Source organism: Maylandia zebra, linkage group LG10 (assembly GCF_041146795.1).
Source record: "Maylandia zebra isolate NMK-2024a linkage group LG10, Mzebra_GT3a, whole genome shotgun sequence".
Classification (NCBI taxonomy): domain Eukaryota; kingdom Metazoa; phylum Chordata; class Actinopteri; order Cichliformes; family Cichlidae; genus Maylandia; species Maylandia zebra.
The window spans coordinates 10097455-10169252 of NC_135176.1; the positions used below are offsets into that span (position 1 = coordinate 10097455).

At 39.8% G+C, this 71798-nt stretch overlaps 4 protein-coding genes across 6 annotated transcripts in view; 3 read left to right on the forward strand and 1 right to left on the reverse strand.

Annotated features, from left to right (window-relative positions):
* The first annotated feature begins 14778 nt into the window (after positions 1-14778).
* On the forward strand, positions 14779-24209 carry hrh2b (histamine receptor H2b). Its single transcript, XM_012920788.4, has 3 exons — positions 14779-14895; positions 19915-20776; positions 21045-24209. Exons 2-3 carry the CDS (start codon positions 20156-20158, stop codon positions 21519-21521), a joined length of 1098 nt encoding a protein of 365 aa, XP_012776242.2. The 5' UTR covers positions 14779-14895; positions 19915-20155; the 3' UTR covers positions 21522-24209.
* Positions 24210-30267: 6058 nt separating this feature from the next.
* On the forward strand, positions 30268-55109 carry kcnip1b (Kv channel interacting protein 1 b). 3 transcript variants are annotated; one of them, XR_013100515.1, is made up of 10 exons: positions 30268-30470; positions 30872-31097; positions 49764-49888; positions 51033-51102; positions 51185-51255; positions 51348-51455; positions 51545-51649; positions 52107-52169; positions 52279-52374; positions 52930-55109. XR_013100515.1 is itself a non-coding variant. In XM_004557338.5 (9 exons), exons 2-9 carry the CDS (start codon positions 31010-31012, stop codon positions 52975-52977), a joined length of 678 nt encoding a protein of 225 aa, XP_004557395.1. In that variant the 5' UTR covers positions 30268-30470; positions 30872-31009; the 3' UTR covers positions 52978-55109. The 3 variants fall into 3 exon arrangements, 2 of the variants coding, with proteins under 2 accessions (XP_004557395.1, XP_004557396.1); XM_004557338.5 differs by lacking the exon at positions 52279-52374; XM_004557339.6 differs by lacking the exons at positions 30268-30470; positions 30872-31097; positions 52279-52374 and adding an exon at positions 42520-42876.
* Positions 55110-60867: 5758 nt separating this feature from the next.
* Positions 60868-66558, forward strand: npm1a (nucleophosmin 1a). Its single transcript, XM_014408607.3, has 11 exons — positions 60868-61051; positions 62160-62239; positions 62457-62576; positions 62730-62823; positions 62955-63067; positions 63166-63245; positions 64571-64637; positions 64727-64837; positions 64959-65069; positions 65153-65227; positions 65502-66558. Exons 1-11 carry the CDS (start codon positions 61006-61008, stop codon positions 65544-65546), a joined length of 942 nt encoding a protein of 313 aa, XP_014264093.1. The 5' UTR covers positions 60868-61005; the 3' UTR covers positions 65547-66558.
* Positions 66559-68638: 2080 nt separating this feature from the next.
* Positions 68639-71798, reverse strand: part of LOC101476456 (claudin-7-A) — a 3396-nt gene continuing 236 nt past the window's right edge. Inside the window, exons 1-4 of the mRNA XM_004557337.4 lie at positions 71552-71798; positions 69546-69710; positions 69366-69450; positions 68639-69267 (exon numbers count right to left, since the gene is read on the reverse strand). The exon at positions 71552-71798 is cut by the window's right edge and continues 236 nt beyond it. Of these exons, the coding sequence (XP_004557394.1) occupies positions 69099-69267; positions 69366-69450; positions 69546-69710; positions 71552-71774 (642 nt within the window). The 5' untranslated portion in view covers positions 71775-71798 and the 3' untranslated portion in view covers positions 68639-69098. The remainder of the gene's footprint in view (positions 69268-69365; positions 69451-69545; positions 69711-71551) is intronic.

Consider the following 71798-nt stretch of genomic DNA (forward strand, 5'->3'; position numbering starts at 1 on the left):
TCTGTTATTGCCAACAAAGGTTATGTTACAAAGTATTGAGTTGTATTTTTGTTATTGACCAAATACTTATTTTCCACCCTGATTTACGAATAAATTCTTTACAAATCCTACCATGTGAATTCATGGATTTTTTTTTCACATTCTGTCTCTCACAGTTGAAGTGTACCTCTGGTGCAAATTACTGACCTCTGTCATCATTTTAGGTGGGGGAACTTGCACAATCGGTGGCTGACTAAATACTTTTTTGCCCCACTGTAGTTGCTACAATACTAAAAAAAAGTCCGCCACCTTCAGTCTGCATCATATAATAGATGATATTACCTCCAAATCAGATTACTGCCTTCCAGGCGAAGTATTACAACACTGCAGCTGGTCTGCAGGTCCATGCATCCCTCAGCCACTTCATTATTTTGGTTCAATGGTCCATCTGGATTAGGTCCAGTGACTTCCATCAGCCCTAGCATTAAAGAAAAAAAAAGCTAAGGGTAGCAGCCAGCTCACAGGCTCAGATAAGTTACACTGTATACTGTAGACTATACCTGTGCATTGAACAGCAGATTAAGTGATTTTACAACTGGTAAATAATGTTGATCATATATTAAGCCCTACCCTCCCAAGAGCTATGGCAATAGAATATACTTATATCTGACAAGAACAGGGACTGGATTGTGTAGATGAATAATACTGTAGTCCAAAAAGTTAATATAGGATTAAAGGGAACTGGTAACAATATAGGTTTCCACCTTGTGTCAAATGGGGCCAAAGTAATTATTTTCACTGTACCCAGGCAATGATCACTGTATGAGATGCATTGCTTAACGGTCTACACAATCAAGTAAGGTAAAAGATTCCTGGTTCGACCCAAAGAGGAGTAAATCTCTTCCTATAAATCCATGTGTTGTATGAAGGATTTCTGAGATATATTTTTTTGTTTAAATCTGGCAGCTCAAACATATGGAGCTACCTGTTTTGGTGCCTTTTTGTGTGGAAAAAAGGCAGAAAGCCTCATTAATTATGAAAAACTCATTGATTATGAGGCATAGTGAAAGCCAGATTAGTTAGCAGGGGTGCCACCAGGGGGGGTGGGGGGTGGCCTCCCCCCAAAATTTGCTGCCCCATTTCAGAGAAAATGCTGATATTCCTTCTTTAGCCCCAGTTTTCTCATAATCAATGATTTTATTTAAAAAATAATAATAAATAAATAATGAAATATCAACTGCAATACCCAGTGCCTTGAGATAAATGTTAATGCAACATGGTAATATTCTGTGTCAGAGTAATTTTAGTTTTTAATGTTTGTTTCCTTTCTTTTTGTAACTTGCCTCAACTTGCCTTGATATGCTGATTTTCAGACAGTCAGATCCACAAAACACACAACATAGCTCAAGTTCTCATGCTAATATGTGCTACACACACAACTCGGAATCATTTAACTCCGATGACTTTCAACAGGATACTGCTTGCACAATCCTATGGCTCAATATATATATATACATATATATATACATATGTATATATATATATATATATACATATATATATATATATATATATATATATATATATATATATATATATATATATTAGGGGTGCAACGATATTCGTATCGATATTGAACCGTTCGATACAGTGCTTTCGGTTCGGTACGCATATGTATCGAACAATACAACATTTGTAATTTATTTTATCAACTTTCCTTCTGACGATGCTGTCTGTGTTGAGCGCTCAGTGAATCTGCGTTCGACTCCTCCGCCTAGGCTGCACTGTCGAGCGCAGATCCACTGAGCGCTCAACACAGACAGCATAGTCAGGAGGAAGAGCGCAGGGCAAGCTAGCGAGACAGAAGTTAAGCTCTCCTTGCAAGATGGACCTCCCCCACCCTCATTCAGATCAGGCGTTTGGAATTATTTTGGTTTTCATGTGACGTATGACCCTGAAGGTAAGCGAGTCATGGACTAAAGTAAAACAGTATGTTGGATGTGCCATGCAATGCTTAATTACATTGGTGTGAACTAGTGTGTTAGCGCAGTTAGCTCGTTAACGTGTTGGCCGTCTAGCCCCATGCACGGAGCGATCGGCGGTAGCTCGTTAACGGAGATTTGCCGTGTTGTGGCGTTAAGGTCATTTCAACGAGATTAACCTGAAAGCACTAGTGGGAACACAACGAATATGACTGCACATTTACGCCGACATCATCCTAGTGCAAAGACAAAAACAACAAGCATGCTACTAACTTTAGCCGAGTCATTTAGACAGCTGTTAGCACGTGATTCTCCTTATGCTGCTGAGAATATAGCCCAGAAGAAGCGGATAGTATAGCTTTTATTTTGGAAAGAGACATTTCTCTGTAATAAACTCTCTTTTCCAAAGATGAGTGATTCCTCAATCAGATACAGGGCTTGCAAAATCGCTAGCCCGACGTCCCGGAGCTAGCGATCTTTCCAGTCGGGCTACAAAAATCTCTCTGCCCTGCCCGTCGGGCTATTGTAGGAAAAATATATGTCAATGCTTTTGCATTCTTTCAGAAATGTAGCTGGGTAATTATGTCATTGGCATCGGTGAGCCACTGTCAGATCGCGCAGAGAATCGCTGAGCTTATGTGAGTCCGTGTGTAAAAGTAGCAGTATATATATTTTAGTTCTGCTGAGCCAAATAAGACAGGTCGGGGTGAAGAAGTGACAGCCAAAGAAAAGCTTACCACAAAACGGAGAAGTTATGACAAATCAGACTATAAGGCAAAAAGAAAGTGCAGCTTTATGGTTTCATGGACAAAAGAATTTCTGTGGCTGCAATATGATGAGCTAAATAACCAGGGGTGCACATAAGTGGTCCGCAGGTGCGCATTCGCTGTCAAAATAAAAAACGCGCACAAGGGTTAGGGTTAAATTTAAAAACTGTACTTTTGAGTTAAAATATATATTTATAATTTTAATAAATGACAAATTAAAAAGGCATGAACATTTTTTTGTATCGACAAAATATCGAACCGTGACACCAAAGTATCGAACCGAACCGAACCGTGAATTTTGTGTATCGTTGCACCCCTAATATATATATATATATATATATATATATATATATAGATAGATAGATAGATAGATATATATATGTAGATATATAGATATACATATATATATATATTAGTATGGCATTCATAAGCCATACTATGTTTTTCCCTTATTACTCTTTGACAAAAGTATGACTTTATCTGTGACTATGTTTATCTGTCACCCGATTTGTATGGATTTCTCCAAAATATTTACTGTATGATCTTGAGAGTGGAAGCAAGCGTACCACAAATAAGCACACCGAGGTAAGCTGGTGCTGATTTACATTTTCTTGTATTTTTACAGCGCTGTGAGTGTTATGTGACACCAATGATTCATGAATGCTTTTAATCCAGTATAACATATGCTAATTTTTTAAGAGCACACTACTGCACAAACAGTACTTGCACACATTAGCATGAGTAACAGATGAAGCTATTTTCCTAAATAGCTTGAAGGCAGGGTCCTTCTTTTTAGGAAATTTAGGAACATAAGAAAAAAAGTTACCATTCATGCAATTTTTGAAATAAAAGTGAAGATTTTAATATTTTGTGTTTTAACATGTTGTGTTTTGTTTTTGTTTTTTTAGGAGGCGGGGATTCTGTCCCAAGAGAGACAGTTTCAGAGAGGACAATCATTTCCACTGCAGTGCTTTTCTCCCAGGGCAGGCTGCTGTGCCCTGACAGATATTTTTTAGACTGAAATTCTGTGCAAATTGCTCTGTTGTTTTTCTTTCCAGCACAGTGAGGGGTGGATTTCTACACCTGCAGGATGCTATAATGAATGTATTTTCCAAAATCTAGTCAAACTGAGCTGGCCTAAATTTGAAGACTTTGAGTCATCTTAGCCATAGTTTTCAATCTCTTTCTATATCTCTACTGACAATTAATGTTAAAAAGAATGTCAGCTTCTTCTTTTTTGCATATTCACTCTGACAGTGTCATCATGAGGATGTTTTACACAGTGAGGTACTCCTGCCCTCGCTGTTATACTTGAAAGTGTTAAGTGTAAATATTTAGTAAATATCTGTATTAGTAGGGCTGTACGCAAGAAACTGCATGCTGAATTTTAAGTGCCGTCTTAATGCACTTAAAATGCATTAAAACAGCATTAGGGTTGTTCAGTAATATAATTACATTCAGAAAATGTAAGTTTGACCTCATTATATGTGGACAAAATGCAAAGTGTGGACAATATGCAAAATGTAGCAAAAATAAAAATCACTACACCAGGTTTCCAATCAGCCATAAGAGTGTAAAGCTGATTTCAGTTCATATGTCTTCATTTATTTGCTTATTTATTTGTTTAAATCAGATTGTTTGATCAGAATGTGGCCTATTTGCTGTTTTACCAAAGATAAATATCCCTGGCTCTTGTGTTTCTCCTCTATATATGGAAACATTGCTGCCGGTTTCATTCACAGAGTAAGCTAATGACTCATTCTGACGTGGAGACTCACTGCCAGTGTTCCTTGGGGACAATGAGGAGTGGAATAGGGCAGAAAAGGGCACATTGGGGTTTAAGCTCACTGCTCCTCTCAGGGTCGAGTGTCCTCCAGAGGGGTTTTAGAGCAGCAGTAATCCGCAGAGATGGAAGATATCGGCTTTCCCCCGAGCAGAAATGGAAAAAATGACATGGAAGAGAAAGGAGAGCGTAATGGTTAAATTTCCATAAGAGACAAGTCAATTGACTGGGGTTTATTTTATGGTCTTGAATATGATGTAATGTGGTTTGATAGTCTTGTTTAACAAACATGACAATTCCCACTTTAGTCTGACTTTTCTTTTTCATGACTTTACACCATCATGTTAAATATTGCGTGAGGTCAAATTAATAAAAAACAATGAATAGGGATGTGTGAAACCTGTGATCTCTCCACATCACACCACATTAAGGCGGTATTTGTAGTGTGAATTATAATCACCAGAGATAACCTTGAGAGCTTAGAAGCAATGCTTGCTTTATTTAATAGAAGTGATGTCTCTTTAAGAAAATGACTAACAGTAACCAAGACATTACATGTCCCTCATTTCCCCAAGAGCCTAATCTATTTGACTGACAAGGAGACTACCACACGTATCCACACATAGAATACATAAACATGTAACACAAGAATTTTTTTAATGCATATTAAATATTAAAAAACACATTAAACTTTTTTTTAAAGGTAATTTAGTTTGCAGTTTGAATATCTTTGTCATTAATTTTACTTGAGTTTACTTAGGTCAGACTGATGGTTTTTGGACTGTATGTTTTACACCATTCCTTAGTCTATGATAGAACAATAGAAAATATATAATCTGAATCTTAAAAAAAAAAAGAACCAATACCCTGGCTTTTATGTCACCAGCATCTAAAAGCTTTTACGTATTTAGTAAAATATTAACTAAATTAATTCACACACTTTCCCATTATGTGGAACCAGCTTCCAGAGTGGATTTGAGAGACAGACCCCCTCTGTACTTCTAAGGCTGGGCATAATACTTTCCTTTTTGCTAAAGCTTATAGTTAGGGTCGGATCAGGTGATCCTGAATCCTCCCTTAGTTATGTTGCAACAAGGTTGGAACTGGGGGCTTCCCATAATGCTTTAAGTATTTCTACCTTTTTCACTCACTGATGACTTTACATTTAATCATTAGTAATTATTCATCTCTGGCTCTCTTTCACAGTATGTCGTTTGCCTTGTCTTCCTCCCCTCATCCCCAACTGGTTGCAGAAGATAGCTGCCCCTGCCTGAGCCTATTTCTGATAGAGGGTTCTTCCTGTTAAAAGGGAGTTTTTCCTTCCCACTGTTGCCAAGTACTCATTCAAAAGGGATCGTTTGATTGTTGGGATGTCTTTTTATTGTTGTAGGGTATTTACCTTTCAATGTGAATCACCTTGAGGTGACTTTTGTTGTGGTCTGGTGCTATATAAATAAAATGGAATTGAATTGAATTTAGACTTTTTGTGCATTTTTTGGACATCAGATGATGACATCTGTTTTTTAATTGCCTAATAACTACAGAATTACAAAGGCAGGGTTCACTTCAGGTCACCAGTCTGTCACAGGATCATTCATGCTCACATTCACACCTATGGAATTACATATAACATACATATAACTTGACTATGAGATGTTCAAACCACAATTTCTCTTTTGAAGTAACAATGCCTCCAGCACCTCTGTGCTCCCTCTATGCATGACATCTACTCATTCATACATTTTCTTCCACTTATTCAGTTTAGGGTTGGAGGGAGCTGAAGCGTAGCTTCATATGGACAGAGGCCTAGTACATCCGAGACAGGTTGACAGACTATCCCAAACATAAACACCTGAGTCATCTGACATACTCTTTCGCATGCAGTGTGGATATTGGAAGTTTTGTACTTTAGTTTTTCAAATTTCAAAGATAATTACCTGGTTGCTCGTTTGTTAAATCCATATTTAGTTCAAATGCTTATCTTACATATCAGCAAATTAAGAAGAAGCCACAACTGAAGAGAACTTACCTAGTGAATCTCTGTGTGTGTAGAAGACCTGCTTATTAAAGAAATTAGAGTTAGGGTTTTTTTTTTTTCAACTTTATAGAACAGCTGTCATAAATGAAAGCTAAGGTTTGGGGACGCATCAACACCAAGCAGGACATACTCAACACCTCGGAGAGAGTGACAGAAAGCTTGTTAGTCAGGCACAGCACTCCAGGCTTACATCTTGTCAGCACACCTGTTTGAATAATGATGAATGACTAAAACATAGCTCAAAGCCCTTTATCATTCCTGCGTTCAGTCAAGAAAATATGCATATAAGCAATAATAGCAGCTTGGCAGATTTCCCTCCAAAAATGCAAACATTTTTACATGAACACATTATGAAGCACAGCGCTATGCAAATTTTATTGTGGAAGGCAAAGAAAACCATATGCAAACTGAGTTCATGCATACATTTATGTTGAATGCGACATCACCATTAAATGCTAATGCACCGTAAACCGCTGCAATAAAAGACTCAGCAAAGCTGAGTGCAACAGCTACTTAATAAGTCAGATTATTAATGATTTACACTGCTCCTAGTTTATTCTATCGCATTTGTTTCAAACAATTACATGTTTTTTATGTACATTTTATATTCCTTCAGAATATAGTTACAACAGGTAGAAGCTGAAACAGAGTTAGCTGCATATATCGATATATCCATAATATAATTTATTGATTTATGTAAAACTTTAAAACATCTGAGTAGCAATTAAGATCATATTTTAAAAGGTTCTTCGCTGTGTTTCCAAATGTGAAAATTCACTGTTCTCTATGACAGCAAACTAAATATCATCAACTAAGAACATAATGTATACAGTAAAGCAAATCTATATCTATAGAATAGGACAAACATAATAATTATAACAGAATAACTACATGTTTACATAGATCCATAAAGTACAGTTCTGGACATTATGCACAATTGTATTAGGGAATTGCTTTCTGTCTCTATCCATTTCTGATAGTGCAGGAGTTGAAGCCCCTTCTACAGTACCCACTCATGCCCAGCAGGTGGGAGAAAAGAGTTACTAAACTGACTAGAGGATTTGAAGAAACAGTGGCTTGCAAAAGTATTCGCCCCCTTGAACTTTTCCACATTTTGTCACATTACAGCCACAAACATGAATAAATTGGTGTACACTTGAGAAGTGGAACAAAAATCATACATGATTCCGAACATTTTGTACAAATAAATAACTGCAAAGTGGGGTGTGCGTAATTATTCAGCCCCCTTTGGTCTGAGTGCAGTCAGTTGCCCATAGACATTGCCTGGTGAGTGCTAATGACTAAATAGAGTGCACCTGTGTGTAATCTAATGTCAGTACAAATACAGCTGCTCTGTGACGGCTCAGAGGTTGTCTAAGAGAATATTGGGAGCAACAACACCATGAAGTCCAAAGAACACACCAGACAGGTCAGGGGTAAAGTTAATGAGAAATTTAAAGCAGGCTTAGGCTACAAAAAGATTTCCCAGGCCTTGAACATCCCACGGAGCACTGTTCAAGCGATCATTCAGAAATGGAAGGAGTATGGCACAACTGTAAACCTACCAAGACAAGGTCGTCCACCTCACAGGCCGGACAAGGAGAGCGCTGATCAGAAATGCAGCCAAGAGGCCCATGGTGACTCTGGACGAGCTGCAGAGATCTACAGCTCAGGTGGGGGAATCTGTCCATAGGACAACTATTAGTCGTGCACTGCACAAAGTCGGCCTTTATGGAAGAGTGGCAAGAAGAAAGCCACTGTTAACAGAAAACCATAAGAAGTCCCGTTTGCAGTTTGCCACAAGCCATGTGGGGGACACAGCAAACATGTGGAAGAAGGTCCTCTGGTCAGATGAGACCAAAATGGAACTTTTTGGCCAAAATGCAAAATGCTATGTGTGGCGGAAAACTAACACTGCACATCACTCTGAACACACCATCCCCACTGTCAAATATGGTGGTGGCAGCATCATGCTCTGAGGGTGCTTCTCTTCAGCAGGGACAGGGAAGCTGGTCAGAGTTGATGGGAAGATGGATGGAGCCAAATACAGGGCAATCTTGGAAGAAAACCTCTTGGAGTCTGCAAAAGACTTGAGACTGGGGCGGAGGTTCACCTTCCAGCAGGACAACGACCCTAAACATAAAGCCAGGGCAACAATGGAATAGTTTAAAACAAAACATATCCATGTGTTAGACTGGCCCAGTCAAAGTCCAGATCTAAATCCAATCAAGAATCTGTGGCAAGATCTGAAAACTGCTGTTCACAAACACTGTCCATCTAATCTGACTGTGCTGGAGCTGTTTTGCAAAGAAGAATGGGCAAAGATTTCAGTCTCTAGATGTACAAAGCTGGTAGAGACCAGTGTTGGGTAAGTTACTTTAAATTAGTAACTTAGTTACATTACTAGTTACTTCTATCAAAAGTAACTCAGTTACTTCAAGTTACTCGTTACTTTCAGAGTAACTAGTTACTAGGGAAAGTAACTTTGGTTTTACTCAGAATGCTCTTGTTAATGTGTTGCTTCCGTAACTGGATACCCAGCCAGAGTGCCAGTCTTCTAGCTTGCTTACTTGCCACAAGTGCACTGTGCCACCTACCAATAGAAAGGAAAAAATAATGTGCACATTTCCACGAGAGAAATCCCACGCCTGATTCTATCCTAGCCTGCTTTTTACATCTGTTAAGGTTCAAAATTGAGGAAGGAGAGTACAAACCACCATTGGTCCAGAGGATCTTGGTCAAACAATGATTTTTAATGAATACACACGTGTGGGAGGACAACTCTGTACGCAGACAGCAATTAGTCTTCGACTTCCTCAAAGCATACACAGATTTTATACCGTCAGGGCTTGATTTACTGACGCCCCCTTCATACGTCACAGACAGGATATATACATATGTCAAATCAAAACCACAATGACCTTTTAACACAGTTTAAAAAGAACATCGTCTTCCATCTTCATAACAGGTGCATCCTGTCACTGCCGGATGCTCGCTTGTCATCTTGACACCTCAGCAGCAGTTCTGCGACAAACTGCTCTTTGCAACATCAGCAAAACATGATTAAACTTTTACCTATAAATGATTCTCTCTAACTAAGTGTGTGTCTCGTCCTTAAAGGCTCCTCAAAATAACCTGCACTTAGACTCTGCTTTCGGTTTCAGTTCTGCAAAAGGCACACTCTGCAAACCTGCAACTTCCTGTCAGCCTGCAACTTAGTCTTTCTGAAAGACACACACTGTTTAAACATCTGAATGCAATATAAACTACAGATTATATTATTAATGCAATGGTAATAATGATGATTATTTAACAATAGCAGTAAAATAATTTCCCTGCTCCACACATCCAACACAAAAACTGCAGTCGTGGTGCTTTCGATTGTACTCAGAACTCAGAAATTCTGCCTTCTGAATAGGAAGATGTAGGTAACACCAGACTGCAGATGAGCTGCATACAGAGCTGGACTGGGACAAAAAAATCGTCCCGGGCATTTTGACCACCATTATAGGAAAAACCATAAAGCCTTTGAATGAAAATAAACACTGTTGTGACAGTGATGTACACTGTTCTGATGGTATATATGTATCAATCTATCAATTGTTTGTTGCAAGACTCAGATAAATTTTTTTTTAAAAGTGAGACATTTTAAATGAGAATAAGAAAGTATTTCCTTGTGCCCCCCTTTTAATGCCCTACATGGACCCGGGCAACACTTTGCTAGACCCGCCCCTGCACAGTTACCAGCTGTCAGCTACATAGAAAAGGATCCTGGGGTTATTTGTCTCTCAGAAACAGTTCATAACTTCCCTTCAACTCATTCATGTTAACTAAAAGGTAAACCTGTTTCTCCATCACAGCTCTGATGATTCAGTAAGGACATCTCCTGGTTTCAGTCTTGGCAGCCGGGGGTCGGTCCGCCAGGGCCTCCGCTCCTGGCCGCCACCCGGCTCACAATGCACCCGACCCCTATGGCGCCTCCTGCGGGTGGTGGGCCTGCGGGAGGATGGGCCCATGTCTCCTCTTCGGGCTGTGCCCGGCCGGGCCCCATGGACTAAGGCCCGGCCACCAGACGCTCGCCCTCGGGCACCCTCCCCGGGCCTGGCTCCAGGGCGGGGCCCCGGTAACCCTATCCCGGGCAGGGTAAACTGTTCCCTCGATATTCTTTTCATGGGGGTCTTCTGAATCGCTCTTTGTCTGGTCCCTCACCCAGGACCAGTTTGCCATGGGAGACCCTACCAGGGGGCAAAAGCCCCCAGACAACATAGCCCCTGGGATCCCTGGGACACACAAACCCCTCCACCACGATAAGGTAGCGATTCACCTATGGCCACGAGCTGTGGGTAGTGACCGAAAGAACGAGATCGCGGATACAAGCGGCGGAAATGAGCTTCCTCCGAAGGGTGGCTGGCCTCTCCCTTAGAGATAGGGTGAGAAGTTCGGCCATCCGGGAGGGGCTTAGAGTAGAGCAGCTGCTGCTCCACATCGAAAGGAGCCAGCTGAGGTGGTTCGGGCATCTGGCAAGGATGCCCCCTGGGCGCCTCCTGGGCGAGGTGTTCCAGGCATGTCCCACCGGGAGGAGGCCCCGGGGCAGACCCAGGACACGCTGGAGAGATTATATCTCTCGGCTGGCCTGGGAACGCCTTGGTATTCCCCCGGACAAGCTGGAGGAGGTGGCTGGGGAGAGGGAGGTCTGGACCTCTTTGCTTAGGCTGCTACCCCCGCGACCCGACCTCGGATAAGCGGATGAAGATGGATGGATGGATGGCATCTCCTGGTTTCATCTTCATGTTTCCCTCTCACCAGATAACCACACCGATATCATGACCATGCTAGCTAGCACGCAGTACGAAAAAGTCAGCATAACGAAAATAAACTCCAACTAAACTTGGTTCATATCTGACCCAGATGGACTGCAGGTTATAACTTCTTACCTGAAGTTCAGTTCACCTGACACTCGGACCAGCGGCCGCTTCGGGTCTCCCCTCTTGCCTCCCTTTTCCTTCATCCACGTGCTGGCTTCCACCACTTGCTAATGTTATTGAATCTGTGGAAGCTCCACGATAGCCACCACACGAAGTAACGAATAACGAGCCTATCTAAATCCCAGTAACGAGTAACGCGTTCCCGGTTTTGGCATAATAACTAGTTATACCGTGCTCGTTGCCACAATAATAACGTAGTTACTGTAACGCGTTACTTAATAACGCGTTAGTCCCAACACTGGTAGAGACACACCCTAAAGGACTGGCAGCTGTAATTGCAGCAAAAGGTGGTTCTACAAAGTATTGACTCAGGGGACTGAATAATTACGCACACCCCATTTTGCAGTTATTTATTTGTAAAAACTGTTTGGAATCATGTATGATTTTCGTTCCACTTCTCACATGTAAACCACTTTGTATTGATATTTCACGTGGAATTCCAGTAAAATTGATTTGTGTTTGTGGCTGTAATGTGACAAAATGTGGAAAAGTTCAAGGGGGCCGAATACTTTTGCAAGCCACTGTATGTACCCAGATTTTACTGCAAAGGAATTTTTTTTTTTTGTTTTTTTAGTATATATATCTCTATCTTAGAGTGAACTGAACTGAATTATATTTACATTTTTAGCAGGATTTCTGATTTTATTTTGGATATGTACACATGCGAGATAATCTCGCATGTGTACACATCCAAATATGGGCACTACTATACATGTGACAGGGATCCCAGGACAGACATCTTTGAAAAAATGAAGCCTCCTATATCATCTAGAGTTTGCAGTACAGTTAGGTATCATAACTCTTAAGTTACATGTGTTATTGTTTAATCCCTTGAGCCTGAAGGATTATTCAGACTTGCTTTAATTGTTAACTTGTTTTCCTTCGTGGGCAAGTATGGTGATTTGAGCACGTACTGTCAACTCAGGAACCTCGTTTGAAAGAAACCATTAACTTATTTTGTTAAATGACCATTTATTTTTAGAGTCTTATTGCAATGGAGGTACAGTTTTATAATGGATCACTAGTCATTATAGAGCCTGAATATTAGTTTAGGGATTCAAGAGAGACAGTGCATGTCACACTAGAAGGTTTGAAGCTAAAATACCAACAAACAGTCTGAGAATTTTTTTTTAAGTCGGGACTTGCTGCTGAGAAGAGACATTGTTATTGAATATATAAGACACAGACCATAAATAAAATGCCTGTTAAGTGACAATGACTGAGAGTGAAATTGAACTTTTTGTTTTATATACATATATATGTGTGTGTATAGATAGATAGATAGATAGATAGATAGATAGATATAGCTGGATAGCGTAGTTGTAAGACTACATGCCTTTGGAGCGGAGGGTCTGTATCCAGTAAGGTTCCCAGGGCTAGACCCCCCATGCTAAGCAAGCCTACCGCAGAAATGAGCGAGACAGATAAATATGAAGGCATGCCGGCGCCATCGCCCGGATCAACAAGGTCCGCGTCAGGTGTTGAGGAACCAGAGCACCCTAATGAGAAGTGGGCTACTGGAACAAGAAGGCATCGGTGGGCAAGAGATGAAAATAGGGCGTTGTTGGAATGCTACTACGCATGTAACCCTGGCGGAAGGGGTTACATGAATAGGATGAGAGACCTATGGAATCTTCGACACCCAACATCCACAATGACGGCGAAACAACTAGCAGCTCAGTGTTCCAACATTCGAAAGAAGGGACTGCTCTCACAGCTATTGACGAGGTACAACACAAATGCTACGGCAAGGGGGAGCCAGGATGCCAGGTCAGGGGAGAGATATCATCACCCGCGCCTGAGACTGGGTACCAGGCCCCAAGTGCGATAGAAGCAGGATCATTGAGTGCGAGAGGAACTGAAAGATAGGATCATGGCCAAGCTTAAAACTTGGATCACCCGTAGCTGGTTATCAAGACTATGTGAAGTACCCTCAGAAGGTCTGCTAGATGATGTTAATGCAGCACTGCGGACGATACCTACAGTCATCATTACCAACTCTAACAAGCTGATCTACAATACGGCGGCAGTGATCAGTGAGATGCTGGGCTATAAGTTGAACCATGGAGAAGGAGACTAGAGGCTAAGATCAAGGTAGCACGGAGAGAGGTTAGCCAACTATTGGAGCTGCAGAAAGGTGCGACAAAGAAGGTGCCTAAGAAGTACAGCAAGCTGTCCATACCTGAGGCAGCCTTGGCCAGCCACTTAAAGAGGTACACTAGAGAGATTGAAGGCAGGAGAATAAACCAGCTGTTCTCCACAGAACCAGCCATGGTGTACTCTCAGTGGCAGGGGAACAATATGAAAACAGCACCACCAAGGCTGGAGACGGAGCAATACTGGAAGAGCATAGGGGAGGCCACAGCAACCTCCCTGAACAGGGTCCAGTAACCATCACAGTGGCAGACATCCAAGAAAGGGTCTCCAGTATGAAGAGTTGGCACCAGGCCCCGACATGGTTCACGCCTACTGGCTGAAGAAGCTGACTGCACTCGTGGAGTGCAGTCAGCTTGTTTAATTGCATGTTTAATTCCCTAGAATTAAAAAAAATCCTGTTAGCAAACTGCACTTTAAATTTTGCTCTGCATTAATAAATCAATATTACCATGCAAACAAGTCAAAATGTGACAGATAGCAAGGATCATGTGCTAAACATCAGCAAGTTGCCATATCAGTTTACCAACATGAATGTATAATACTGATTCTATGAAAAGCATCACACGTGTGCAGGGTGCGGATCTTGATAATCATCCCTGAGCTGTGTAGGTCACTAAAAAAACAATATGCTTATTTCCTGTGCTGCAGGTTTTTTGTTTAAATTATATGCTGCTCAAAGGATCCTTTCTAAATGCTGAGAAAAGAATAGACTTTCTAAGCAGGTGATGCACTTACTGCTATATGATCGACTGAGTGTCATATAATGACTACTAGTGGTCTGCACTGCAACATTGTAAATGATAACAAATACAGTTATATAATTAAAGACATATTGTTTATAATTAAATAAATAGCGGCTCACTTTTCCCCACTAATTATATTACCTACTAACTCTGTCTTGTATAAGAAAGAATGATACAGGCTGAAGTTGTGGGATAAGCATTCAACTCTTCTGAAGATGTGGGCTGAAATAAACTTTAAAGGGAGCAAATGAAATGATGTCACAGAGCTGCAAGAAGTGCATGTGCTGATAACATCTACTAAAACAGAGCAGGCAGTAGGGAGAGACAGAGCGCGCGAGAGAGAGAGCGAGAGCAAGAGAGAGAGAGGGATACGTTTACACAGCCAGGTCTGAGGAATCAGTACATCTATGTTCAAGGAAGAAGTGTTGGATCTGACAGGTGTTTACGACAAACCACGTGAGGTGAGGCAATAAACATTTCTCTTTTGTGGTTGTTGTTGTGATCTTATCTGAAATGAGACAGTGCTGAGATGAAGGCTCTCGCAAAAAGATAAACTTGATGTTTCTGTAGGACACGTGTGTGTGTGTGTTTATACCAAACGGATGTAGGGATTTGATTTATTTGATTTTTATTCCTATTCAGAGGATATTAGCTGGCATGTAGGCAGCTGGCAGTATATGTATAGGGCAACACAGAGATAAGCTGTGGGCAGGCATGCTTTTGCATGTCACATGTGAGTTTTAAATGTGGATTATCAAGTTAATGGGTTCTATTTTCTGATTTTGCTGACTTCATACTTCAGATTCAGATTTGGGTAAATGACAGTAGGGCTTGCTGATATTGCAGTAAACATGTAGGAGTTGTTCCGAATGAGCCACATGAAATTAAGTCTGTGTCTCTGAAAAGACATGAGCCGTGTCCCTAATGAAATCAGTTTACTCTAAACAAGTTGTAAACAAGTAGTAAAAAAGCAAAAAGCAGAGTTTCAGAAGACAAGGCAAGAACCCAGTGCCACTGGGCAAAAATTATAACCTCTTCTAGGATTTCACTTTGACAAATTCCCAAATGATTTACCAGACTGCTCTTCGTGGTTTCTTTTTTCAGTTTTTAAATTATTGAACTATAATGGTCCCTCCCCCTACTCGCTACATTCTTCTGCCATTCCAGCCAAGATCTTACTCCCTCTCATTGTTGATTTTTGGTACCTTCGTTAGTTCCATGATCAATTCAGGTTCTCTGACCACTGTGTGCACGATTGCTGCTGAACAGAAACATATTACCATTTCATTATTTTCAGTATTTAGTATTTATTTATTTATTTATTGTCATTGTCAAGAACAATGAAATTGCGTTTGGGGCTTCCATACAACCCAAAAAAAAAGAAGAAAATAATAAATACCCCTTAAAACCCAAGTGTACATATTTAACCCAGTGTGACTCCAATGCAATAAGGCAATCCTTAGCAATAATAATGTTCGTAGAAATTCAGACAAAGACCTGAGAAACATGACAAAATACAACAATGCAACCCATTCAATATTATTGTACTGTGAGATATGATATCAGATATGATAGTTATCTATTTAAGAAAGGGGGGGGGGGGGGGGGGGGGCAGGAGGGGGAAGAGAATAAAGATATGATGCACCAATGCAGACCAGTTCATTGCTATTAAGAAGTTGGATATGGTTATTGTCCGTGAGAGGGGGGCAGAGAGTTCAGGAGCCTCACAGCCTGTGGATACAGGCTGTTGGCCAGTCTGGATGTTCATGAGATAGTCTGGAGTGCAGAATTGAAGAAAGAATTTTCATGTGGTAACTGTTAGTAAGCAATGTAGTATGATGAGCTAAAAGAGGCAGCATTACTTGTGGCATGTAGTTTGTAGTCATGCACAGAGTGTTAGCCTGACATCAATCCGCACATCCGTTTGTTATAAACACACGCACGTGTCCTACTGAAACATGGTGACCACAGATTATATCCAACTATTCACATTGCAGGGAACTATTGTAAGTATTACTTGGCAAGCTTATTTTTTTAATCTTTAGGCTTTTCTTCCTTTTATTAACCTCTTGCTAAGTGAAAGTTTGACAAATCAAAAATTGTTTGAAATTTTTATTTATTTATTTTTATTTTATTTGTTTGCAGATAAAATGTTGCATTTCACCGGTTCTCTCTGTGCGTTTGTAAGTCAACAAAAGTGCAAAAAAATGGAGACAAACATCAGTGATTTTTATTTGAATTTCTTTCCTATTAAATCCTCCCTGACTTTTTATGGCCTATACTCAGTAAAGCCTGGTTATTATGGCTGTAAATGACGGTAGCCAGATTACTAAACCTCTGTCTGTGCTGAACAAACATAGTCCCCATGGAAACAACACGTTTTTATCCCCGAGGGAAATCCATCGAGATGATCAAAAACATTAAAAGCTTCGATCCTCTGAATGGCCAAGTACAGGTGAAACAAAGGCTGCTTTAAATTCATTAACTTGAAGCATGAGAAGACAAATGGTAATGTCATGATTTGAAATAATGGCCTAGTTATGAGTTGATTATGATACAATTATATTATTATATTATTATAGGTAGTTCTTAACTTCACATACTTTACAGGAAAGAAGAAATAATTACATTGTAAGTCAATTTGATTCGTGATTAAATAATAGCACCCAAATTTTGGAGGAAAGGAGATACAAATTATACCGTAAGTAATTTTAAGTACTGCATAAATATTTTTAAGTACTGCCTAATTTGTTTGTAATTGTGCGAAGAATAAACCACCTTACATCTTAAGAAAACTGTCATTTTTGATAAACTGCACCTTACCTAACTTTCAGGTATTTACTGTAAAAGGAAAGGAGACACTCATTTCCTGTACACTCTTCTTATGTTATGTTATGCTTGAACAGTATTTGTGGAAGAAAAAAATTTAATTTAGAATTTTGCTCCATCATTATGAGATCTCCAAAGTCTGCAAATGCTGAGACTTATCACATTTACACTGGTAAATTTAAAAGAAAATCAAATCACGGAATATCCATTATGCACATCATCATATGGAGGAACATTTAGGTGAGGGGCGTTGACATTTTGTGTGCTTTTTTTTTAGAAGGAACACTGTTAGCAGAACAGTATGTGTAGGGATTTTTTTTAAAAAAAAAGCATTTTGAAGAGTATTGTTCACAACTGTTGCCTGTGAAGCCAGAAATATGGATCTGACTTTCTTTAATTAATTAATTAAATTACATGAATCTATTTTATTCAATAGGGATTATGCTTTTTAGATAATTTGCAGAAAATTAAAGTGAAATGACAAAAAACAGTCAACTATACATACGTTATAATGATTAAAAAATGTTTAAAAATTGTTAAATTAGAATCTAATTAATTAATTTTTAAAAACTGTGATTTATTTTACACCAAACTTTGATGTTTACTGTGAAAAATTCTATTTGGCTAATTTAATTTGATTTGAGCGATTTGGTTTCATTTAGAAGTGTGTACCTAATGAACCTTTCTGAAAAATGCCGACTGTCAAAATTTTGATCTACAATGTTTTAGAGATGCCATTCACTATAGGCTATAATAGGCTATGGCTGTATCTAGAAATAATAACTTTCTTCCTGAAAATATAATTAAAAAAAATAATTGAAAAACTTAATTAGCTCTACCTACATTTACACCTGATTAGTCTGTGTACCTAGCATGTTCCTGAGACAAAACCTCGTGACTAAATTAATCACATATCCTCTCTTCCAAAAATAGGATCTTTGAACACGGTTGTCAAAAGAACAATAATTATTCTGTTATCATTACTTATCATTCTATTATTGTTGGAACACAGCCATAATTTCCTCCACCCCAATATAAACACCATAACGCGATATCTGTTCTTATTATTTTTGCATGTTTGCTGTCGCAGCATGAATTACATTCTGTTGTGAAACCCCTGAAGAGGATCTGGATCGGTGCCACAAAACAAAATTACCACAACTGTAATCTAAACATGAATGAACAGTTTGTCTTGGTAAACATGTCATAAAGTTGAGGCTCTGGTATCTTACGTTCTGTTTAAACCATGCTCACTAAATATTGCATGTGTCTCTGATGTTTGTCTAAGGCCAAAAAACAAAAAAACAAAAACACTAGCGATGAAACAGTCTATGATTGTAGCTATTTTCATGTGTCTAATTTCTATTTTGAATGAATTTAAAAAATGATGCATGGACAACACATGAAGCATGACAACATACATTATACAGATGTGATCAAATTAAATTAACTCTTACAGGAAATTGGTTTATGTTGCTTATTATTAAACTATGAGTTGCATCCATCAGCACTGGCTCAAGGCAGGGCAGCTGTCAAACACGCCAAAGAAAAACAGCGCGAGTCTGTTCATTTAGGGTTTTTATATTTTCATACTGTAAAATTTGATGTAAGTCGGGATTTTTTTGTCTTTTAAAAGTCCTCCCATGCTTAAAGAGCTTTAATGTTTATGTCTTCTTATACCATTAGACTTATACTATTGTCTTTTATGACTGCTTTAATATCTTGTTATGCATTACGCTGATGGTTGTGCATAATATAGTGTAGCTAGTAAAAATTTGCATCTAGGGACAGTTTTTTTATTTCTATTTGTTGTATATTTTACAGCAGATCTGGCAGTTATGGATAGTGTAACATGGGGAAATGTCAGTGTGGGTGTCATTACTTGGGTGCATTTCTGTCTATAGAGGACTCCTCAACTGGATGTATTTGTTTATTTAACAATATAAGGCACAATGCAAGGGTTGTATACATTTCTCTGGTCTAAGTTCTATGAGTCACGGTAAATTCAACATGATTTTGTGAAAGAAAATGGAAAATGTTATTGTGGAATGCTTTAATATGTGTTGAAAAAATATGTAACTTTACTTAGCAGTGTTACAGATTCCCTGGGAGGTCAAATCCAAAGTCAGAGTAGAGATCAATTTTCTCATTTCTGATTTCAACTGAGAACATTTGGTCTTAGAACTGCATTAGTAGCATAAAAAATCAAAAACCAAATCTTTTATGAAGATTTATTTTTTATTGGATAGTGGAGGAATGAAGATGAGACAAGAAAGTAGGAAGAGCACGCAGAGAAAGACATGCAGAAAAGGTCCAGAGCTCATGCTGCATTCAGTGTGTAGCATATGATCGCCTGTCAGTATTGTAGTCCACTGTCTTATATTGAATTATTTATATTTTTATGGAAACCTTATTACTTAAAAAACAAATTGAAGTGACACTATTTTATATCTACATATACACACCTAATGTCAGGATTTGTATGCAGCCCTGTGCATAGTTTGCTTATTTGTCATTTTCTCAGTGACCATCTGTGGTATATTGACCTTTAACAGCGTTGGACTTGGACTTTTTCATTAAATGACAGAGGGATAAACATGTTTCCTTTTTATAGCTTTTTAAGTAACCCCATTGTTTTTGTTTTTCATCAGGGTCATGTTTACTTCAGAGGCTGTGGCAATGTGAAACAAGAGAAGACTATGAAGGGCTTTCCATACAGAGATAAACCTTTAAACCAGACTGCTTCTATGCACATAGATACCATGGAAAAGACAGTCTGAGGGACCTGACAACAGCTGAGAAACTTTGGAGATAAGCAGATGAGGCATTTTCAATATTTACTACTGAGGTACTGGCAGTAGCACTGTTCCAGTGCCAGAGAAGGAGTGCATCATGATCGCCACAGCACTGCGCTGGCTCATCCTGGTGTTTTTCATCATTCTAACCATTGGTGGTAACGTGCTAGTGTGTTTGGCTGTAGGAATGAGCCGTCGACTATGGAGAATTGCTAACTGCTTCGTGGTTTCGCTGGCAGTGACAGATCTCCTCCTTGGCCTACTGGTGCTTCCCTTGTCCGCCACTGTGGAGCTGCGCAGCGGGGAATGGCCGTTTGGAGAAGCCCTGTGCAACATCTACATTTCATTAGACGTCATGCTGTGCACGGCCTCCATCCTGACCCTCCTAGCAATCAGTGTGGACCGATACCTTGCTATTTCAGCACCCCTTAGCCACTCCCGGAGAGTTACACCTCTAAGGGTGACATTGGCTATCATCACCATCTGGGCTATGTCACTAGCTGTGTCCGTTCTGCCTATCCACTTGGGGTGGAACACAGCGGACTACAGGGTTCAAAACTTAGCCTGGGGCATGGGGGATGATGAAAAAGAGGGCTACTACTGTCAGTTTGGATGGAATAACAACTATGTTCTTCTTTATGCCTTTGGCTCATTTTACCTGCCTCTGATGGTTATGTGTGGAATGTATCTTTGCATATTCAGGATGGCACGAGAACAGGTCAGTGTTTATTATGATTTTGTCAAAGGTCATTACTTCAAGGCTTACATTTCTTTTTGAAGATGTCTGGCCAACTGCTATAGAAATACATATATGAATAAAGATATTTTTTTGTTTTTTCAGTGGACATTTAAATGGGATTTATTTAAATTCATATTGTCTTGTAATTGTAAATCCTTGACTATCAAATCAGTGACTTGGTTAAGTCCCAAGATCTCATTATCTTTGTCCCCTGGCTCTCTGTCCTTCTCTTAACCAATCTTTTCAGGCTAGGCGAATTCGTGCTACCCTGCCATCATTTGCACGTACAGCAACTGCAGTAATAGCCCGAGAGCACAAAGCTACAGTGACCCTGGCTGCAGTACTTGGGGCTTTTGTCATCTGTTGGTTCCCTTACTTCACCTACTTCACCTGGATTGGAATGAAGGAAAAGACAAACCCGCCTAATACACTTCACTCCGTAGTCCTGTGGTTGGGTTATTTTAACTCTACCCTTAATCCAATACTTTATCCAGCCTTTAACAGGGATTTCCACAGAGCCTACAGAGAGCTGCTTCACTGCAAAAGACTATATCGGAGAAAACTGCACCTTAACGGTGTATCGGTAAATAAGCGATTGACCTTTACCAATGGAAAAAGACTTTCTCAACAGTGTGAGGGACAGATAGACATACAAGAAAAAGACACAGAGGAGAAGACCCTCACGCTACAAATGGGAAATAGTATTCCTGATGAGCCAAGATGAAATGCTATGGATGTTGTCTCCCCAATAGAATCTAGAGTTCCAGCAAAATATTGCTTACTATTACTCACTCAAAGTAAAAGATTACCCAATGGTTTACACTGTCACTCATTTCTAGATGATAGATAGTGCCAAAGTTTATGCAATCCCAGGCACAGTACAATAAATGTTATATAAAAGTTTTATTAATGATTAATAACACTGTTATTGGAAAATAACATAAATCTTTACATGTTTATTTTAAGTTGCACATTTTTCTTTGGTTATAATAGTGTTGGACTAAGACAGAAGTTTGAACTGCATGTTTTTAACTGCTGTCTTCAGTGTAGCGAAGTTGATCTGAGTCGAATAAATAGATGACTCAGTAAGCTTCCCAGAAAGCTGCATGGAGACATGTGTAGTTAAAAGTTTGCAAATTGTTTATTTTTAAACCCTCCAGCCCTGCTATTCAAAGTAAATAAGTGACCAGCAAGTTCATTTGATATGTGCAATATGTGTATGAACCCAAATAGGACAAACAGAAGGACTTCCTGGACACTTTTACAGATTAACTGCAGTTGAACAAGATATACTTTTTAAAGAAAAATATGAGTTAAGCTATGATAACGACCAGCTCTTTTCTTTTATCTTAATGGACATGAGCTACATCATTATAGCTATGCTGCCTTTATGTATTATAAATACATCAACAGATGAGATCACTTATCTGCCATTATAGACAGAAGTGAAACTTATGCACAGTGGTGATATAGACTACTGTAAAAATCAAATCTACGTAAATCTAAGCAAAATGTATGATTTCTGCTTACATTTTTAATTTATAATGAAATTAGCACAGCAAGAGATTAATGCATTCAGTGTATTTATGAAGCATTCTCATTTCATGTTATATTTGTTATTTTTATTCCATAAAAGTATTTTTATTAATTACCTCCTAACTCTACCAAATCAAACATTACTCAAAAGTAAACTGTGGCATGAATGTTGTGAATATTTTACAGACAGTGTGCTATATACTGAATAATGCTCTAACATGGTTTTATTTGTGTCTTTGAATGTATGAAGAAGATTGTCAGTGGCAAGCTGGACCTTACTGCACCAAGCACAGCTCAGAGTGAGTGTTGCATGTACAGCTTCCTGCACGTAGGTGCTGTGGGAGGTTTCATTGGCATTTCAGAAGGACAAATGTTCTTCCTGCAGGAGAAACATAAACAGAGAGTCATGAACATTTAATAAATGGGCTTTCTTTCCTGGACATTACATCTGTTTCTATGCATTATATTAAACTGTTTATTTATTACTGCAACTGCAGAATGTGCAGCTTTCTCTTTGTCTTTTCAAAATCTGAAGTGAGTGAAGTGAGAGATATGCTCTTGTGAATGTTGATTATAATCAATATTTGTTTGCTTTGTGTGTTTAATTGGAAAAAAATGATAGCTGAAAACATCATTCATCAGAAAATTAATGAACTGATCCTTATTTTTTAAGCTCTGATATGTATCTGTATGTATAATGTATATTGCATTGCTTAAAAAATACATATTATAAGTAAGTACAAATAACTTATGCAAACAACAGGTTCCATTCTTTAACAGGATATACAAATCTAACTTAGTCTGGGTTGTCTGTGCTGCAGATTAACTAAACCAGACTGAATATAAAGGTCAGAAAGACAATCAAGATACAAGAGTGCTTTCTGTAGTCATCGGCATACATGATGGGACCAAATTGTAATTTTTCATTGTGATTAAGCTGATGAAAAAGCCGATGCGTCATCATGGCCTTTATGAAAACGCATCGTTGGCTCAGAAGTGCTCTAATCCAAAATTTTTACTTGCCTCACTATTTATTTAAGGCCTGATACATTTGAAACCTTTTATAGTCTCAGATGTGCAGTCCTTTATCTCTGTTTACCTGTGTATCGTCAGTTCCAGCATTACACCTCTAGGGCCGAGGATAAATAAAATTAAATGTCCAAAGAGCAGCACTTTTATCTAACTGTCAATAGCTGGATTATTATAGCTTTGGAGTGTGTCTCTGTGCGAACGGTTATTTGTCCACGTTTATGTAACACCGCACATACATGTCACATCACATACGCGTAACAGCAGGTCTGCTGTTGAGGATTGCCATTTCAGCATCAGTTATCTTTGTAAATAAAATTCTCTTTTACCAGTGTTTAAGATGAACCGCTGGGTTAAGGGCACACAGTAAAAAAATTTAAAGAAAAGAAAAGAAAAGAAAAGAAAAGAAAGAAAAAAATGTGTGTCATGTCAGTTTCACTTTGGCACAAAATGTTAAATCTCATTTGTCTGAAACTATGCAAAAACCATCATATGAAACTATGAAATTCTTTAATAAGATTGAGTTGTTGTTAATTGCAGTTATTTTTTTGGTAATGATCTTTCAAAACAAAAGTCTATAACTAAAGTAAACAATTTAATATGCTGTGATTCTGGCTTGAAGTGGAAACTTGAGTTAACTGTTAGTTTTAGTTTTAGATTTCTTCCTGTTGAAAGTGAGTTTTTCTCTACTGCTTGCTCACAGGGGATGATCTTATTGTTGGGAATTTATTCTCTGTAATACTGTAGGGCATTTACCTTACAGAATAAAGCGCCTTGAGGTGACTGCTATTGTGATTTGGAGCTACACAAACTTGAATTTAGCCAAATTCAAAAAAAAACAAAGCAAGATGTAGTTTTTTGAACCCATCATTTACAAAGGTGGAACCATGTGTCAAAAATGACACAACACAAGCTTCTGAATGACCTGATATTACATTACATTGCCAAAGGATCAGTCTCTAATTAATCCACTATAGGATTAGTTGGGCCAAAATAATCCTATATAGTGGATTAATTCTTTTCATAGGAGTATATTTCATAGCTTCACCCTGAGTGGCTGAGCAGGCATGGGAATAGTTTTCAGAGATGATTCACCAAGATCAACTGGGGTTTTTTTTGTTTGTTTGTTTGTGTTTTCTTCTAGATGCCCATATATCAGTGAAAACGTCAGTGAACAAACCATATATTTCCAGCAGGTGGCAGTGTTAGCCAGCTTTCTCTCTGATGACTTGTTTAACATCTGAAGCGTATTTGCTTTTCAGGCCTTAGTCTTTCTCCATGTGGCACAAAGCAAACATGCAGAAATCAACAATTATGGATTATTAAAATAACAGTAAATCAAGGTACAGTCTGCTGATTGTGGTTATATCTCTGCAATAACTAATATCAACATATTAAAAAGAGCGCTCTGACAGCATAATGCATTGGACGAGGAACAGCAGTCAGAGGCAGAGTTTAGCAGGTCTTTAGGATTCATTAGAGACCACTCGAGTCATTAAGATCAGAACCCTTCTGGAATGTACCCAATGTGCAGCTTTGGGATTAGAAAGAGACAAAGTGAGTTTTTTTATTATTATGATTATTATTATTTAATTAAGATCCGAATTGACTCTCCTTAGGTCAAAGATAAGAAAAGAGAACTAATAGAAATGATATCAGCTCATACAGTTTTTTGTTTTGTTTTGTTTTTATGTGAGTCTAAAAATTCAAAAGCGTTCTCTAATTTTCACATAGTCTGTGCCCAGTCGCTGCCATTTGTTCATTTATTTGGTATCTATCTGTTTATTGTCTTGGGATTGTGATAAGAGCATTTAAATATCCTCATGCATTATGCAACGGAGTAGGAGGAGAAGGTGGGTGGTGAGGTGAAGAAAAAAATAACTTAAAATAAGATTCCTTTTCTGGTTTCAGTGCCATCATGAAAGTCTGCATACGCTTGCTAATACTGCCTTTGCATGTGATTGGAGGCTGTTGGCTGGTGTTTGTTAAGTCGCACGTCCTAATTGTCCCCAGTAGACCCAAACAGGACAGCAGCTGCCATGGATAATTAAACAAATTTCTTCCGCAGGCTGCACTGGGAGTTGACGGAGGTTTTACAATTGTTTTAGAATTAACACATAAAAGTGAAAGAACTGCTCTACGCTATACGCTTCCGATAACAACCGCACTCTGCGTCTGGAGCCTAATCTGGAGCTATTTTGCGTTTGCACTGAAAAGGTTGTAACACGTGTTTGTGCTGTGCCTTCCTCTCTGATGCAGTACAGGCTTTCTTTGTGGAGTCAGCACTTCTGTTCTACCTACATTAGTGTCAGCTGCAGCAGAGGAAGTGCACAGATTTGCAGCTCTGTGGGAGAGCCGGAATAACTGTACAACTTCACAGGTTTTGCTTTTAGGTTTAGAAGTACTGAAAATGGGATAAAGGCATGTTATTAATAAAGTTGTGTTTTCTTACGCTATATCAACATTCTTTTCTTACTGTAGCAGCTTACACAAGATCGTCTTTCTTTATGTTTCTGTCTGGTTTCTGACGGACTTGTGCGTTGACAGAGCAAAAAATAAATAAATAAATAAATTTTTCTATGTATACTCCATTTGCCATCGTGGGTCTGTGTGTATTTTTGTATGCCGGTCTAGCTTTTGGCTCTGCTTCTTATCTCAGCTCCATGGCTTCCCACTGTTCTTGTCACTTCGCATCGTTCCATGCGCAGATGACTGCTAAGCTAAACTCCTGTAGAGATCCAGGAGCTGGTTTGTCTGAGCATGCTCAGTGCGGGGGCTTGGAAGACTTAACATCTGAGTGTGGGAGGCAGCACACTGCTGCTGCAGGGGTCAGCTGTGCGGATGCCTGCACCCAACAGCAGTTGTTTTCATACTGACAGCACTGAACAGATAACCCCGAGGAAATGGCAAAAAATCTGTAGCTTCCCTCGCCAGGATCATCAGAATGAGTGCAGGAAAGAGCACCGGGGGTTCGACTTTCAAGCAATTTGATTCAAAATATGCACTATTTGAAAAAGCCTTCTTTGTGCTTGAGGAATGTGCTTCACTATGGCAACAATATTTTCTGCCAATATGTGACAAAGTATTTCATCAGTTCATTTATTCAGATTCATACATCACCATGGATACTATGACCAAACCAGTTCTTCTCTCTTCAACTTCCTTTGGCTTCTTTTTAGTGATCTTTGTAGAATATTGCTGCCAACATTTTTTTATGACTAATGTCACTTTTGCCTGGTACACAATGATAGATCAAATAATTGGTTTGGGTTATGACGTTGATGAAGGGCTGTACTAATAACTATGCCACAGAGCACACTCTCTAGAAGTGGTGCAGAAATTAGACCAGTGAATTATCCAAGTTCTATGTGTGTTGGCATTGCCATGGCTACTAATGGTCTCTGCGGGGCAGACATGATTACAATGAGTATGTGGATGAAGCAGCAGACGAGAATGCCAATGGGTGACTTTCTGGATTCGCAAGGTGCTTTGCAGCTTTGTTGGAAAGCACATCTAATGATAAAGCAACCTGTAAAGAAATCTCATAACAGAAATTTGTGAACTTAACATATCTTTTATTTCTTGCTGGCTTCATAGACTGTATATAAGACATGGAAATAGCCACCATGACATAAGCCACTGTGTTGACTGAACTCTGATGATTAATGAAGATGAGGGCTGTTTCCCTATAGACTCCCATACAATCAGAAGTGTTTCTGCAACCAGCTGAGTTGTCCCTGTCTACCCATTAAAAAGAATGGCAGGTTTAAAGCACTTTTACGCTGACTTCTCTTTTCAGCTTGTAAATTACTGCAATTTTGTTGCTACTGTGTCTGACAGCTAGCTTGAGTGCCATCCATTAAATACTCCATATCCTTTCTGTAATTTTCACAGAAGTGTCCATGAAACAAAGGCTGGAACTTGTGGAGGAGCAGTTGTTGTTTGCACATACAGATAAGGCTGCAGTCTGAATGACTGAAGGGAAAGAAGCAGGTTTCTGAAACAGTTACAATCTCCAGACGGCACAAAACATGGTAGAAAGGAAAGTTGCAAGTCACCCTGTGATTTAACTGATGAGTTGTCTTTTGCTAATCATAAATCTGAAGACACTGAAGAAGAGCTGAAGTGTACCATAAGCAGCTTTTAATAACTCCTTTAGAACTAAAGCAAGAAAAGCGTACACAGAAATAATGGGGAGGATACATCAAATCTTAGATGCTGGATTAGCATTTTCACCACTTCCATCTTGGACCAGCAGTGTGTGAAACTTTTTCTCATTCCTGAAGACTTGTCAACCTCAAGTTGCTAGCCAATGGCCATGGATAATCCTCCATTGTGAAAGATAGTATAACCAAGAATTAATAAATCTGACATTTTTTAATAAATGTGACATTTTTGGGTCACCTTAATCCAGTGGTTCCCAAACTTTTTTTGCTGGGCCCCCCTTTATTTTACATGAAAAATGCCCCCCCCCCCGCGTGCACACACACACGCACACGCACTTACACATCCTCCAACCACACACACCCATATTCTGCTCCATTGCGGTTTATTTCACACCTCAAACATTTAGTAAACAATTAAGCAAATACAAGTAATCTGCAGGTAGTAATAAAATAAACTACTAACTCTTTTACGCTACGTCCACACCTACAGGGGTATTTTTGAAAACGCAGCTGTTTCGTCATTTTTTAAAACTCCTTTTTTGCTTTTATGTGTGGACGAGGAATACAGAGTTCGTCACGCAACGTCAAAGGTGTGTGCCTTTTGTTATTGTTTACATGAGATAGATTGCAGAATGGCAGATAGAGACGAAATACTGTTAATCTGACTGTCTTCAGGTTTTACATGCAGTTACTGTCCCTCCATTTACAAAGGCAGAGGCCTCACAGTGTGATTATTTTACGTGTAGTTGTTTTTTTCCTGTGTAATAATATTCAACATTGCTATCAATACATTTTTTTTAAAAATGCCTCTCTGTGCAAAATGGGTTTAAAAACATAAACAGCTATGAGATACTGTTTGTCCATGATTTGAACCGAGGGAACAAATCGTGGCAGGATCAGCCTGATGTTATTTGTATCCCACTGTAACTTTACTGTGTAAAGAGCTAACATCTCCAGGAGTAGTTAGTCATTACAACAAGTGTTTGTGAACTAAAAATCAAGAATGTGGGATACTGTTTGTCCATGATTTGAAGAGCCCAGCGGTGCTCCTGACGAAGGGAAAACCAATTCTGCAGGGGAGACCTACCTTTGCACTTGTGCAGGTGAAACCAAAGGGAAGATATGCTTCACCATATTTTCTAGTCTTTGGCTTAGAATGAAGTTGGTTTGGAAACATATTCAGCTATGCTTCATCTCCTGCTTTGCGTTTCTGTGGGCGCCCAGTGCTAGCAGTGTCCAAGCATTTTGTTGTTTTCCTGTTATGTGTGTTCTTGTTATAATAACGCATTATGATACTGCAAAAAGTGCCTTTTCATATTTTCTAATTGAATTTTGATTGCCGATATCCTCCACATATTCTTTTTGGCAATGTGGCCAGCTCTGTGCTTCTATTTTTACCATGCCACTCTTTGAGTAAAGTGCACCTCCCATGGGATCAAAGCAGAATTGTGCGAACAACCACCTCAAGTCACGAAAGCTATGGTCTTACTTAAGCTTCCTTTATTTTATTTATTTATTTATTTTCTTTATTGTACGAATCTATTGATGATGACATTTAGGATGAAGATAGTATCAGACAGAGACTCACAACAATATTCCACTGACCTTGGAAGATAAATAGAATCTGTAAACATTAAATAAAGACGAGACAGGATGGGGGGGGGAGAAACACAGACAGAGGAAGTACTGCGTCATGCTCTCCCTGAGCATTTCCCCAGGTCACTGGAGTGAGAAACATAAAGCTCTGTCTCCAAAAGCAAACTCCCAGGCTTACATAACCTGTTTTGGAGTCATTTGGAGATAGAGTAGACTACTGTGTGTTGCTTGCTTGAAAGTGAATTTGGCACAGAGCGTGGTTCTGTCTCAGCAAGGATTTAGTCTCATTTCTGATAGAAGTTTGATTAAGAAAGTGACAAAAATGTGCATGCAGTCTGTGCATGTTACTCTCCATATTGGTTAATGATGAACACGATGAAGGTGATCAGGTAATAGTGTTCTGGTATAGCTGCTGTTTCATTATACATTTTAATGTCATTTCCTAATTTAGTTTTATTCCATTTGTTTCATGTGGTTGCATGGTATTTAATTGAATACATTCTGGGAAACCTTATAACACACGAATGCACAGTATCATCTTCTCATCTTCCTACCTGTTTACACCAAAAAATAATCTTTAATGGGTACGACAAGGTTTATGATAATAATAATATTTAAACACTTTATTATGCTAAATAAAAAACATCACTTTTTTAATAATTCAAAAATCTCAATGCAAATAACTGAATTAAATAAATCAGCTGTTTGCAAGGTCAAAATAATAGTATTTCACATACAATTAAAATTCCAGGCTTAAGTCTTGGCTTCATGAAGCACACGTGTGCTTTAAAACACATTCCTGATGTTTTATTAGGAAAAGGTTGCATTTTAATACACTGAGTGTAACTGCAGAGGACCAAGAGTGCCCACTTTAATATAAAGCGCTCTGTTATTGCAACATGGAGAGGATCTGGAAACTCCGTATGGAACCTTTTATACATTGAATTAGTGCTCCAGTTATAATCCACCATGCTTAACCTTTATTTGTTTCTTTTGATTGATTCAGCCTAGTTGGTGTATCGTGCAAATATACAGGATCAAGAAAAAGGTAAGATAAAGCACATCAACCAGACTAAGAGCAGAATGTGAGACAGGAGGAGGGAGCATCGAGGAGGCAGGGTGGGTATAGTGGTGGCTGCTGGCGCTCTCTGCAGTACAGATCTGCTGAGAGCACCAGAGCAGAGCTCCTCGACAGATCACAGCCGCAGGGTTCCCACTGCAGTGTAGAGGGAAACCTTACACCAAAATATTATACAAGGGGACAACAGTCAGAACAACTAACAGGACAGAAGGTAAAGGAAAGTGGAGGACAAGAAAAGAAGTGATGAGACAAACTGACAGAGGAGGTAAGAAGCACTGCATGAGGTTTTCTGCTCTTTCTTGGACCGACAGAACTTCCAGGGGGGCGAAGCGCTTTGTGTTCTACTTTTAGAGTCCTTTTAATTATTTATCTTCTCACTTATTTTGGTCTGTGAAAAGCAACTTTGCTTTTTAAAAAGTTTAACGTAAAGGTCTGAAGCCAGAGAACAGGAAATGTTGAACATTTTCTAGTTGTTTGGGTACTGCTTGTGTATATTTGTATGTTTTTCTTTTGAGTGTTTCTGCATGCCTTTCTGAATGAGAGAGTGGAACACGCCTGAGTGCTTTAGGTACTAATGTGTGACAGCTTGGAAGCATATTGTAAGTAAAATTGTCTTGCACATAAGCTGTGGAGCAAAGGCTTAATCGTATCCCTTTTCTTCACAAGGAGCTGCTTGAAGGACCTCATGATGTCACATGAAGCAGATTCGTTTTTGTGATAACAATCACGGGAAACATTAAGTTCAAACATTCCTTGAGATACATTGAAGAAAGTCTACCCATCTGCCACTGCATCTACCTCAGGATGGCTGGCTGTACCAGCCGCTGCAGACAGGGGGTGCTCAAATTAATCCAGTCCCTGCAGAGATTGGTCTCAGGAACCCTCACAAAAGGTACTTTGTACTGATGCACTCACGTATTCTGAGCCTCTTGAGTGTTAGCTAACTTAGATACAGTGAGGTCTTATGGGTACTCCTGTGTATGCATGTGAATTCAGTTCAGTTCCTTTTTCTTTATGTGGCAACACATCACAAGATAGTTTATTATTGCCTTTGAACAGTTAGGCCAAACTTTACTTGATATAGAAAAATGAGTATTCCCTGTCACCAAGCACTTGGCAAAAAGTGGATGGATGTTGGACATTTTCCACCACCACTCTCTCTCTCGCCCCCTACAAAGCAATGCTTTGATCAGCTTAATGTTGTCTTCCTGCAGTTGATCTAAAATAATTTGCTAGTAAGTGTCCCTGTTTTCTGATATCCTGTTTGTTGTACTTTATATCAGTGACAGATTTCAGCTGCCTTCTAATAGCACTCAGTTTTGCTTTAATTAAAGAAGCTCAAAGATTCCTAAAGATATATTGAAGAAAGCCTACCCATCTGCCACTGCCTCTACCTTTCTCAAGCATAATTTATACGTCTGTGTTAAACTTAACGTAGAGGCTTTAACATAGCTTATGAAAGCGACAGATACTGTTGCCGCGGTGAGCCCCATTTGCACTGCAATTTCACCACCAAAACATCAGCTGACGATGGTGTTGATCCATTCGCTCCAGTCTATTTCAAAAATGGTGGCAGAAGAAGAATTATCCAGAAATGAGCGGGACAAAGTGACAGTACAGATCACATTGCAGGTGTAGTCGATGCAATATGTCGCAACATTCCTGAGGAGGGACACATCAGCTTACAGAGTAGGTTACGCTGTAGGTTATAGTGCAGGGTTTCAGAAAGGATTATGGTTATAGCGTACCTACGAAACATAATTCAGTAGCCACATGCAAAACACAACAGGAAATAGCTCGCTTCGTACTACTGGAAATACTTTGTGTGGATTGTGAAGAAGCCGCCCGAATAGACTGCTCAGGAGACAGCACAACTCGGATGACGCTGTGTGTAGCCCACAGATCAGTTATTTGTGACACTGTCCCCTGGTGACAGAAAACAGCTACAGCATGTAGCTGAAAGTCTGCAATTCTTTCCCGTAGAATCTGCAAAAGCGATGTTTGAGCCATTTGGCTAAGCCTGGTGGGGGGGTTTGTTTTGTTTTGTTTTGTTTTGTTGCATACAACCACAGGTTTCCTAAATCTTTCACACTGCATAGCCAAATACCTACCCAAATGTGGTGCCATAGTCCTAACAAGGTTCAGGCCTGCAGTGCGTATGTGAAAGTGGTTGTAGGCTCAAGTGTTGGAATAAGAAGGCCTATAGGAGAAAAGAAGAGCAGTGAGAAACAACAAGCAATCAATACTGGGCAGGTCGGTGAGGCTAGTAGCTGCAGATCCAAAACTTACAGCCAAGAAGCCAGAGATACTTGTAGAAAGGTACAAAGAGAAAATGCGGTGGAGAGAAAACACAGAATTGAAATGCAATGATGGCATAAATCCACACCGAGTGAAAAACAGGAAAAGAAAGGGGTGCCTGTTAGTCCAAGCCTAGCAGCAGAAATCTGTCAAATTATGATCCCATCATTCATTCCGCTGAAAGTTCATATTAAGACTGTAATAGGATTGTTTTTCTGACATAGATTTAATTTGAATTCCACGATTGAGCCATTGTGTGGTCTATTAAGCAAGAGGCACATGTTCTGTCATCGTGTCTTTAAAAATTACAGAGCATTTGCTTTGCTACAGTTGCAGGAAAGAGTTTATGAATCCCTTGTACTTTTTTTGTGTTTAAATTTCTGCATTAATATGACCTAAGCATAAAAGCTGTAAAAGCAGATAAACCAAACCAAGTTAAGGAAATAATGCAAACATTTTGAATGTTGCTATTTATTCACACAGCTTTATGTAACTGTCTGGAACATGGGAACTGATACACTAGAAATGTAACTTACACATTCAAGCCCTACATGTCATATATTTCTTCATTGTTTTTAAATCATTCTTCAATCTTTGATCTATGTATGATGTGTTGCTAAATTACATTTTTGTAAAGTGTCTTGCAAAAAAACCTGAATGATACTAATTTAGCGTTTCTTATAGGTTGCATAAAAATGCTGTTTTTTACTGTGTTAGCTTACTGTGCTGAAGCATAAACGTCACTACAGTACTACATGTGTTAACAGTTGGTGTTGGGTTAGGTATATCAACCTTTTGAATTTGAGGGAAAAAGTTGAAATTTTGAGATTGCAAACCCAAAATTTTGAGATAATAACCAAAAATGATTACATTTTTGGTTATTATTGAGGACCACCTACAAAAAAAAATTGACCTTCCATAAATTATGTGACTTATCTTTAGCTAATAAGATATTTCAGATATGTCAATATTTCATTTGGACATATCTGTATACTTTTAATTTTCATCTACATCTAGTAAGCTTTGCTATAGAGACTCACATGTGCAGAAAAACACAAGTAAAACAAACGTCAGGAAATTCTCCTTCTTATATGACATGCATGCTTTGAGTGGCTTTGAGTTAAATGATGAGGTCATTTAACTCTCATCTGCACATAGCTCACAGGCTGAGGCTGTGGTGTACTCTAAACTTCTTCTATTCATCATGCTTTAGTGCTTGTTTGCTTTTTCTGCCCCTTTCTCAGTTATAGTTAAAAAGTTACTTTTCACCTAAGCTGCAAAAATCAAACGCTGAGTCACGATGTCAGAGTGCAGCTGCGAGTATGTCACGACTAAAAAAACACACACAAACACAGTACTGCTCTCACTTTCAGAAGAACCTGTGGTCTGATATAAATTTAAAATTCACCCTACGCACATGTATGGAGCATAAAATATTTGTGCAGGTGCAGGCAGCGCTTCATTTTAACACTCGCTGTGGGCCACAAATTCCAAATTTATGTATTTTTACCACTTCTTTACTTTTCCATCTAGAAGCATTTGGATACTCTTACTATCTACCTCTAAATTATTTGCAGCCATAAGCACTCTGAGAAATTGATTTTTCACAGGGCAAAGAAAGAAACTTGCAAACTGAGAAACACATCAGATACTGTCAACAAACTGACAATGACAGCATGATGCCTGAATTGTACGTTTTTACACATAAACAGCTACTATCATGCATAATGAAGGATGAATCTGTTGACACATTTCCCACAGCTTGTGTTACAAATGCAAATATGCATTTACAGGAGCAACAAGCTCAATGTTTTTCATTGAATTAAGCAGGAATCCAGCCAGGCTTAGGTTTATAATAATGAACTAACCAAAATCTTACTTACTCTGTTACATGTGCAGTGTTTGTCCAGTGTTTTTTCATCTGCAATGTTAAAAAAAAAAAAGAAGAAAAAATAGTATGTAAATCCTTTGTAGCATGAACCTATGTGATATAAACTGGTGTTTTAGTCAGCCGCTGAGCTATTCTAAAAATTATCCAACCAACTCATGGCAGTGAGTAGGCTGACTATCTAGGTCATGCAACACAATCGCATAACGTAGCTATTTGACTGAAACAATCCCAAACCTACTTTTTTATGGTTAGGAGCTAATCCTTTACCAAAGGAACGAAGGATTACAGTTTATAGCAGACTTGGTTATCAAGATGATATCTGGTTCTCTCATTATTTGTAGACGTTAGTTATATTTTTCTTTGCATTCTTAAAGGATGCATAACTGATCAAATGTAATGTAAATTATGTTGAGCATCCACTTGCTTGATACTGTGCATCTGGACATTTGTTGCTTCTGTCCAAAATGTTCTATTGTGCTTCGCTGACCTTTACTGACTTAAAGTTAAGATGCGTGCGCATTGGGCAGCATAAGGGCCGAGTCTTCATTTAGCTTCATAATTAAATGTCACAGAGTTAATTAAGAGCCACTGGTCAAAATACATTTAAGTGGTCTAAACGGGGATTTAATAAATCTATGATTTTATGCCACAGTGGGGGTTTTAAACCTTTGGAATTTTTACATTTATACAATGTTAGTTTCTCATTGCCATAGCTCAAGATGAACAGGCACAACTATCCATCCATGCAAAAACACAGGCAAACATAATATTTCTTCCACGTATCCAATTCAGGGTCACAGGAGGAATGATAACAAACATTATTCAAAGTTTTAAACATCATAGGTATTAATTTGATTTTGGTGCTTACATGGAGGGGGTTGATCTTGTAATGTGCGGTTACAGCATGAAGTAACAATGTCTTGTTTAGCTTTGAGCCCTTCCTCTGCACAGTTTAATTATAATCAGATTTCACAAGCACTTGCTTCCAGATTGCGGCAGAGGAAGACCGCATGCTAAAGTATGCACGGATGAAGACATGAAAACATGCACATATGTTCTCATAAACATTAACACACAAGCAAGCTATTTAGAGCTATTTTAACAGCTATATTCTATGTTGTTTTTTGCATTTTTCCTTGCATACACTATAGACAAAAATGAACTGTCTTATCTTTAGTCTTATGCCTTAAGTCTTATTAAGTTCAGCAGCATGCATATTCATCCTCAGACCTTTAAACATTGCAAACCAAGTGAGGATACAGTAGTTATGATATGCCTCGGGGCTGCAGCTGACTTACTGTTATTCCTGTTTCTAACATTACATTGTACTTTATGCTCTTTACATAGTGCTTTCCTTGTAAAATAAAAAAAATAGTTTCCATGTAAAGATACAAAGGAGTAGCACTAGTAGCTTCAGTGTTTTGACAGTTGCTCTGACCTTGCATTCATGTTAGTGCACATTTAAAAATGGCTGTCCTCCCTGTTGTTATAAAAAGAGACAGTGACCTCTCACAGCACATTTTAAAAGCAAGATGGCAGAGTGCAGCCTCAAACATTCAGCTAGAGGCAACTTTTTCGAATTTTACAGCACGTGAGAAACCAGCTAAAAGGCCTCAGACAAAGGGAGGGACTTGTGAGGTATATTTTGAGTGAGTTATATATATTTTGCTGTGACGTACTGATGTTGTAGTGCAACATCCAGGGAATCTGAATGTCAAACCTAATGGGAAATCTGATGCTGTGCATTACCTGACAAAGTAAAGAAAAACCTCTTTTTGAACTGACGGGACTTTGACAGAATGACTGACAAGGAAACTGGAACAGCACACAGATTTAATTTTATTAAGGACAACTTTTAACAAATACTATTTCAAACTTTTTTTTGATGTGTTGTTTAACCACAACAGCAGACATACAGTTTAGCTTTAGGAAAAAAATGTCTGTGTTTTTAACGTTGAATGTATTTAAAAGAATTTCACAATTAAAACAATATCATTTCTTAAATACCACAAGACCACTCCCAGATCTGAATGGTAAAAAAAAATAGATTCAACACTACCCCATCAATTTGCATGAAAATATATATCCTCTATTTCGAGATAAAAATTGTGGCATTGTTGCTTAAAGCAGGCGTCTGAAATGTCCCTGCTGTTTTTGTAAACAAGCAAAGTTTTGTACCTACGAAACAATCACCTTTAGATTGCTTGGAAGAATTAAAACTTCCATCCTTTGCTCATGATCCATCTCTATCATGTTTCCTGAAATTCAGTTAGCGTGTAGATGTAGGCTGTAGGTGGGTTTGTGGTTGCATGTCTTTTTTTTAAAGATGGAATAGACTCCACCCATTCCACTCACACAATAAACTACAGAGTTTATAGTTTACTATAGCCACAGCTTACTATGGACCTAGAAAACTATACCCATAAAATTAAATTTGCCATTATATTCAAACTCATGAGGTAAAGATTATCTTTATCACAACTTCAACATCTACTTTTAAAATTTAGTTCACATCATGCAATCATGCAAACTGACAATCATCTTTGTTTAGATACGGGAAACGAGACACATCTGGGGAAGCACATAAAAAATGCATGGTTCAACAAACACAATAGATTTATACTGTCTTTTGTGTAGACCCAGGTCCTGAAAACACGAAGAGTGCAGGTAAAGACAGAAACCTTTCCTACCCGACCTCATGCTGCACCTGTCTCTCACTATTACAAGTCACATGTGTCCTCTAAGAGCATAACCTTGCAGCAGTGGTTCTGTCACCACACACTGCAGAGTTAGATTCAAATCTATGGCTCAAGCTCTTCTAACGTAGCATCTATTTTGTTCAAAACCCGCATAAGAGTTATCTGGCATTAAGCTCCGGTTTTACAACCATCTTCCTTAAAAAAAAAAATCTTTCTCCTCTGATTCTTTCCCTTTTTTTGTGACTGTAGAATCAGTGGATTGGAGCTGACAGTGTGTGTCTCTGCTTTTAATTTTTTACATCACCTCACTACATACTTTTATGTAACCGTCTTCTTCTAGATTTATTTTTATCTCTTGCTCTTTCCTCCTCCGTGGGTGTGTACGTGTTTCGCCCCACCATTACTCCTGTCCAGCCACGTTGTTTTACTACTTGGTATTTATATGCAGAATCTCCTATGGTTAGATGGCTATTCGATCCAGCGAACAGTATGGTTATGTTTGCTCAGCCACATTTCTGTGGAATTCCTCTTTCATGTTCATATTTAGTAGTTCCCTGAGGATTTTTGCATGTAATGCATTAAATCGGGAGCAAAACTTGTTTTGAATGGTGACATGAGCTGCTGCTTGCATCAGGAACTGTTACGCTCTGCTGCCATCTGTCGTTTAACAAGTAACTCCACAGCATTAGAAACTTGAGCTCATGTGTTAGAGTTCTCTGCTGAGAAAACCTAACCCTCTAATGCACTTTGTATCATGATCAATACTTGCCATAAATTCAAAACGTTATGGACAAAATTCTTTTTTTGTCTAAAATTAACATTGTTGTTAACAAAAAGGTGCCAAAAATCTCCAATGTATCAAATGTGATATAAAAAATATATAATAAATATATAATAATTTCACACAACATGATATAGCAAAATGATTTTTGTGGATTTTGTTATGGGGTTATTAAACATCTCAGTTCCAAAAAATCTGAATTTTCTGGCTATTTTTGATGGGTTTTGTCTTGCAGGGTTAAAAACACTTTGTAAGAACATTCACACTAAATTTGTGACAGTCTGTTTTCAAGATGCTTGATGCATTTTCGGGGTTTTTTTTTAGTATTATTATTATTATTATTATCTAGCCTCCTGAAATAAAGCATCATTTTGCACTCACAGATAACTTAATACACATTTCAAAGTGGCAAAAAGGGGAGCTGTGGGTATTCGCCTAAAGATTCAAAAGTCATCAAATACAGGTAAATCAAAAAGATGTGATGAAAGCCAAAGCAGCTTCATTAATGGTGAATGCATAATAATAACCACAATTAATAAAAACGCTTTCAAATTTAGTACATATGATAAATAGTCTTCATCAATAATAATTGTATCATGTATTTTAGTTTATTATTTCCAATCTGATCTTTGTTATCACATCTGACAACAAACAATGACACTTAAATCTAGATGCTTAACATTTTATTCACCATACTGTGAATTTGTTAACAATTTTCAAATGTTACTGAGATTTGTTATATAGCATTCATTACAGATAAGTGACTCCAGTCTCAGTGTTTGGATTACAATTAGCATCATATTGTCACAGATACACACAAAGGTTGAGCCACAGCTTTCTAATAAGACACAGTCTTCAGGCTTAGTTTTTCTTAAATCTTTAAAAGTTAAAGCTTAAATTTGTATTCTTATATTAATAAATAGTTATTACAATAAAAACAAGCTTTAATCATCAGTCAAACCTTGAAAATGATACCATCCAATTAATCTTTATATGACGCATTAAATCAGTGATTCCCAAGGTGTAAGCTGATGGCATCTGGTGGGCCATGAAGGTACTGCAGGTGTACAGGTCCATCCATCCATTTAATTTTACTTTACAACAAATGCATTTCTAATTCTTAATTTTCATAAGAGTCGTACATTTTGAAGATAGGATTTAATTTTAAAACTATCTCCTTTTAAACATTTGTATTATCATATATAAAAAAATAAACATACTTACTTTGAAATCATATGAGATGGCTTCCTGAGATTATTCTATTAAAACGTTCCTTATGGAATCCTAAAGAATCATTGTAATTCAGCTTATTATATTAATAATGGCATTAATAATAAGTAGTATGTAGTTGTATTAACAGTAAAATATATATTACCCATTTATGTTTAGTTTATTTGATTTTGTATTTCATAAGAAACAAAAGTAATTAATATACACAAATTTACTTGACAGTGAAAAGCACCACAAACTCCAGGAATGTCCCCATTTTTTCCAGAAAGCTGCTATACTAGCTTCAAAAGCTGTTGTGTAATAATTCCCATCTCAGTAGTAGCTCTAAAAAGGACACAACTGAATGTCAGGTTAAAGAAAGAAGACGAGACGACATAATTTAAAGATGCAAGTTCTTGCATAGTCAGACTAGAAAGCCACATGAGGTCTGAAACTGCTGTCTCAGCCCACTGGAGGGAAAGTGATTCCTGTCCAATCATCATTTGGTTCACTTGATTTACATGGCAATTGCAGGTTGAAATAACTGTTAGAGGAAGTAGTAAGAGGAGTTTAATGATAACGATGAGCTGCCTTTAATGCGTGCATGAGCATGCATTCATACAGAATACCAAAAGCAGATGGAGCAATGAAACACTTTGGGAAATAAAAGGACATGTGGCAGTGAAAAGAACAGTCTTTCATGTGCACTATCATTATTTGCATTCAAATTACAGGATTTCTTGTGAATGTGTTATTTTAACCAGCCACCGAGCACACAATGCACCAAATCCCTACAGCATGTCTGATATCTGATGAATCCACAAGAGGACTGGCCCATGTTGGGCTGCAATGTGTGTATGCTGTGTGGCGGTCAAGGGCAGAGCCCCTGGCAGGTCAAACCCCAGCTGTTGAAAGTGGTTGTTGGGGCATGGAATATTACCTCACCGTAGAGTTAGGAGCTTGAGCTCTTGCAGTTGAGAAGTACTGGCTAGATATAGTGGGATGCAACTCAATGCCCAGGTTAGTTCTGGATGTCAGGCTGGACTCTATTCCAATCTTAGAGACCAGATGCAGGGGTGTGTATACTTATCTCTTGGTTTTGCTGCCTGTATGTTGGGTTTTTCGTAAGGGAATCGTGTAATTTTCCAAAAGCATAAAGGGATTTTTTTACTGGAACCAGGAGCAACTAAATCTAAACACACAGTATAGGCAGTGCACAAATGTGCCTCTTGCTTTGCTCAGGGCATACTGACTATGCAAGAAAGAGCAAACAGTTGTGTCAGCTGTGTTTCAGAACCAAAGATAACACCTCTCTCATCTCATATTTTTATTTAAAAAAAAACACTAACCAAAGTAGCAATGGAAAACAACATGACTGATAAAATCATAAATAATGGCTGATTAGTGTACAAGGTCCAAGTGTGTCCTTCCCACTGTTTGTAGAAGGGGTTGTATGTGAATTAGAGAAAAGATTTTGAAGAGATTATGAAGCCAGACTGCAATGCAGCGTCCTTGAATGTCTGTCATAGTGCAGGGTGATATGGTGCACTAAGACTGTTCCAGATGGCAAACATCTGTCACAAGGATTACACCGGGTTATTTAGTAATCGGAATACTTAATTTCCCATCGCAAGTGTGTGAGTGTGACTGTCTGTATGTCAAGCAGGTTATTTTTGGTGAAGATTATAAACGAGTTAGAAACATCTGTGACACAGTTTACGAATTCTTTATGCTTCCTGAATTATCCAAGAAGGAAAAATAAATACTACTGAATTGAAGAAGGCAGAGAAATCATTACATGAAAGTCACTATACAGAGGGACTATATTTGAATGGATGAAACTGGGATACAAGAAAAATTTAGGACAGACACTTGATATAAAACATGATGGTCCTTAATGTTTTGCAGAATGCCCCTCGCTCAGCTCTCACCATCTTGGCTTTATTGATTTCAGACATCAAGTAAGCAGTAGATCTTGATAACCCCCATTCACTATACAGTCACTTATCTTATTGACTATACAATGATGATCATCTATTTTACTCAAAATTAGATCACAGTTTACAAAACATACATCACTGTGGATTCTCTAAAAGCTGGGGCTACTAATCTGGTTACTGGGGTTGTAAAGTAAGCAGTAGGGTCGTTTTCTCATTGACCGGCATGCAATCAGACTTATTTTTGGAGCCAAAATAGTTGACCTTTCTAACCTTAAGAAAAAATCCTTAAATTTGCTTCACTTTTCAGATCCAGCGGCTACATCCATCTAACTTCAGATAATATCTAAGTTGAGAGAAGTTTAAATTATTTTAGAATTATGCATGACTTCATGTTTAATTATTTAGTCCATGTTAAGTTCTTTTTCTCAGCACTACCCACACAAAGAAACTGAACTGCACAGCTGATCTAGGGTCAGGCTCCAGAGTTAGGTTGTAAAAAATAATCTGTACTCCCATACAGTGTGGATTTGATCATCATTATTATCATTTTTGCTCATGGATCTTGTTTTTAATACTCAGAACAGAACATATAGACGTCAACTTTCAAGAAACAAGAAAGCTGAAACAGCACTGAAAAAATGGCCCTCAATGAATTTTTTAAAGTGTGAGAGGGTTTTCTGAACCTCGCGTGCACAAACACAGACACACACATACACAAACAAGGAGCGAGACAAAGGCAATACATTTTTTGGTCGGCCGCCAGTAGAATATTTGATTGGATGCAATATCATTCACATTTTTTCTGTGTGTATCTCAATGTTTTTACAAGCAGCTTACAAAGACTGAGCTAACTGCCCTTCAAGTAGCTTCCATAAACTTAGACCATTTGAATTCTCCTGCAGAAATCCACAGTGAAATCTAAATTTTACGCTTTACTGATTAGCTATTTTTTGTTGCTTGTGTTGTTTGTGCTGCAATCCAGCAACCCTGCTTTATTTTCTGAGTTTGAAGGAAAACAAGCATCACTCACCCCCACAGCTTTCCATCCCACGTTACACGCAGTCCACTCTGTGAAGATTCGTTGGCACCGTTTAATACAAATGTTCTTGTTTGTAGCACATTTGATTTGTTTTTTTTTCTAAAAATATTTCTTCAAAATCTCACAATTAACTTTAATTCTTTCTAGATAGAGAAAAAGATGTGCTCCTTTATCCTGTGGTGAGTTAACATAGGCATGCACAAATGCCATCCCAAGTGGGCAGTCTTACATATAGCTACATCCTCATTATGGTACACACTTCAGGGAGCAAATTGCTCATTTGGAGTAGTAACCACTGGGTTGAGAAAATACACGTGTGTGCTTTAAATGCACACACTTCACATGTCAGTAAGCGTTATTAGTGACTACACCACTCTACAATACCACAAGGGCATGAGGAGGCAGGGAGCTCGAAAGAGTGGGGGGGTAAAGGCTGACAGATGAGTAGAGTGAGGCACAGAACAGAGGGAGTGGCGCAAAGAGGCAGGAGCAGCTTGTGCGTGTGAGTGTGTGTGTGTGTCTTTGGAGACAGGGATCAGAAATTCAAGAGAGTCAGCTCAAAGAGGAGAAGCGTCCCCCCGTGACAGATCTGGACCCAGTGAAAGGACTTGACAGGGGCAAAAAAAAAAATCCTGTAAGGTACAGAGCCGTGGAGGGAGGCAGCGACGGGACGACAGGCTGACAAAATCGTGAAGTAAATAGAGGGACTATTACTCTCTGGGTTGTTTTGGCCGGCCTGGCTTCCACAGTGACAACATGGGTGCAGTGGTGGGCACTTTGACCATGCAAACCAAACAGCGGAGACCATCTAGAGGTACGTCGATGTTAGTCACAAAGAGAAGAGATGGAGACGAGACAAAAAGAGCAACAGAAAGCTAGACCAAACTGACAGTAACACTAAGATCGTAGTGTTTGTACACCAGCTGCCAATCATGATATGTCTTTGTTTTAGTTATTTTCTTTGCTTATCCAATGCAAAGAGACTTTATGCTTTCACCCTGTTTTTGCCAAGTGATTTAATTAATTGAACTATGAAGTTAAAGGGGAAAAAAAAGTGGATAATGAATCGTGGAAATGTTACATAGGTTTAATGAAAAGCCAGTAGTGCTGATTCTGTTTTCTCAAACAGAAATCTACAATGTTTACTTCTAGAAGTGGCAGCAGTATTGTGGAGGGTGAAGCATCTCTTACTCACGTTCAGTGACGAGGTACAGCACTTGTGCGGAGATAATGATTTAGAGACAACAGGATGGAAGAAAGATGTCCTTGAAAATAACAGAGCAAAATCACTGCTCTGTCTCTGTAATTATGCCTGTGTGTGTTTGGTGCATGCCCATCGAACGCGCCAGTGAGTGAGCGAAACAGAAACACGGAGGGTGCGAGGTTTTGGGCACTTGAATTAACACGCAGCTCACATATCATACCTCTCCCTGGCCTTATGCTTGAAAAGCCTGTTGTCATGGAGACTGGGTTGTAGGGGCATAAAGGGAGAGTGTGAGCGCATACTCCACCAGGTTGAATGATGAATTTATGGCAGCGGGAGATCGAGATTAGAACCATGAAAAGGCAGCAAAATAATGACTTTTTAAAAAGACATTGATGAAATGCCCCACGGTATGAGGGTAATGCTTTAAATGCAGATAGGATGAAACCGCTTGTCTGTGTTTTGATAAGAGCCTTTAAATGACCTTTCAGCAAAGCAGGTCATCTAGGGATTGTTTTTAGCTCGAAGTAAGTGGTCTGTTAAAAAATGCGTTGTGGTGCCAGCTGTGAGGAGGTATGTAAGATAGGACAGATAAAGTCTGATCCTGTAGGGGATAAACAGGGACCACAGCCACACAAGAAATGAGACTCAGAGGTAAGCTACAAGTAGGATACAAAATATGGCTTGTTCTAGCAATACTGCTCATCACTGAGTATGCATAAATGCTATATATATATACACTGAACAAAAATATAAACGCAACACTTTTGTTACTGCTCCCATTCCCCATGGGATGGACGTAGAGACCTAAAATTCATTCCAGATACACAATAAAACCATCCCTCCCAAACAGTGGTCACAAATCAGTCCAAATGTGTGGTAGTGGACACATCTGCTATATTGAGATAATCCATCCCACCTCACAGGTGTGCCACATCAGGATGCTGATCTGACATCATGAGTAGTGCACAGGTGTACCTCAGACTGCCCACAACAAAAGGCCACCCTGGAATGTGCAGTTTTTTGCGCTATTGGGGGTCTGGGGACCCAGAACCGGTCAGTATCTGGTGTGACCACCATTTGCCTCATGCAGTGCAACACATCGTCGCATGGAGTCTATCAGATTGTCAATTGTGGCCTGTGGAATGTTGGTCCACTCCACTTCAATGGCTGTGCGAGGTTGTTGGATATTCGTGGGAACTGGTACACGCTGTCGTATACGCCGGTCAAGCACATCCCGAACATGCTCAATGGGTGACATGTCCGGTGAGTATGCTGGCCATGCAAGAACTGGGACATTCTCAGCTGCCATCTGCCCTGAACAATGTGAACCATGATTCATACGTGAAGCGCACACCTCTCCAACGTGCCAGACGCCATCGAATGTGAGCATTTGCCCACACAAGTCTGTTACGGCGACGAGCTGGAGTCAGGTCAAGACCCCGATGAGGACGACGGGCATGCAGTTGAGCGTCCCTGAGACGGTTTCTGACAGTTTGTGCAGAAATTGTTTGGTTGTGCAAACCAATTGTTCCAGCAGCTGTCTGGGTGGCTGGTCTCAGACGATCTTGGAGGTGAACCTGCTGGATGTGGAGGTCCTGGGCTGGTGTGGTTACACGAGGTCTGCGGTTGTGAGGCCGGTTGGATGTGCTGCCATATTCTCTGAAACGCCTGTGAAGACGGCTTATGGTTGAGAAATGAACATTCAATGCACGGGCGACAGATCTGGTTGACATTCCTGCTGTCAGCATGCCAATTGCACGCTCCCTCATTGCTTGTGGCATCTGTGGCATTTTGCTGTGAGACAAAACTGCACATTCCAGGGTGGCCTTTTGTTGTGGGCAGTCTGAGGTACACCTGTGCACTACTCATGATGTCAGAAGAGCATCCTGATGTGGCACACCTGTGAGGTGGGATGGATTATCTCAATATAGCAGATGTGCCCACTACCACACATTTGGACTGATTTGTGACCACTGTTTGGGAGGGATGGTTATATTGTGTATCGGGAATGAATTTTAGGTCTCTACGTCCATCCCATGGGGAATGGGAGCAAAAACAAAAGTGTTGCGTTTATATTTTTGTTCAGTGTATATACACAAAATCATATAACTTATTTTAAGAGGAAGAGGGCTTGTTGTTTTTATCTCTCTAATGCCCTAATATAACTGGTATATATTTGACCAGTATAGCCAATCTGTGCTATACCTGGTTTGTCTTGAAAAAGGTCCTGTATAAACTTTCAACAAAACTTTGAAACACGCAGAGAGATTGCTGTCGCAAATCAAGAAAAACATTCAGGTCAAAATGTGTTCTTAGGATTGGGGGGGCTTGTCCACACAATACGGTAGGGGAAACAGTTCTCCTCACTCTTCCTGCAGCATTCAGCACTTCCAAAGCCCAGTCAGCTTTTGTACAAAGCAAAACCAAACAGCCTGCTGTGGGTTTTGTGAGGAATCACGTAGGGGACTATGATTTTGACCCGGCTCAGTGACTTCTTCAACTTTTGTCCTCATGGCTACAGACACCAGAAGGCTGCTGGATTAAAGAAACCAGATATAATCTCATAAGTAGCAGGCTTTAGATAAACTGGTAGGATGATTATATTTGGAACAAGGCTAGCTGTTTGGGCAGTCGGCTGCTTCCGTGAAGTTAAGAGGACGAAAGAAGAAAAAAGGGAAGAAGAAAGCAAGATCATGCCAAAGTCAAAGCATGCAGAACTGTAAAAAGTGTCTGCCTTGATCTTGGTGTTTCCAAAACCAGATGTGATGAGAAGGAGGCAGATCTGATGGACACTGCACACTCATATGGTAGTAACTTCCTAATCAAAATATAACATCAGCCTATAGGACATACTTTACAAGATGATGTGATAGATAATGTTAGATTCAACTATGACTTGAAACTAGTGATTAAGACCATAAATTTATAAGGAAAACCAAGAGTAATTTTCCCATAGACTTCTACATGACCTTCATTTTCATTAGTGCTGCAGTGTTTGCCACTGACTGCGTAAGAAAGCATGTACACGCACTTTCAATTATCAGCACCATTTCAGCGTCTCCCACCTTCTTCCATTACATGCTAATAAGTGATCACATGCAGAGCAGTTGTTGCACCATTTATAACAAGACTCACTGCAAAAGTCTGCAGCATTTCTTTGTCTGAGTCTTACTCTGCGATCAAATAATTCTGTTATATGATATGATATATTCAACAGGTTTTTGAAACCCTCAGGCAACATATTCTTTTGCTGACTGTGCTTCTGAGCCCAGTTCAGCTCTCGTTTCTTCTCGGTGTTATTCTGTGTTTTCCCATTTTGCCCTTTGCTGTTCTCCTTCTTGTCTCTTGTTTTTCTTCACGCTCTGCCACCTCTTCCTTCCTCTCCTCCCAGTCCTGTCTCAGCTTTCTCTAATCAACACCTCTGCCTTTTCATCACCCTCATTCCATTTCATCTGTTTCTAATCACACTGTCACATTAACAGGAAAGAGAAATCAGCCCACAGGAAAGATTAGTCCACATAGGTGGAGTCTTAACAGCACCTTTGTCTTTCTGTTTTCATGTAACCGAGAGACTTTTAGTCACAGGGAAAATATATGTACAAATTGTGTTTGACACCTTTAAAAAATGGTTGATCCAGTATACCACCACTGCTCACATTTATTATGGCTATCTATCTCCATGACAACATGAGTCAGTGGGTTGGAACTGGAGCTCAGGGGAAGATGGAAGGGAGATTGAGAGAAAGTAACGCATTATATGTTTGCATGGTAATGGACACCATGCTATCTCACCACTGACAAATAGGCCATGTAAAAGTGGCAGATTGGGGTAAGAGGCAACATGTGTGTCTCTAGTGAACATTTTATTGCTATAGTTTCCCAAGCATGTGGAAAATCTCATTGAAATGACTACTCCCTAACGGTTTTTATAGCTGTGTCAACCATCCTGTCCAGATGTAAGCAGTATTTAAACCTTTAGTGCATGTTTTTAATAAATGAAACAAAGGAGAAAATACAGGAGAATAAAGTTAGCATCACAATAATAAAAAGAAAGCTGGCATGCTTATACAATAATAATAATAATAATAATGGATTGGATTTATATAGCGCTTTTCAAGGCACCCAAAGCGCTTTACAATACCACTATTCATTCACTCTCACATTCATACACTGGTGGAGGCAGCTACAGTTGTAGCCACAGCTGCCCTGGGGAAGACTGACAGAAGCGAGGCTGCCATATCGTGCCATCGCCCTCTGGCTTGCCCATACAAGTGCAACTAGCTGACTAAAATGTTAGATTTAGCTTGTTAATCTAGGACTTTTTTAGCACCTTGTATCTACATAGCTATTATAAAATTAATGTTAGCTATCTATTAGAAATACTAAACAGCGTAGCAGATGGGTGTACCTTCGGAGACATCCATTTTTAAGCCTTGAGATGAGCATTTTTGGTCTCACCATCATGTTGTTTGAAACTGGAAGTGACAAGCAAGGGTGGGATCTCACTGTGAAAGTGCACACTGATTGGCCAACAGCTTTTCAATCTTCCTCTACCAATGAAAATACCATGAATAATTCTCCTTTCTGACACTAGAGAATAAAAAAGATAAAAACTAAATAAAAACTTTTAGCTAACAACAGTAGCAAGCCACTGTTGTTAGCTAAAGCACTTACATGCATAGTAATGTTACAGCGTTCTGAAAGTTTGTTACCTCATTTTGCAGAAATGTAGTGGACTAAAACTGACATCCATCCATCTTTTCATTTATTTAATTCAGGGTTGTGAGGGAGCTTGGAGCCTATCCTAGCCATCCAAGGGCAAAAGGCAGGGTGCACCATGGTCAGGTTCTCAGTCTGTCACCGAACTAACACAGACAGAAAGACAATATTCTCACTAACACCTATGGGAAATTTAGAAGCACCAATTAACCTGACCCCACTAACTGGATGTCTTTGGATTGTGGGAGAAGCCAGAGAGAACCCAGACAAACAAAGGGATAAAATGCAATCAGCACACAGAAAGGCCCTGGCTAAATGGTGGATTTGAACCAGAACCTTTTTCCTATGAGGCAACAGCACTAACTAACACATTGCATATCCAACTACTAACCAGGCCTGACCCTGCTTAGCTTATGGTATGGACATAAGCTGGAATTTTGGCATTATCGACTTATTTGACATATTCCGTATATGACTGTTAGGATCCCACAGTTTCACTACATTTCCTAGTCACGGGATTTTCCTAGAAGTTTATTTCTCCTTAAAGTCACAGTTTTTCAGTTTAGAAATTCATAAAAACCTATTCTGGGTTCTGTAATCAGTCTGCAGTCCATTTCACACAGAACGTTTAAGTAAGTTTTCTATTTTTCACTAGCAGACAGAATTGACAAGGATCGTCTCTCCCACTCAAAAGTCAATGAAGAGCCGGTAATTGCTTTCCCCCCTGGTGTAGGTGGGACTTAAATGAAGATTGCACCTGTTACGACCGAGAATGTGGCTGCAGGCAGTTCTATAGCTGTGCCTCTTCTCCTGTTTCCTGTTTAAAATTTAAATCACAATGGCCTCTGGCATAATGATGTATGCTACTTGATACAGTTTCATTGTTGAGGATTAATCCTGACACCACTCATGAATGGGCTGAAATGAATGAGTCATCACTACCATCCAAAAAAAAGAAGAAGAACAATGTAGTCATGTTAATCTCCTTTTCTTCGTGTCTAATCATCTGAACTGAGTCTGAATCCATTAGGAAGCTTATTTGTTCTCACGTGTGTGTTTTTCAAGTTAATAACATAGGTGATTGAGAAATTCTGGGAATTGATAGTGTGCTTTGTCCACACTTTTGTGTCAAAACAATTCATTCAAGGACATATCATCTAATAATACCTGCAGTCTCAACAATGCATTTCAAGCCACAGACCACCCTTTGTAAATAGGCCATCTCTATACCTCACACAAAGCGTCGGACTTCAGATTTTTCTTCACCGGGGCCCACAACAGCCACTGGGAGTTTTCTTCTGGATATTTGTCCATGTTTGTAAAGCCGCTGCCCTGTAGCATGAGATAGTCACAGTGACAAACACTTGCCCACAGCAGCATCTCTTCAGATCATTAACCACCATCCATCTCCACAGGACTGGGCACTGAGCACCATGTTGCCATTAATAAAATGCTTCAGCTCCTAAGGGGAAACCTAATTTGTCAAGTAGATGAAGTTCTCCACAAATCCTTCCTTTGTTCTCTTTTTCCCTCATCCTCCCTTATTTTTCTTCTGCTTCACTCCGAGAAGCACTTTTTTATTCTCTTTGATCCCACAACATTCGTTGCAGACTTAACATTTTCAAGCTTCGCTGAGTCATCTCTTTCCTGTATTTAAAAGCCATCATATTTCTAAATCCTGAGTGGGACATACTGTTAAACAGACAGCGTGTAAATGTTGAGGCTCACATACATCTTCTTTTTTTAAACTGCCTCTCTCTTACCCTTCCCTGTAGATAAAACAGATGATGAGCTTGAGATGACGATGGTGTGCCACAGACCAGAAGGACTTGAGCAACTCGAAGCCCAAACAAACTTCACCAAGCAGGAACTGCAGATCCTCTATCGTGGTTTTAAAAATGTAAGCACACACCAGATATTGTTATTTTAAAAAATGCAGTCATACTAAAATGCACTATATTGCCAAAACTCTGTTCTATTCCATTCTAAGTATTGTTACACCTCTCTAAATCACTGAGGCATTGAAGTGTTTCAATCACTTCCATGGCCACAGGTGTATAGCATCAAGCACATAGGCATGCAGACGGCTTCTAAAAATATTTGTGAAAGAATGAGTTGCTCTCAGGAGCTCTGGTACTGTGCAAAATGTCCAGTTGTGAAATTTCCTCACTACTAAATATTTCACAGTTAACTGCTAGTGGTACTATGACAAAATGGAAGAGATTGGGAATGACAGCAACTCATTAAGTGGTAAGCCGCATAAAATTAGAGAGTGGGGTCAGCAAGACTGAGGTGCATATTGAGCAGAGGTCGCTAATTTTCTGTGGAATCAACTGCACATGTGCTTCATGTGGCCTTTGCTCAAGTAAAGCACACAAAGCGCTTCATGTTCTTTGGACTGAGAAATCGTGCTTCTCCAATCCAATGGATAATACTGGGTTTGGCGGTTGCCAGGAGAGCAGTACTTGTCTGACTGCATTGTGCCAGGTGTAAAGTTTGCGGGGGAGGGGGTTTCAGGAGTGGGGCTCATCCTTTTTGTTTCAGTGAAAGAAACTCAGTGTTGTGGGAACAGTTTGGGGATGACCTTTTCTGTTTCAACATGACTGCGCACCAGTGCGCAAAGCAAAGTCCATAAAGACAAGACTGAGCAAGTTTGTTGTAGAAGAACTTGACTGGTCTGTATCTCAGCCTAATCTCAACCTGCCAGAACACCTTTGGGATGAATTAGAGCAAAGAATTCAAGCCAGGCCTCCTCATCCAACATCAGTGTCTGACCTCACAATTGCACTTCTGGAAAGAATGGTCAAACCTTCCCATAAACACACTCCTAAGTCTTGTTGAAAACCCTTCCAGAAGAGTTTAAGTTGCTATTGCTACATAATATTAAATGCCATGGATTAAAAATGAGATGTCAGTTATGTACATATGCATGTGAAGGCAGACAAGTGAATACTTTTGGCAATATAGTATATGTGTGCATCACATCATCAGACAACCAAATTTTCATTGAGTAGAATAACTGTAGAGTCTCATTTCTTCCACAGGAATGTCCAAGTGGAGTTGTGAATGAGGAGACTTTTAAACACATTTATGCACAGTTCTTTCCTCATGGAGGTCAAGTACACAGTTTTTAATCTTTTTTATTGCACTATGAAGCTTTTCTTTTTTTTACACTTTTCTTCCATGTGTGTTACAGATGCAAGCATGTATGCGCATTATCTGTTCAACGCTTTTGACACTGCAAACAATGGTTCCATAAAGTTTAAGGTACAAAAATGGACAAAATGTTAGTTATTTCTTTAATTTTCTGCTCTTTTTTTAATTTATGCTTTCCCACTTCCCTGATCTATTTTGGACAGGATTTTGTAATGGGACTATCTATTCTGCTGAGGGGAACACTAAGGGAAAAGCTGGAGTGGACGTTTCACCTGTATGACATCAACAGAGATGGATACATAAACAGAGAGGTGAGACTGTGTTGTTACAGTTTTAACTGGATATTATTTGTTATCTCAAATCTTTGTCTAAGCATGACATGAATCTCCTGTTCTTGCAGGAAATGACTGAGATTGTGAGGGCCATATATGACATGATGGGCAAGTACACCTACCCTGCACTGAAGGGAGACGTTCCACAGCAGCATGTGGATGCCTTTTTTCAGGTTCATTTCAAATTCAAATTCAAATTTTATTTGTCACACACACAACCATACACAGTATGATGTTTGGTGAAATGCTTATTGCTGTGCAATGCCCGACCATTAAATGACAGTAAGAATTGACAATAAAATTTACAGATTTACAGATTACTACAAAATTACAGACAACAAGCCATACTATTTGTTTAAATTGGATCAACTCCCTTTATGGAGTTTTTTTCACACTTTCAACTTAACTACATTTTTCAGTCTCGTAAGGTTTATAAACCCTAGTGTTTACACATTATGAAAGGAAAGCAGACTTTTAATGTCTCTTGTCATAACCCCGTAACTTCCCAAGAAACCTTTGTTGGTTTATAGCAGCTTTGTAGTCATTATTAGATTGTTTCATTAGGGTTAGGATGCAAGGCAATGCCACCAGAACAGAATCAACAAAATAAAAATAACTTTTTCTCTACAGAAAATGGATAAGAACAAAGATGGCGTGGTGACTTTGGAGGAGTTCATTGTAGCCTGCCAAGAGGTCAGTATTCTTCTTCATGTGTTTTTGTCAAATGAATTATATTTTAAAGAATTAAAATATAATATGCATAAAAAAGCAACTAGTTTCTTACTTAAGCTTGTTATTCTAGTCGTGAAACCACCACTACACCTGACTCAAACAGCCTCTCCTCCACACAGTCCTCATTCATAAAGTGGTCTACGAACGCTAACATTACGGCTAACAGGTGGATTTTCCCATTTCATTGCAGCTAGCTAACAATTAAAAGCCACTTACTGTTTGAAAGAGTGAATGTGAACAGTATATCCTCTGTTATTTAAACATAAAACTAAAGTGACTCTTTTAGATTGCTTTTTAGATTTTGTTTCTTTGTTTTCTATTGAGTTATTGGTTCTTTTAGTAGTTAGACTTACATTAAATTATATTAGCGATCAGCAGCAACCAACTAACGCACTGACATCATGTTATGTACTGGTGCAAGATGGCACTATACATGTTATAAAAACTTTAAACACTTTTTTTAAATCCAGATTCACAGACATTGTTAAATCTGGCCCTTTTTTAGAGAAGGACTCAGTGGTGTATATTAGCCTGAATACATGCAGTGTTAATAGTGTAAATAGTGTAAAGTGTAAATAGGCCTACATAATTTCACCATTACTTAAATTTTTTTATGTCAAAAGTCAAGCATAAGAAAAACCACAATCCATCAGATGATTTCATTTCACAGACACAGGTATTCAAAATAATTCCATACACCATTTGTCTTATTTCTCAACAGGATGAAACTATGATGAGATCCATGCAGCTGTTTGAAAACGTGATGTAGAACAAGCGGAGAGGGTGGAGACAACCACATGGAAAAATGAGAGGGCTGAATGTGAGTGCGTGTGTGTGGATGAATATGTGCAGTACATCCAGTCTCTCCTCCTCCTCCTCCTCCTGTTTTATCCAGCTGTGGTCAGGATATAGGCTGAATCCCCCACAATGACTTGTATGAAGGGACTGGACTGGGATGCTCTTTAGTGCTCCTGACGAGTTTCGACACACAACACAAAGTGACTGATGTGACAGACATGGATTTTAACACATTCGTCTCTGTTCTGTCATGAAGACATGAAGATTGGCCTGTTAAAGATAAAGCTGCTCATCCATTATGAGGCTGCTCCTGACCAGCGAAGGGCAATGTGCTCAAGAAGCTGATCGTTTTATTTTCTTTTTTGCCAAGAAGCAGTTGGGGTTTGTTTATTTTTTTGCTTTTTTTTTTTTATTGTTTTTTTGCCAAAGTATGATTGCATGCTTGTTTTATTTCCAATTTTTTTGACAGATTTGACCATAAGTAAATCTATACTTGTGTCCCATCCATCTTGCGGTTGACAGATATGAGATACCGCAAACGTTGTACGTTGGTTTCACTGATGCGGTGACCCTTGTAAATTTGTGCTGGCCTGGATGTCGCTTGTGTGCTGAGTCTGTGTTATGCTCGTCTGTCCAAAACTTACAGTACAAGTCAAATAATTTTAAAGCAGCACATTTCCTGGGTCTTACATGGTGTGTGTGTGCTTATCTTTTCTTTTCTTTTTTTAGTGAAAAAGAAACCAATTCATTCTTTTTTTCATGTTTTCATCTGCTGCTTTTCGGCTTGTGGTCAAATTGGTGTATTGTCAAAAATGTTTTTTTTAAAAAGATTGAAAAACGAACAGGAATAAATTTTAAACAGAATTATGAAATGCCCGCAAATCAAAGATGTTGACGAAGAGGCTTATTAGATGTTCATTTGCACAGATGACAAGTAATCGGGATGTGACTCTCAAATGGAGACAGCGATGCCACAGAAGAAGTTTTGTCCAAAAGACATCACTGTGTCAGAAAAAGCAAGATTTTGCTGCTGGTCCATTCCAGCAAAGAACTGAGAAAGCTTCTGATAATCTTGCAGGGAAAACCGCTGAATGTCAGCTTTGGAATGTGATATGACACTGAGGACAGCTCCATTTGTAATAATGAACATTTGGCACTGTGTCCTCCATTTAAACGAGGACAGTGATGTCACACTGACGTACATGGTACACCGAAAATAGGGACTCGTGGTGTATTTAAATGCGCCACCATAATAGAAAACTCACAAGACTATCGTAGTTTAGGCACTAAAATATTAATTGCTGTTCTTTTTCGCAGTCATTAGAGAGGCTCTTTTTTCTGCACCGTGCGACCGTGTGACATCGCAGCCTCAGGTCTTGGAGATCTTATTTTGGAATCAGATTATTAAATCTCACCAACAGGTTCATTCTAAGCCATATGAATAAATGTGTCCATTCTTAAATTTGAGTGGTGTGCTACTTTATACTGGTGTGCCTATATTTTTGTATGCTATTAAAAAATGTAATAATTATTAGAGCAGAAACCTAAACAGATGAGTGAAGAGCACAAAAACACAGGGCAGGCTCTAAGGAGTCACTGAAAAATTTAATGAGTATTGTTACGGCCCTAGCTGGGCCTCCTGAAACTGCCCTTGTGTGGGTGTGGTGTTTTCTCTCCGCCTCTTCCTCTCTTGCTCCACCCCTCTGTCTCTCTCTTGCTCTTCTCTCTCCCCAGGACACAGCTGCTGTTCATTGGCCTCATTTACCACCTGGGCCCAGTTAGCAATCACCTCTCCTAGGTCATATAAGCTGGGGATGAACTGGGTATGAGAGAGTGTTTTTTCTCTGGTGTTCCCACATTGTGTGTCGAAGGTGTTGGGAGAGATCCTATAGTGTGGAGTTGTGGAAGCAGTTTGCAGTGTAGCTGCTTCACATGAGTAGTGTGGGCTTGTGGGCCTCGGCAGCAGTAAAGCTAGCTGCTGCTAGTGACAGGGTGAGCTAGTGGGCCCCTGGAAGTGCCTCCTCGTGGTGTGGAGTTTGTTTGGTTGTTGTGTTCTTTGTTGTTGCAACCTTTTTCTAGTGTTATTGGTAAAACAGCGTTGCCGGCTCCTTATGTTAATTTTATCTATAATAAAAACTATTTTATTTACTAAGCACCTCTGTCTGTTCTCCTTTCATTCTGTTCTGGACCCATTTGTTACCAGTCCACACACACCCCAAGACCTTCATCGTGGGGACGTAACAATGTGGGGGCTCGTCCGGGATATGACTGGAAGGAACAGCGGTTAGGTTGCAGTGTGTTGTTTGCTGGTGGCTTGTGTAGTTGTGTTGTATCTGCTATACTCTCTCCAGTTAGCACAGGGGGTGTCTGGCTGAGCGTAAGCTCCTCCTCCAGGCACTCATTTTTTTTATTTTGCCTTTTTTATTTTCGGAGTAATCCCAAGTGGGGATTAGTTCCCTGTCGGGGGTAGGCTTGTCGGTGCTTTGTGCACTTGATGCTTAACCTTTAAAGTTGCCTCGAGCCTGGTACACTCCAGAAGCTAACTAGGCTAAGATTTTAGTAGGTAGGTCTGGGGAGAGGGTCGATGGTCCATCCATCGATCCATTCGCTTCCGCTTATCCTTTTCAGGGGCGCGGGGGGCGCTGGAGCCTATCCCAGCTGTCATAGGGCGAAAGGCGGGGTACACCCTGGACAGGTCGCCAGTCTGTCGCAGGGCCAACACACAGGAACAGACAACCATTCACACTCACATTCACACCTAGTGACAATTTGTATTATCCAATTAACCTATCCCCACAAGCTGCATGTCTTTGGACGGTGGGAGGAAGCCGGAGTACCCGGAGGGAACCCACGCAAACACGGGGAGAACATGCAAACTCCACACAGAAAGACCCTGGCCTGATGTTGGAATTGAACTCAGGACCTTCTTGCTGTGCGGCAACAGTGCTAACCACCGTGCCACCGTGCTGCCAGGGTCGATGGTATTTTTATTTATTGGTTAACCTGTGGTCACACATATTTCCCACCTGTTTTTGATTTGTGTGTTGGAGGTGGTGTTTCTTTGTTGTTATTGTTAGCCTCAGGTAGTTTTGAATGGCTACCTTTGATGTTGCCATGTTTAAGGCAAACCCTTCGCTTGTCCAGCTGGACGCCTGTAGGAAGAGGGATTTGCATGAGGTGGCAGCAATTTATGGCATTTGTGTCTCCATAGCTCTGCGTAAGGCTGAGCTGAAAGCTGCTCTTATGTCTGGATTGGTGGAGAAAGGGATGGTGGCCTTGCCGGTGTCTGCCAGTCCACCTGAGCATGGTGTAGCGTCTCAGCCTGTTCCGCAGGTGCCAGCTCAAGCTGTAGCTCCATCAGTGTTTACGCCTGTTGCTCAGGGGTTGCCTGAGGACAAGTAGATGACACTGCCTCACTTCGAACCTCTCTCCATTGAATCATCAGTAGGCTCTAAGCAGGATGCTAGGCTCTGTGTACGCCTGGCTCGTCTTAAGTTGGAAAAGGAGGATCGTGAAAGGGAGTTCCAGTTAAAGGAGTTGTAACTTAGGCGTTTAGAGGCAGAGCTTGCAAGGGCCAGGGAGGTTGAATTGAAGGAGGTGGAGGTGGAGACAGCTGTCAAGTTGCAACAGTTGGAACTCCAGCCGGCTTCCCTTCCTCCAACTGCCTCCATTCGGTAGGCAGATGTAGGGAAAAGCAGTCGTCTGGTTCCGGTGTTCCGCGACAGTTACTTCGAGTCATTTGAGCGTATAGCCACAGCCTTGCACTGGCCACGGGATTCGTGGGGCATTTTGTTACAATGTAAGCTGGTAGGTGAAGCTCAGGAAGTTTGTTCCTTATTGTCCGCTGAGGACAGTCTGAATTATGACAAGCTAAAAAGTGCCATTCTTCTAGCTTATGAGCTAGTCCCAGAAGCTTATAGGCAGCGTTTCCGGGGATTAAAAAGGGGACAAGGTCAATCCTACTGAGACTTCGCGAGGAAGAAAAGTGTGCTTTTTGATCGGTGGTGTCCAGTGTTAAGAAATCAGTTTCACCCCGGTTCTTTTTTTTTTTTTTTTTTTTTTTTTTTTTTCCCTCAGGCATCCAGAGACGGCACCGGAACTCAGTAGTCATTTCACAAAACCTTTATTCATCTTCATCTAAGCATGCATCTTCTAGAAGGGAAGACGTGCAAGGCCGGTGTCCCTCTGCAGACCTTCACTGCTTTGTCTGTGAAACAGTTTTGTAGAAGTGACCCCATCATAAAACCCCCCAGTGTGTGCTGGAAACTCTGTCTGTGTGTGTCTGCACGAGCATGTGAGTGCCTGTGTGTGCGCATACCCGTGTGTCTATGTGAGTGCACGTGAGTGACTGTGCATGTAGGTGTGGGTGCGTCATAACAGTCAAAGCACTGTGTGTCTCTGTGTACGTGACTTCCTGGGGGTCATAAAAGTAATCTCACCCAAGCTACACACAATTCCTCTACACAACATAGAAAACAGAGTTAACATATTACAAACACTGAGACCCCCACTCTGCATCCACTGGGCCATTGGCCTCTTGCTGTCTTACATTTACAGATCATGTGGAGAATCTCCTGCAAACCTACTTCTAAGTGTATAACACTTAAGAGTTTTATTAAAGGTATAAGCATCAGCAACCCCCAACTGTAGCTTCCTGTCTCCTTTTATGGCAGGCAGACCCCCAGTATCCATAAATTCATTTCTCTCTAAACAATTACACACTCTCAGGCCTACAACTAAGCCAAACTAAAACACAGACAAACAAATCCTTCCCTATTCCTCTGATCTAAACAAATTTAACACATATTACACTAATTATTTTCTTGTACTCACACCAGCAAAGCTACAGACCTGGCGTCGATGCGTGAATTAATGCTGATAGAGGAATTTAAGAACTGCGTCTCCGAGCGCATCGCAGTACACCTTAGCGGACAAAGGGTTTCCTCATTACAGCAGGCTGCAACACTGGCTGATGAGTTTGCCCTCATCCATAAAACCAGTGTCATTAAGCATTACCGACGCGATGCCTCAGTGAAGGTTAGCAATGTGCCAGCTGTGCCGTACCCAAAGAGCGAGGTACCTGTGTCCCGTCCCAAGGTGAAAAGAAAGTTTTTCTTCTGTTTCAGGTCTGGCCATTTGATAGCAAATTGTGAGGCCTACAAACAGAAACAGTTGGTCTCGAGAGCTAGGAGTGTGCCAGCTAGCAAAGCTGATACAGGCGTGATTTCAAGAGCCAAAACAAAGCTCTGTTTCTTCTGCCACAAACCTGGCCACCTGGTTGCTAACTGTTTGAAAGCCCACTCAAAGCAAAAAGGCTCTGCTTTGAAAGGAGTCAATCGTGGTTCACAAACGGACAAAGTTGCCAGTCCGAGACGACAGTTGGAGCATAATTGCTCAGTGGTGTCTTTTGGTCACTGTCAGAGGTCGACTAATTCTGAGCTGCCACCTGTTGACCATCTTCCAGATGACCTACAGTGTGACAGATTGTGTGTGACACAACCATTCCAACCTGCACCTCTGGCTAGCCAGCATGCCTGTTGCCATGAGCTAGCGAAGAAGCGTCTTTGTGTTTCAGAAAGGCCTTCTAGCTATTCGCTGGGTTCTCCATATGTGATGGCTCAAAAAAAATCTGGCTGTCACTTGGGACACTATGTTGAGGGACTTGAGCCAACCCGATTCAGTGTTTTCAACCCATCAAAAAGGTCTTGGCAGATTTGGCAGGGTATGCCTAACCATTATTATGGTGCACGGTAGGTGATAGATTTAAGATTTGTGTAGGACATCCTGTGGCAAACCACTGGTTTGTATTTATGGGAGGGGGTGTTACGGCCCTAGCTGGGCCTCCTAAAATTGCCCTTGTGTGGGTGTGGTGTTTTCTCTCCGCCTCTTCCTCTCTTGCTCCACCCCTCTGTCTCTCTCTTGCTCTTCTCTCTCCCCAGGACACAGCTGCTGTTCATTGGCCTCATTTACCACCTGGGCCCAGTTAGCAATCACCTCTCCTAGGTCATATAAGCTGGGGATGAACTGGATATGAGAGAGTGTTTTTTCCTCTGGTGTTCCCACATTGTGTGTCGAAGGTGTCGGGAGAGATCCTATAGTGTGGAGTTGTGGAAGCAGTTTGCAGTGTAGCTGCTTCACATGAGTAGTGTGGGCTTGTGGGCCTCGGCAGCAGTAAAGCTAGCTGCTGCTAGTGACAGGGTGAGCTTGTGGGCCCCTGGAAGTGCCTCCTTGTGGTGTGGAGTTTGTTTGGTTGTTGTGTTCTTTGTTGTTGCAACCTTTTTCTTTTTCTAGTGTTATTGGTAAAACAGCGTTGCCGGCTCCTTATGTTAATTTTATCTATAATAAAAACTATTTTATTTACTAAGCACCTCTGTCTGTTCTCCTTTCATTCTGTTCTGGACCCATTTGTTACCAGTCCACACATACCCCTAGACCTTCATCGTGGGGACGTAACAAGTATGAAAACTGTGTGAATCATATGCCATGACATTTGCAAGTCCTCAGAGTTGAAGCTCTTTGGGTCATGTTAATTAGCTTTTTTTTTTCTCTTCTTACCCATCTGTATTCATTTAGCTCAACTATTCAAACTGTGGGGGAAAATCAGAAAAAAAGATTTTTGGTGAAGAAATTGCCCATCTATCAACTTCTTGGCATTTATATTATGAGTACAGTTCTGCGCAAAATTTGAGTTAATCTTTCTTCATGGTGATCAGATTCTTACAGTACTTTTCTGCATTCCTAATTTCATCAATTTTGACAAGATCCCAGCATCGAGCCCAAAACATGACAAAGCCGTCATCATGTTTTACATGTGGCTGTAGAGAGTCACTGTTGGGTCTCCACACGTGAAATTTCAGGTTTGTATCAATCATTCCGTAAGACCTGTTGCCACAGATTTTCAGTCCAGTTCTTCTGTAACTTGGCACACCTGAGACTGCTATCCCCGTTTCACTTCCCTGAGTGATGAAGCATCAACTAAACAGTTAGATGCATCGCTCATGTCCTGTGTCAGGCCTTTGTTGGATTTCTTTTTCTACTTTTTACTTTCAAATAGTGTCGATGTGCAGGAGATTATTTTTCTAGACCTGCCACTTATTTTGTCCTTCACTTTATGTCTTTAAGGACACACTGCACACCATACCACAATATGCCAAGTTTTTGGCTAAAGCTCTTTAGGGATTACCTTGTGATGCAAAAATATTGTTTTATGCCTTTCAAACTGTGTTATCTTTGGTATTTCTCATAGATTGACTCAGAAAAGGGAAACAAGTGATGTGATTTTTTGACGGGCTACTAGTAAACTGCTTAAAGAGACAATTTAAAATTGGTTCTTTAAATTGGTTCAAGGTTCATCCTTTGAGTTATGCGTCCTAATTCAATCATTCTTGAATGACTGATAGATCAGTGTTGAGTGGCTTAACAAATAAAAAAATACTTTTTAATACTTTATTATTGTAGTGTCTTTCCATTACAGTATAAAACACCTTGTTGTTGCTGTGATTTGGCATTACATAAATAAAATTGACAACAATACAAGAAAGGCTGGCTACTTGGAAGTAAACTGTAAAGAAATAAGGAAGAGCTCGAGACTTTTTCACACTGCTGACACCTACAGACAGATTTTCAGTGACAGAAGAACATAATAGGTTTGATGGGATCGTAAAATTAAAGGTTTATGTAAAGAAAACATCTTAAATGACTGTAGTATGCATGGGGAAATAAATGAAGGACTATAGTGTTGAGACGTATTTCAAAATGACCGTAATTCCTAACAGTCAATGCGCGTTTACACTTTTCCAACACAAACAATGGAGCTAGCTTTAAGACGCTCTGTGCAGCGGTCCTGTAGGTGGCGGTGTGGGCTGATTTTTTCGCTCCGTGCCTCATTGAGAAAAGAAGAAGAGCGGGAGCGCTGTAGCACGTTAGTTAGTGGCTGCTGGTACCATTTGGTTATTCTTCTACAGCATATAAGGAGTTTGTCAGCGTCCTCGTCTCAAACATGAACGGGCTAGATGAACCAATGGCGCCACAAACGTTCCTTTACGGTGAGAGCACAACTTTGTTTTATGTGTGACTTGAGGTTGTTTTATATTCTGTGTTCTCGTGTTTTTTGGCATTAGCAACAGAAAAAATGACACGTAGCATGCTTAGCTACACGTGCCTTGTTCCAGACGAAGACAGTGGACCTGTTTGCATTTAAAACATTTAAAATGTCTTGTGGTGTTGGTTGTTATGAGTCGTGGCAGGAGGTTGAATGAGTCTTGCTGAGCTGCTGTGCTTCAGACCACTCTGCCACACACGTGCTTGGTTATCAACATGGCGGCCCCAGTGATTTATTAACGGAGTTGATATCTGATCAGTTTCTTTAAACAAAGAGTTAGCGCTGCTGTTCTACTGAAGCACCTGCTTTTTTTTTTTTTTTTTTTTTTTTTAGATGAACTGTCCATTTGAAGCTCTTGGAGCTGACAGTTTTCTGCTGGCCGGGGAAATTGGTCTCAACGTGGCTTCAAACACACGCGGACCGCGTTGACCTCCCCACCGCTCCTCCTGCGACTGCATTTTAAGCCACCCCAGATCTTAAAGAGTGTTTCTATTCTTCATCTGTCGTTCTGCTCCCCTTACTAACTAAAATTTAACCTCTTCTTTTAGGGTGGATACTTCAGACATCGTTTAAACAGCAGATACGGTCACAGTGTACTGTTTTAATGTTGCAAATTCTGAGGTGGTTCTAAAAGAGCAAGAGCTAAATATCTTTTTCACACACAGAAACTAAGCCAAATCGTTCTAATTTGATAATAGACTGTCTCCAGTTTGGTGATGGTTATCCAAAGCTCTGCAATTGGCTTTTAACCAAGGTTAATTGAAATGTCATACCTGTAGAGGATGCATATTGGAATATTAACATGGCACGTGTCTTTTGCTAGGTGTTTCAGAACTTTAGCATAAGTTTTGATGACGTGATTTTCACTTCTTCCCCTTCTTCATTTGAGGGGAATTCCTGCTGTTGCCATGTGGCAATGTTCACCCCTTGTTCTGTAGGGCTCCCTCTTGTGTGCACCTTATATTTAGCGCTTTACACCTAAGTGATTGGTTCTACTCATTTTCTACTTTTGTATTCTTTTAAAATTAATTTTATTTTAATCTCTTCATCAGGGTGTGTGCTGGAAGCTGGAAAGGAAGTGGTCTTCAATCCTGACGACGATGACTTGGAGCATCAGTTGGATCTGAGGATGGTGCGTGTCTTTCATGCAGTTTGTTCATCCCTGTATACTTGAAGCTGTTACGACACAGTGTACGAAATGTCATTGTGTCCCACACACTGAGCACATTGCTTGTGGTTGTGTGAGAAGGATGCAGCCAAGTGGTACAGTGAATACCAAATCGTTGGTTAACATTTTCAGTTTGAAATTTTCCACCACCAAAACATCAAATGTTCTGTTGTGTCTTTAGGTGTGTGTGGACCCCAGCACAAAAGATGAACTTCATATGGTGGAGGTAGAAGGGCAGGACGCAGAGGGTCAGAAGGTCAAGGCAGTTCTGGTTTCACTTAAGCCCTCTACCTTGCCAAGTGTAAGTAAACGTTCTGCTTGAAAACACACCTTGGCGACCAAATAATTTTATGCTTTATTCTTCCTTAGCCTCACTGAGGGGCTTCTGTGCTGCCTCAGGAAAAACCGCTGTATAGTTTTGCAGCAGCTGGCTTATTTGTGTGTTTTGCTGCAGGCATGTCTTGGCGGCTACACAATCACGCCCCCAGCAGTTTTTCGCCTGAAGGCAGGTTCTGGTCCGATCCATATCAGTGGACAGCACCTTGTCAGTGAGTATTCATAATTCGGAGAATGTGGCAAAAACCCTCACACAATCAAGACTCCTCATAGCACAGCAGACGGAGTAGTTTTTTTTTTTTTTTTATTATTATTATAAATTCCTTGTAAATTGCCCCCGCAGTGATGGATGCAGATCAGTCTTTTGATGAAGACGATGAGGATGACGATGAAGAGGAGGAGGATGTCATAACATCAAAGAAAAGGCCTGCCACTTCCCCTGCTGCAAAGTCTCAGGTTTGTTTGTTTTTGTTTTGTTTTTTTAAATTGGTTTTAGTATAAAGTGTAAACTTGTCACTGTAAAACGCATGACTGACTTTTAATCTCATACACAGAAAAAGATGAAAATGGAGGTGGAGGAGGAAGATGATGATGAGGAAGATGACGATGAGGACGATGAAGATGAGGAGGATGAGTGAGTGTCTGACCACACAAATGCTGTGAAGTCTTTAAGTTGCAGTCCTCATGCAAACAGATGGTAGCTTTACATCTTTCCTCCTCCTGCCTCTTGGAGAGCCGATGACTGTAGGCGATCAGTTGTTAAAGATGGCCAGCTCTGGGCAAAGCGTTATTTCATATTTGCGTCACTGCATTGCTGGTAAAAGAACATACCTCTGCTCATCTTGCTGCCAGCATGTGTAGCAGGCTTTTGTTGAAAATGACCCTTTTTTTTTTTTCTTTTTTTTTCCCCAACCAACTCAAATTGTGAAAATAAAATTCATAGCAAAGGTCAGATGGCTTTTGAACACTTGTTCTGTCATGTTTTATAAGAGCTCATTTGTTACTTGCTAATAGCGTGGAAATAATGCTTAATGGAGGTTGCTTCCTAACATGATAAAAGCAAAACTTGTAGGAAACCATCTAAAAACTGGTTATATTTGTAGCCATGACAGTGTGCATAGTAGTTACTGTTATTTTGAAACTAGGGAAAAAGTTTTCTGGTCCATGTCAGACTTTTCAAAACCAAACCATGTTCATGCTACAGAGGCCCTTCGTAAGGCTGTGTGATATGACCAAAATCTCATATCCCGATATAAGACATTTATCGTCCTGACAACAATATCACAAAAATTCTACTTTTTCTGTAAATTCTGTGATTCTCGGGCAACTTGACTTGCAAGAAATGTTTTCAGCTGGGTGTCATATACCTGGAGTTGAGTGTTAGATAAGTTGGAATGGCCACAATTTTCTTGAGTATTTATTACACATTGTGCTACAGGGAAAAGCCTGTTCTAAGGTTTGTTTGTTTTTTAGCAACTGACAGCTTTTTAGCTTCTCGGCCGTAAACACTGCATACTATTTCACGGGATTCTGTTTATTTTGAAAAATCTCAACAGGATATTCACCTTCATTGTGAAAGGTTTATGTGGGGGGGGGGGGGGGGGAACAAGCGGATGTTGGAGCAATCGTGGTTGCTAACAACAACGCATAAAAGCAGTCGCTTGTCCGTCCATAGTGTGGTTATTTTAATGTAAGAGAATATATAGAAGTTTTCATATCATCATCCGATATCGTTATATCGAACAGCCCACTCCCTCACTCCTCCCTCCAGTAAATGGCTACAGTGCCTTATGACTTGTGTTCATCTTTAAGTTGCATTTCTCTACTGGGATGGTGAGGACAACAGTTTGGAGCACTGTTGCTTTTAATTAAGCTTTGACCTTGCTGCAGGCAAGAGGTCAATTTGAGGGGAAAAAAAAAGTTGAACTGCTATTGCTTTAATCTTTCTCATTTCTTCAGGGATGATGATGAGGCTGATGATGACGAGGACAACGAGGAGAGCATGGAAGAAGAATCTCCCGTTAAGGCAAGCAGATATCCTTATCGCGGAGTTTTAAATTGAAGCTTAATTTACACATGCTCACTCTGCAACTGACAGCTGCCCATTTGTTACAGGCCAAGGCAGCTCCAGCCAAATCTATACCATCCAAACAGACGCCATCCAAACCCAAAGCACCTGCACAGAATGGCAAGAGTTCAAAACCGAACACTCCAGCCAAAAACCAGGTAACAATCGTTTACATGAGCAAGAATGGCGAGCAAAGGCAAATATATTAAAAAAATTAAATTCAACACTTCTAATGTCTAGACTTTAATTTATTTGTATTTATTTTTTTGCCCAATGTAGGAAAAGACACCTAAAGGAAAAGGTGACAAGTCTCCCAAAACCCCACCAACTCCTAAAGGACCTTTGAGTGTGCCAGAGATCAAAGCCAAGATGATGGAGGCAGTGAAAAAGGTTTGTTCTTGGATGTCCTTTGAATCTGTTTGGCATGATTAAAATTGCAAATTGATTACATTTGTTTATATTTTTCCTAATAGGGAGTAACGTTACCTAAAGCCCAGCCCAAGTTTGAGAACTTTGTGAAACATGGTCACAAGGTCACAGAGCCCAAGGTATACAACAAATTTCTATTGCCTGCTATTATAACATTTTTACTTTCTTAGATTATTGTGAAAATGTAGCTACTGGCCGTAATTTGATTTAAATGGAGGCGGTGTACTGGCATTTATTTGTCATGCCGCTAGGGGGCATCAAAGTCCAAATATTCCAATCATAAGTAAGGAGGAAGTTGTGTTGCAGTAAATGAGAGACAATGTTGCATGAACCTGCTCTGTTTTTGACAACAATTTAAGTCAGCTGTTTATATATGGGGTTTTTTCTCCTCAGGTCATTGCAGAGCTGTGGAAGTGGAGGCAGGCATTGAAGGAATAACAGACGTTGCAGTTTTATCTATTTTTATAACTTGTTTATGCCCTTAGCACCTCTTAAACCCTCTGAAGCCAAACTGAGTGCCTCACACTTGTCCTTAAATCGCTCTTTACGTATAGGCCACTTCAATTTGCCCTCCTGGATGAAGAGATTGGAGAGGTAGTGAGGGGCGGTAGCTGTGCAGTACTGGTGCATAGTCCACCTCCATCACCCTTTTGTAAGAGCACAGGGCTTAGGTTTTTTTGTTGGTGGGGGTTTTGTTTTTGGTTTTTTTTTTTTTTAATAAATCCTTGCATTGTTTTAAACTTATAATTTCTGGCACCAGATAGTGGAGAATGTTATGTTGTTTCTTCATCTTTTTTTTTTTTTTTTTTTTTTTTTTTTTTTCTCTCCCCACTTTAGTAAGTTTGATATACTCTTATTAAGAAACAGTTAAAACACACCTATTACACAATTTAAAAACAAATACACGCTTCACCAGGGATCTAATACTGAAAATACTCTGAAGTTTGTTTGGTTTAGTATAATTAAGAACAGGAACACGTGTCACTCTTTCTAGAACATTGTCGTTTCTTTATTATAATTTTAGATTTGTTGCATCATAATCCTGTGACAGCGATTTCTCTCCCTTCAAAATGTGTTGGAGATGTATTTTTACCGTCCAAGGGGAAAACGATTCAGCCAATCTGTTTGGGCAACGAACCTAGAAGTGGAGTAATAACACATTTCAGCTCTGTGAAACCGTTTGCTCTGTGTTGCCATGCCTACTGACAGCCCAGCGGCCAAAGGTTACATGCTCAGTAACTGTATGTGTGAGTTAATTTGCAAATGAATTGTTTAATGTTTCATAGAAATTTCTACTGGTATCAAGTTTGAAGATGCAGTTTGACCAACTGTGGTTATTCTGTTCTCAGTGCATGAGGCCTGTTAAAACACAAGACCATTCCATGCTGTCAAGTTTTTACGACTTTTCAACAGACTGTCCCTCAATTGATAAAATAAAATAATAAATGTGTATCTTTGTTATTGTTTGTTTAAAATTAGGTTTCTGAGTTATTACAACATTCCTCTTGGTGTTTCATTGACAGAAGCGATGAGACTGGCAAACAACAAAATCAAGGGTTTCCATGTGACCTTTGAACACACAACTTTTTATAGGCGTTTTGTCATCTGACAAAGGAACCATTTTACAGAAATGCAGATGGGCTATAAAGTTCTCTTTGTAATGCTGTTAAATGCCAAGGCCACTTTAGTGTACACTGGCCACGTTTCTAAGCAAGATCCTTTTGATTTTGTTTGATCAAACCACTATAAAGAACCCCTCCGGTGTCAGCACATTTTACTCAAATATTCAGATGTGCTGCAGCAACCTGCAAATGGCTTACCATGTGAATGATTGTGCCGCTTGAAAGGGAACCTTCACCCCCACATTAAGTGTACATATTTTACTGGTTATTTAGATTCTTCGTATAAGCTGCCTGTTATGGGAGATGTTAAGCATCTGCCTTCCCTTGATTATAATGGAAATAATTGGTACAGGATGTGGTGTTTTGTTTTGTTTTTTTTAAGGAAAAACTGCAGTTTCATGCAGTAAGTACTTCTTTGCTGAACCACACCTGCCAACTCACACTGCAGAGGGAAGTGTGACAATGGGCTTGTGGTCATGCTTTAAACACTGATGGCTTCCCTCTCTTCTGGTGTGTGGATGTAGTTTAGTAGAAGTACAGTTAATGTTGTTTTATAACAAGGTTTATAGATTTATTTTTTTTTACATTTTGAGTCCCACAAGGTTGATCCTGATGTATTAAAGAAAGGGTACACATGCCTATGCCCAAACAATGCAGGTGGATAAATAGCTCTGTGAGGTGAACTGTTCCTATAACACGAGAAGCCTCGTGCAAGAGACCCTGTTTATTTAATAAGTATTCTGTATCAATGTGGCTTTCTATTACGTGTATAGTAAAAGTCCCTTCAATTCAGCGAGGTACGTTTCTGATTAGCAGTGCTATCTGGCTGATTAGAGTAGGGGAGGTATGGTGTTCAGAATTTAGACAAATGTTTTTCAACTTTAAAAACAAAATGGATTCCACATGAACGCCACTGTTATATATGACAATAAACCAAAAGCAATTGAATTGAATCTTACAGGACAAGACAATAGATGTGTTTCTTTTTTTGAGGGTGAGGGACACTGGCAGAGAGGCGTTAAAGGTTTGACCCTTTTAAGAAAAACCAGTATAAGTAGGTTATGAGCAAGACACTACAGCCTCATAAACGGCGAGGAGGATATAGATATAGATATCTATATAGATAGCTATATATAGAGAGATATATATAGAGAGATACACACCACTAGGTGGCATTAAAGGCATAGCAAAGCAGCCAGCTAAATGATGTGTGAAGGAAGGAAGATGGCTTTCCTTTAGAAGGAGAACTGTGTGGCCTTCATGATTTCAGCCTCAATAAGAAATTTATCTGCAATTGGAGTCTGATATGTCTGCACTGCAATACTCCATATTTTCATTGTCTTCATTTTGAGATGGCGCAAATCTAAAAGCCAGAAATTCTTTCCATTTTTAAATGCACAACACAAATTTACAAATAAAAAACAAAACAAAAAAAAAATCTTTTTTAAAAACTGAAAATTTATTGTATGCAACAGATATTGTGACAAAACAAAAAACAACAGTAATCAAGACAGAAAGTCAAAGACAAGGTCACAACATTTCTCAGCAAAACACTAGAAATTTAGAAAAATCCGTATTTGTAGTTCCAAATTCACTCCTGCAAATGATTAAAAAAAAACAAAACAAACTATAATGGTTTGTGGTTGTATGATTTGTGTGTTTACACAGGGGAAACAAAATATTGGTAGCACAGAGCTTCTCATCTTGGATGGCAGGTTAAATATTATGCATTCAGTCCTCACACATGTTTTTTTGTTTTGGGGGGGGGGCGGGATTTGTTGCCCAATTGTTGACATAGCTGGCAACTTGACCCACTATGCTCCCTCATGTGTTATGGCACTCTGATGGCAGCAGCAAGATAACACAGCCACATGCCAGAATTTAGTTGTTTTTTTTTTTTTTTTGGGGGGGGGGGGGGGGAGAGAGAGATTTGCTTACAACTGGCGCGCCCCAAAGCTCTTCAGACACCAAAGTGCATTGCAGAGGTTCACTGAACCAAACCTGTAACTGATCTAAAGGGTCTACTGCCAGTGTCACAGTACAGCATTTTGGCAGAATGAGGCAGGACTGACATAGTACGTGGGTGGTGGTGTGGTGTACATTAGATAAGCACGCGAGCAGTAGGTACAGATCCAGACAAAACAAAGCCAATAATCTTGGTCTCAGGTAAACAGCCATCATTTAAAATATTTTACTGAATTTAATAAAATAGAGTAACATCACAGGTTAGTACTGGTGAAACTAAAATACAAAATAAAAAGTGAGGTCTCCACCTCCTGCGATACATCTTTGCAATGCTTCAATCTCTTAGTTGGACGAGTGTAAATGTTAAAGTGTTCCTTCAGCCTCAAACCAGGAACGTTCCTGTTCATACATAATCCTTGTTGCTACCACTGGATCTGGGGTTGGAGATGGGATACTTTGGTCCACTTTGACGCCCTTTGCTTTTTGAACAGCTTGCTGCCAGAATGCCGCCTCCCACAACGGTCAGGAACGCACCAGCCCAGGCAATGAAGATGGCAGCACCGAACTCATACCTAGAAAAAAAAGTTAGTCAGTCAAACAGATGAACTATGCCAAGATGACTCGATATTCAGAGTACACAAAGGTCAGTTTGAGATCGTAATGTACATACTTAGTGTTGACAGGGGTGAAAGGGTTGTAGAAGGCCCGGATGATGTCATTCGCATACCAAGAGCAGGCAACAATGGCACACAAAGCTGTGGCAGAATACACAACAACATTATTCACTCTGTTAACCTTTTAAAAATAAATAAATAAAAATTAAAGACAACCAAGTCAGATTGCTCTTTACCTCCAATCAAGATAATAATTCCACCACCCATTGCAGTGCGGGACTTGCGCACTTTGTCATCTCCGCCACAGTTGGTACACTTCATCCCCATGCAAGCTACACCCAGACCAGCCAGCGTTACAATAATGCTCACAATCATGAGGGCGCGGGTTGCCTGAAGAGCACCTGGTTTAAAAAAAAAAAAAACAAAAACACAAGGGCCAGGGTTAAACCATCAGTTAATGTGACAAACATGAAGCACTCTGTAATATGTTACATGGATTACAAGGGTGTGGTGACAGGCTGTAGGATTTACTACCGTGAATCTAAAAGGAGGTAAAAAGAAAACAGTAAGCAAAACAGCAGCATTTTCCTGCAGCAATTTATTGGTAACTATACTAAGCTGTCACTTATATTTGCAGACTTATGTGTTTAGATTTTCTATGTGGAAGAAGGTGGTGGAAATACAGACACAAACACACAACAGAGAGACCCGTCTCTTGTGTCTCACTGCCACTCCCTATAACAACGACACACAGAAACTGGCTCTACCCGGAAGTCTAACAAAGCTCGAGGGGGAGGGGTTGGGGGGTTGGGAGCCTGGCAGTACATGCATGAGAGTCTGAAACAGGTCTAACCAGGTTTCAGGTTTCATTTCAGGAAGACGCTCCCAACCTTAGGCACTAACAGATCACATTTTAAAGCAGGTGCACACTTTGTTTATTAATAAAAAAAAAAAATTAAAAAAAAACCACACCATCTGACAGAATCTGGGTTTCACTAAAAATCAGACAACGAGCTCAGAAACGACTTGTTCGCACTTCTGAATTCGTGTTTTTCCTTCCCCAGTTTTGGTATCCATTGTTGGTAAAGAAATTTCAAGCATCCATTTCTGAACAACAGGCCATTATTTACTCACTTGCTCCATATCTAACCACCAGGTTTAATCACACAGTACTTATCAGAGTTGGATTGGGTTCATGTTTGAAGAGGTGATACGGCACTGCCGCAGATATTGTAATCAAATGTTTTGACAAATAACCCAAAAAAAAAAAAAAGCCCTGATACAGATGGGTTTGTGTTTGTTCATTGAAACAAATGGTCTATGAACCATCAAGTGAATTAGCTATTCACAACTACAAGTTATGTGATCTGTCCCACAGTGACTTTCAGGCAGTTTGACCCCAGGGCACAGCTTCGATCAGCTAAATTTGAAGCACGGGAAATAAAGCTGCCCTGCTACTATTAACCTACTTTTGCCACTGATTTATAATAAGAGATAAGAGCCATAAAGATGGTTGGAATACGACAGGAAGAACTCTTTGGTCAACAAGAATGACCTAGACTTTACAGCTCCATCACCCAACTACACTTTTTTTGCTTTTCCCCTGGAATATAGTCGAAAAGGAGCTGCCATTCGGTGTTTGTTAGAAACATTTGTGGCTCTGCTCTATAGAGAAAGGTTTTGCATATGGCCTTCAGACATAGATGAGTAAATGGTGTCAAATAAACTCCCACACGGAAAGGTAAGCTCCACATGTTGGGGGGGGGGGGGGGGGGGGGGGGGTTCTCTATCATACAATGGTTTATAGGTAATCATTGCCAAGGTGTGCACAGACATTCCCTCGTGTAAAATAGAAGATAAGTTTAAACATTTGGCCCGTTAAAAGCCTTTATGAACCTGAGCTGCTCTGCGCAGGTGTAGCCTTCCTCGGTGGTTTAAACAGGAAAGTTAAAGAACGAGTGATTAAACCGGTTAGACCAGTTCTAGGAAACCAAGAACCAAGCTACAGACTGCGCCAAAAAGTTAACAGAAAGATTTAAAGTAGGCACAATCTGCAAGTCACTTCCTACCAGACATTAAAATTTCCTCTTCTATCTTAGGAACAATGACAGTACAACAAGTTGCCGCAGTATTCACAGTAAGCCGGAGCCTGCCGTTAAACTTTTAAACTATTTGGCCCATTACAGAGAGAAATTATGTGGACGCTCGTACTTATTTAAAAGCCATCAACCGTGTTACTTACTGTTGAGCTGCAGGATGGAGTCGTACACTTTACACTGCATTTGACCTGTGCTCTGGAACGCACAGGACATCCACAGTCCTTCGTACATGGAGATCGCAGTGATGATGTTGTCCCCGACGTAGGCAGACATCTTCCACTGGGGCATAATTGTACCAACTACGAGTCCAATCACGCCCAGAAGAGCCAGGGCGAATCCCAGAATCTGAAGACCCGAGTTAGCCATTTCTACTTCTTCTCCGACTTGACT

Coding starts and splice junctions, on each gene's coding strand:
- kcnip1b (XM_004557338.5), top strand. CDS start 31,010: ATGGCTGGCTGTACCAGCCGCTGCAGACAGGGGGTGCTCAAATTAATC. Junction 51,103..51,184: donor ACAGTTCTTTCCTCATGGAG/GTCAAGTACACA, acceptor TGTGTGTTACAG/ATGCAAGCATGTATGCGCAT. Junction 51,650..52,106: donor ATGTGGATGCCTTTTTTCAG/GTTCATTTCAAA, acceptor TTTTCTCTACAG/AAAATGGATAAGAACAAAGA.
- npm1a (XM_014408607.3), top strand. CDS start 61,006: ATGAACGGGCTAGATGAACCAATGGCGCCACAAACGTTCCTTTACG. Junction 62,824..62,954: donor CAGTGGACAGCACCTTGTCA/GTGAGTATTCAT, acceptor TTGCCCCCGCAG/TGATGGATGCAGATCAGTCT. Junction 64,638..64,726: donor AAGAAGAATCTCCCGTTAAG/GCAAGCAGATAT, acceptor CATTTGTTACAG/GCCAAGGCAGCTCCAGCCAA.
- hrh2b (XM_012920788.4), top strand. CDS start 20,156: ATGATCGCCACAGCACTGCGCTGGCTCATCCTGGTGTTTTTCATCATT. Junction 20,777..21,044: donor TCAGGATGGCACGAGAACAG/GTCAGTGTTTAT, acceptor CAATCTTTTCAG/GCTAGGCGAATTCGTGCTAC.